This window comes from Lithobates pipiens, unplaced genomic scaffold (assembly GCF_037356315.1).
Source record: "Lithobates pipiens isolate NorthernLeopardFrog02 unplaced genomic scaffold, aLitPip1_a1.2 Scaffold_19, whole genome shotgun sequence".
NCBI classification, from domain to species: Eukaryota; Metazoa; Chordata; class Amphibia; order Anura; family Ranidae; genus Lithobates; species Lithobates pipiens.
The window spans coordinates 58,656,229-58,728,317 of NW_027507764.1; the positions used below are offsets into that span (position 1 = coordinate 58,656,229).

Consider the following 72,089-nt stretch of genomic DNA (forward strand, 5'->3'; position numbering starts at 1 on the left):
AATTGCTTGGTGTTACAATTTTTTATGTCACATGGTATTTGCACAGCGGTTTTTCAAATGCAATTTTTTGGGAACAAATACACTTTTTAAATTTTAATGCAAAAAAACACAGTACATAACCACATTTTTGATAAAACATAAAAGATATTATGCAGAGTAAATAGATACCAAACATGTCATGCTTTAAATTTGCGCATGCCGGAGGGGGGAGGAGCGCATGGTGGTGTGAGAGGAGAGCTCTGACACAGCGGTTACAATATAGTGGCACACAACGAGCCTACAGACCCAAGGCACCTCCTAAACAGGGAACCTGCCAGGCATCTACCGGTCAGCATGAATAAGAGGAAGGAATGAGAGGGACCGTGGAAACTGACAGATTTCTTTCCCCCAGCAGCCGGCAGAGAAATCCAAGATGGCGCCCGCAAGAAGAGCAGCACGGCGGCCTCCCCTGCACATGCAGCCTACAACACTCAGCCATCCATGGGTGAGCCCTGTCCCCCATTATCCCCACTGCCCCCTCCCTCTTTGAGAGCCCAGTAAAGCAAAAATGGAGGATTGGGGAGGGAGAGGACCCCCAGGCAGATACAGGGGCAGAAGTGGATGTAATGGAGGAATCCTTCACATATGCATAACAACTGGACACTTTCCCTACCTCAGGCCAGCCCATATTAGACACCACCATGAAGGAGATGCTACAGACTTTAAGGGGGGCCTTCCAGCAAGACATGGTGTCATTTATGCACTCCACTAAAGCAGAGATGTCCACAGTGAGTGCCAGGGTGACCTATGTGAAATGCAAAATGGAGGAATTTACCCTTGCACACACTGAACTTGTTGATGCCCACTTTGATGTTGAGGATGAAATCAAAGCTATGCACCTTAAAATGGCAGACATTGAAGACAGGGCACGCAGGAATAACATTAAGTTTAGGGGGGTCCCTGAAAATATTAATACCGGTGGAACTAACTGCTTTCCTCCAAAAGCTCATGACTACTGCTCTCCCAGCCCTGGGATCTGCGGATGTTATCATTGATAAGGGCACACAGACTGCCCAAACCCTAATTTTTGTCTGAGCAAGTCCCTAGGGACGTCATAGCGAGAATTCACTTTTATCACGTGAAAGATCAACTATGCGATATGCTAGACAGCACCCGTCCCTCCTGGACCCCTTTGTAGGGATCGCACTGTATGCTGATCTGTCACAAGCTACGCTTACAGCTAGACACAACCTAGTCCCCATCACCAAAATACTATGCATCACAAAATATTGTACAAATGGGGCTTCCCGATTAAACTACTGCTAGAAATGAATAATGAATTGCATGTGATCGCATCCTTAGAAAAAGATATGGAACTCCTCAGAAAGTGGTGCCTCCTTCCAACTAATGGAGAAATTGCGGACCCTGACCCTCTCCAGGACCGACGTAACTACCACCGGCATCAAAGACGGAACAGATAAGTAAATGGTTTGCACAAAAGTGCTTTAATGCTGATACCTTCCTCTGTTTTCTATCCTCAAACTCTCAGCACATCATCTCTCAAGTGCCTTTACCAGTTTGGCACCCGCTATTCGGCTATTTCTGAAAATTTACTCCCCCCTTGCCTCATTTACAGGATGAGACCTGTATCCTGTTCTTTGGACAACAAGATACGTGAATCTACCCAGTTCTTAGTTGACCGACCGCGGTCTTGTTCCCATTTTGTTTATTCGTTACTGACTGTGCAAGAAATGCTAACATTTACTATACACATGATCAGCTATACTTCCTTGATTGACTCACTTCTAACTTTCACTACTGGATGGCAGCAACCCGCTTATTTACCTTGGAATGAACATTAAATTCATGTCTCACATTGTGAGAGGCCTTAAAGGGGTTGTAAAGGTAAATGTTTTTTCACCTTAATGCATTCTATGCATTAAGGTGAAAAAATATCTCACGCTGCCGGTGCCCCCAGTCCCCCCGTTTAACTTACCTGACCCCTCAAAAATCCCGTGCTCGCCCCTGCCGTCCTCTTCGCCACTCAGCCTGGCCGCTGATTGGCTGGAGTGGATGGATTGAAAGCAGCGCAGCCATTGGCTGGCGCTGCTGTCAATCACATCCAATGACGCAGCACGACGGGGGACGAGGCCGTGTGATACAGTGAGCGGCTATAGCCGCCAGCTGAATCACGGGAACGCGCCCGCAGGTGCTTCTCACCATGCGAGGGATCTTGCATGAATGTAAGAAGTAACTGTGGGAGGAAGCAGAGAAAGCCGCCGAGGGACCCCAGAAGAGAAGGTTCGAGGCCACTCTGTGCAAAACGAGCTGCACAGTGGATGTAAGTATAACATGTTTGTTATTTAAAAAAAATAAAAAAATTGACTTTACAATCCCTTTAATAGCCCCCACAAACGCAGAGCACTCTGGAAATCAGCCACAGACATGCACTGCAATGTTCTGTGTGTGCAAGAGACACATATTGCTATATATATCATTTTGGTCGCAGAAATTAACAAATCTGTTTATATGTTGGTAAACCTTTATGCACCAAATGTGAAACCTATGACCTATCCGTAAAGTGGTGAATAAGGCTAAATCCATGAAGAAAAGCTGCTTAATAATTTGTGGAGATTTTAATATAGTGCTAAATGCAGATCTAGACTCCTCCTCTGTGGCTCTTAGGCAGAGGCCTTGCTTAGGCATCTTCTGTCATGAGGAAAGACCCTACAAAATGTAGTAAAAGCTGATGTCCATAATATCACATGGTCGGACCACGCTCCAGTGACAATTGAGATAACAATACTTTTCTCCTATCCCGTCCCCACATTAGGGATGAAATAGAAGAGAAACTGAAAGAATTCTTTCACCTCAATATTACTGAGGAGTGTTCCCCAACAATGATATGGTGCGCTCACAAGGCGTTTGCTAGGGGGACCCTTATTCAAATAGCCTCGAGAGAATGCAGAAAAAAAAACACTGCATAATACAGCTCCACAAAACCAGAGCTGAGCTAGAGACCCAACACAAGAATCCAGATACCTCCTCTCCTAGCATCCTAAAGCACCTTACTTGATGTCGTGAAGAACTACGACAAGAAATTAAGGCAGACCACAACGTTTATTTTAAAAGGATGAAACTATCCTTTTATTCGCAAAACAATAGGGTGAGTAAACTATTGGCCTACCAACTTGAAAAAAGGCAAGCTAAAGCCAATCTTTCCCACATCCAGCACCACAGCTCCCATATGGTATTCCACAACCCTAAGGACATAGCGAACACCTTCAAGGACTACTATGACCCCCTTTACAACCTTAGCAATGACTCAACTACCTATCAACCCTCTGAAGAGGAAAGTGACACATTTCTTCAACATATAAACTTACCCACAGTAGATCTATCTACCTTGCACTAGCTAAACTCCCCTATCACATGTGAGGAAGTGATTGAAGTAATTAAGTCCCTACCCATGCACAAATCGCCAGGGGCGGATGGCTTCTCAGCCGAATATTATAAGGCATTTACTACATTACTAGCCCCAAAGATGGTAGAGATCTTCAACTAGGTAACTGCCTCGGGCTCCTTCCCAAAAGAAATGTTACAGGCCATTATAGTAACAATCCCAAAGCCAGATAAAGACAGTACGCATCCCCAGAACTTTAGGCCAATCTCACTATTGAATTTGGATCTTAAAATATAAGTTAAAGTGCTCGCTTATAGATTAATGGAAGTCACCCCCTCCCTCATAGGATTGGACCAAGTGGGCTTTGTAAAAGGCAGACAGGCACCGGATGAGACTAGAAGGATGCTCAATCTCTTACGGTACACTGAACTTAATAAACTCCCGAGCGCTTTCTTAGCATTGGATGCAGAGAAAGCTTAGGGTGCACTGGACATATCTATTTAAGACCCTGCGCAAATTTGGACTAACAGGCCAAATACATACAGCTATAATATCCCTTTACTCCCAACCTTCAGCAAGAGTCTACACCTCCAGTCTACTCTCTGACCCCTTCCATCTCACAAATGGCACGCGGCAAGGCTGCCCACTATCCCCAATCATATTTTCACTTGTCATAGAACCCCTAGCAGAAAGCATCAGAACCTCTGAATCAATACATGGCATCAAGATAGGAACAGAGACCCACAAAATAGTATTATTTGCTGACGATGTAATCCTAACTGTCACCAACCCGGAAGCCTCAATTACATCCACACAAAAATTATTATGTGACTTTGGGAAAGTGTCTTTCTACAAGGTCAACACCAACAAGTGCTATACACTAGCACTTAATATACCATCCGGTACCCAAAACAAAATTAAACACATATTCCCATGCATTTGGAACTCCCCCTCTATCACCTATCTGGGGGTGCAGCTATCCCCCTCCTCTGCTACCACCTATCTCCACAATTACACTCCTCTATTAAGCAGACTGGAAGAGGAAATGAACCACATAGCCAAAGTGCTCCTCTCATTGGTGGGGAGGATAGCGGCATACCAAATGCAGATTCTACCTAAGTTACTGTACCATTTTAGGACATTACCTATACCTGTACCTGTACCCCAAAAAAAATTCAGTAAGCTATCCAAAATCCTGAACGCTTTTATCTGGGCAGGAAAAAAACCTAGAATAGCATTAGCACAACTATACAAACCCAAGCACTTGGGTGGAATGGGTCTCCCCAATGCACAAATATATTACCGAGCAGCAGTACTGGACCAAATGAAATACTGGTTCTCATGCCAATCCGATAATAGATGGTCAGACCTGGAGTACGCTATTACCCCCGGACATGACCTCCCAGCTCTGGCTATGGCAGCCAGTATACACCACAAACCAGAAATCCCACCATATCCTACTGTGCAAGCCACTCTTACTGCATGGTCAGACCTAATATACCAGAAACTATCTGAAACACCTATGTGCACTTTACAAATCCCCCTAGCGACCTACCAGTACCTCATACCTAACATGTCGACCCAAACCTGGAAACAGAAAGGCAATTACTTCCTTGGGCCCCTATTGAATGAACAAGAGATGTCAGACATCTACAAACTGTTTCAGATAAAACACTATAATTTGTCCAACACACCCAGACCAGTGGAAATACCCCAGGCACTTTAGGACTTCCTTCTCAGTAAACACCCTAAGAATAAGAAAGGGATCTCCTTGTTTTATAAACTCACTAACCCTCTCTACATTAATTCTAAACTATCCAGTAAGGATGAGCCGAACACCCCCCCTGTTTGGTTCGCACTAGAACCTGCAAACAGACCTAAACTTTGTGTGAACTTTAGAACCCTATTAAAGTCTATGGGACTCCAACGTTCAAAATCTAAAGTGCTAATTTTAAAGGCTAATATGCAAGTTACTGTCCTAAAAAGTGTTTGGGGACCTGGGTCCTGCCCCAGGGGACATGGATCAATGAAAAAAAAAGTTTTAAAAACGGTCGTTTTTTCAGGAGCAGTGATTTTAATAATGATTAAAGTGAAAAAATAAAAGTGTAATATTCCTTAAAATTTTGTACCTGGGTGATGTCTATAGTATGCCTATGAAGGAGCGCATGTTTCCCGTGCTTAGAACTGTCCCTGCACAAAGAGTCATTTCGCAAGGAAAAAAGTCTTTTAAAATCACTTTGAATTGTTGGCTCCCGTAATACAGAGAACACTCAATGTAACGGAAACCTGCGTTACATCAGAGGGGGGCGGGTCACCCATATGTCATTGGGGAACCCCTGGCTTCCCTCACCAGCATCAGAGGGGGCAGGGTCAGGTGACGGGTGGCCCCGCCCTTCTAATATAAGAAACGTCAGCGCTGGGATCCCCGCAGTGTCTCCTCAGTGGAGACAGAAGACGGATGCATGGATGGACTGCGCTTGACTGAAAATCACCCATCGCTGGATCAGATCAGCCATCGCTGGACCCCGGAGAGATGATCATCCATCGCTGGATAGCAAGAGTGGATTAGCACCGCTGGAATCTTTTTTTATTTTTTTATTTTTAATAAAGGAATTTTTCAAAAGTGTGTTTGTTTTATTTAACCATTCTTTACACTTTCTTTGTGAAATGGTAGGGGTATTTTTGTACCCCCTTACCATTTCAAATGGGGGGCGGGATCTGGGGGTCCCCTTGTTAAATGGGCTTCCCGATTCTGATAAGCCCCCCGCCCGCAGACCCCCACAACCACCGGCCAGGGTTGTGGGGTTGAGGCCCTTATCCCCATCAACATGGGGACATGATGCTTTGAGGGGTCACAGACCACCAAATCATCCTCCCAATGTTGAGGGCATGTGGCCTGGTTCGGTTCAGAAGGGGGGGCGCTCTCTCATCCCCCCTCTTTTCCTGCAGCCTGCCAGGTTGCGTGCTCGGATAAAGGGTCTGGCATGGATTTTTAGGGGGACCCCACGTCAATTTTTTTTAAATTTGACACGGGGTTCCCCTTAATATCCATACCAGACCTGAAGGCCTGGTAATTGAATTTAGGGTAACCCCATGCTTTTTTTTTAATTTTTATCAATGAATGAATTGTCGGCTCCATAATACAGAGAACAAGAGTGTTCTCTCTATTACGGGAGCCAACAATTCAAAGTGATTTTAAAAGACTTCTTTTCCTTGCGAAATGACACTTTGTGCAGGGACAGTTCTAAGCACGGGAAACATGCACCCCTTCACAGGCATACTATAGACACCCCCCAGGTACGAAATTTAAAGGAATATTACACTTTTATTGTTTCACTTTAATCATTATTAAAATCACAGCTCCTGAAAAAAACTGCAGTTTTTAAAACTTTTTTTTGCATTGATCCATGTCCCATGGGACAGGACCCAGGTCCCCAAACACTTTTTAGGACAGTAACTTGCATATTAGCCTTTAAAATTAGCACTTTAGATTTCTCCCATAGACTTCTACAGGGTGTTCCGGCTTTTCGAATTTGCAGCGAACAGCTCAAATTGTTCACTGTTCGCTGAACAGACGAACAGGCAATGTTCGAGTCGAAAATGAGTTCGACTCAAACTCGAAGCTCATCCCTACTATCCAGCATGGAACGATGGGAGCAGGAATTAACAAGAGAATACCCAATAAGTCAGTGGCACCTAGCAGTTAAATATAACAGTAAATCCTCAGCTTGCATAGACCACTGGGACAATGCCCAAAAAATCCTACACAAGTGGTACCCAACACTGTCACGACTTCATAAAATGAATCCAAACATAACCCCAGTATGCTAGAGGAACTGCCAAAACACTGGTAGTTTACGCCACACTTTGTGGAGCTGCGGAATCATAGAATCATTCTGGAAAGAGGTAGCGTCCTTCATTAAAGAAGTTACACATACCATATTTACCCTTGATCCAGCATTAGCACTGCTCAGCATTGGCATTGAACAGTTTCCCCCTGTATTGAGAAAAATTGTTGTACATCTCTTGTTTGCTGCCCGCATCTCCCTGGCAAAAGAATGGCGCTCGCCATCGCTTCCTATCTTAGAGGTAGTAATATCCAGAGTTAACAACCAATTTCTTATGGAAAAACTTCTAGCACATAAAGAGAGAAGAGCTCCAGTTTTCCACAAATATTGGTAAAAATGGAGAACTTCTAAATATGCCTCTTCACACTTGTGATTTCTAACTTTCTGGTTTTTGACTGATTGGTAAATTCTATTAATAGCTGCCATGTGTACCTATCTGTCCATTAGGCGGAGTGAACAATAACAATCATAGGAGTGGTTGTACCAGTATGGTAACTCCCAGAAGGTATAATGGGCACAACCACCCCTATGCTGACTCATGTGTAATACTAAGCACTGAACACATATCATTGTTTATAAGCTTTTGGTATTAGTTTTGTTTACAAGTTTACAAATCACTGATCGGTTATATATGGAACGTGCCCATTGTATTATCTCCCGAGACCCTCAATAAGGTCTAAGGGGAGCTACTTTAAAACAATGCCAGACCTGAGCCTGATCACAGTGTGTACCCAAATGGGGTGACAGGCTTTTCCTCCGGTGAGGCCAATCCCTTATATACTTTAAGTAGCTCAAATATGAGCTGTGGTTCCAAGTTCGCTAATCCAATGTTTGCTACTCAAAATATGTACCTAACTGATACATGTATTGTTTTCTTTATCGCATGTAAACTACAAAACTCAAGAAAAATCTTTGGTTAAAAAATAAAAATAAATTGTGCATGCTGGTGCAAGGGCAACAAACATCATAAATGTTATTAGCCATAGGGGATGCTTTAAAGCCTTTACAGGTTACCACTTTAGATTTACACCGGCGGTCTGGTGCTAGAATTACTGTCCACTAGGGATGAGCTTCGTGTTCGAGTCGAACATACGTTCGACTCGAACATTGGCTGTTCGTCCGTTCGGCGAAGTCCAAACATTTTGGTCCGTTCGCGCCAAATTCGTGTGGCGATCACGACCCACAATGCACTGCGATGGCGCAGTGCATTGCTGGCTCGTGATTGGCCAAGCATGCACTGTGACCCCGCATGCTTGGCCAATCGCAGCGCCAGCAGCGAGGAGAGCCATGGCTGTGTAGTGCACGCACCACACTATATAAGGCCGCCAGCGCGGCGGCCTTGTGTAGTGTGTTGGTGTCTGAAGCAGTGGGTGTTCTGTGTACCTTCAACACAGTACACACCGATCGTTTTCGGCTGATTTTCGATCTTGCTGTTGTGTAGTGGTTATTGTCTGCGTGCCCTGACCGCAGTATACACCGCTATATTAACCTCACCTATATAGCTAGTGATCTATCTTTTATAATATAGCTTGCAGTCAGTAGTGTTAGGAGATAGTGCGTGCTGTCTGCGTGCTCTGTACCCAGTACATACCGCTATATACACCTACATAGCTGTTCTCTATTTGAGCCCACTTGCCATCTGCAGGAGTTATTGGAAGTTGTGTGTGCCTCCAGCACAGCACAGTATACATCTGTATATACCACTTTATCTCTGGTGTTCTATAATAAAGGCATCTGCAGGAGTTAGTGGGTGTTGTGTGCCTCTAGCACAATATACACTACCCAACTGCTTTTTTACCCAACTCCCTTCAGGCCATTACCATGTCTGGAAGGCCAGCAAGGAGAGGCAGACAGGCGCAAGCCGATAAAAGAGGGCAAGCAGGCTCTGTGTCTAGAGACAACAGTGCTGGTCGTGGACGCGGTGCATTGTCATCAGCACGTGGCCATGGGACACGCTTGTCCTTCTTTTCGGCAGCTGGACATGTTGAACCGCAACATGCCAACGACTTGGTAGAGTGGATGACCAAGCCCTCTTCATCCTCCTCATCCTCTCTCACCCAGTCTCAGGGTACTAGCAAAGCAGCTGCCAACGCATCGTCTTCCCTCCTCTCAATGTCATCATCAGTGACTCCTTCCCTAGACCCACCACGTCCTCCTGAGGAGTCTCCTGAACTCTTTGAGCACAGTGTTGGGTACATGCTCCAGGAGGATGCCCAGTGTTTTGTGGGCTCTGATGATGACACTCAGCTAGAGGAAGGCAGTAGCGTGAGCGCAGAGAGAGGGGGGATGCTCAAGAAGGACAGCAATCTGGCAGTCATGTTCCACAAGCTGCAGCATACTGCCAGGTTTGCTACAGCGATGAAGAGGGAGGGGATGATGAGGGCACTGACTCCATGTGGGTGCCTGGAAGGAGAGAGGAGGAGGAGGAGGAGGAGGAGGAGGGGGCACATGTCCAACGAGGCAGGATGCCCTCCGGGGGCCAGCTTAGGGGCAGCACACCGACTGAATCACACCGCAGAGCTCCGCCTGTGCAGAGCGCTGCCTCTGCGCGTTATTCTAAAAGTTCTTTGGTGTGGGCCTTTTTTGAGACGAGTGCATCAGATCGCACCGCTGCTATTTGCAACATATGTCTCAAGCGTATCTCACGTGGCCAAAACATCAGCCGCTTGGGCACCACATGCTTGACCAGACATATGTTGACCTGCCATGCAGCTCGTTGGCAAGCGTACCTCAAAGACCCACACCAAAGAACAAAGCGGACCTCTCCTTGCTCCTCATCAGCTGGCATCTCCAACCCCACTAGACCTTCGGTCCTCTCTGAAACCTGCTCTGAGAGGAATGAAGGTGTAGAATTAGGTGTGTCACAGCCAAGTGCTTCCGGGAACTCTGCTAGCGTTACACCCACGTCCGATTATAGCAGGCAAATGTCCCTGCCCCAGCTGCTGGACCGGCGAAAGAAGTTCACTCCCAGCCATCCACATGCCCAGCGGTTGAATGCTAGCTTGGCTAAATTGCTAGCACTTCAACTGCTGCCTTTTCAGTTGGTAGACTCGGCCCCCTTCCGTGAGTTTGTACAATGTGCGGTTCCTCAGTGGCAGGTCCCCAAACGCCACTTTTTCTCACGGAAGGCGATTCCGGCTCTCTACCGGCATGTGGAAGGCAATGTCCTTGCCTCGCTGGACAGGGCGGTCAGCGGTAAGGTGCATATTACCGCTGACTCATGGTCCAGCAGGCATGGACAGGGACGTTACCTGTCTTTCACGGCCCATTGGGTCACTCTTCTGGCAGCTGGGAAGGATGCAGGATGAGGTGCAGTAGTGTTGGAGGTTGTTCCGCCACCACACCTCCAAAATGCTACTATTGGTTGTGACACACCTCTCTCCTCCACCCCCTCCTCTTCTTCTTCCTCCATGGCCTCTTCCAGTGCTCTGTCCTCAGAACCAGCAGTGCTTCGTAGGCGTTCCAGGGGCTACGCAAGTACGCACGCAAAACGATGCCATGCCGTGCTTGCGCTGGTTTGTTTGGGGGACAGGAGCCACACTGGGGCGGATGTTTTGTCAGCTCTGCAGGGGCAGGCCGAGAGGTGGTTGACGCCACGCCAGCTTAAGCCAGGAATGGTGGTTTGCGACAATGGCACCAACCTCCTCTCCGCCCTCCGACAGGGACAACTGACCCATGTGCCCTGTGTAGCTCACGTCCTTAACCTGGTGGTGCAGCGGTTCTTGGGCAGGTACCCCGGCTTACAGGATGTCCTGAAGCAGGCCAGGAAAGTCTGTGTGCATTTCCGCCGATCATTAAATGCCTGTGCTCGGCTGGCTGAGCTCCAAAAGGAGTTGAACCTGCCCAAGAACCGCCTTATATGTGACATGCTCACCAGATGGAACTCAACATTGGCCATGCTGCAGCGGCTGCACACGCAGCAGAGGGCCATCAATGAGTACCTGTGCGACTACGGCACCAGAACAGGGTCAGGGGAGCTTGGTTTTTTCTCACCACGCCAGTGGGGCATGATCAGGGATGCATGCACTGTCCTGTCACCGTTTGAAGAGGCCACAAGGATGGTGAGCAGTGACAGTGCATGCATCAGTGACACTGTACCTCTTGTCCACCTCTTGGAGCATACGCTGCGTTGAATAATGGACAAGGCACTTAAGGCAGAACAGAGGCAGGAAGAGGAGGACTTCCTTGCCTCTCAAGGCCCCCTTTATCCAGACAGTGTTCCTGCTGTACCACCCATCACACAGGAAGAGGATGAGGAGGAGGAAGAGGAGGAGGATGATGATTGTGTCAGCATGGAGGCGGAGGCTGACACTCAGCATCAGCAGCAGCAGCAGCAGTCTTGTAGGGATGATTTACAGTCCCAAGAAACACGTGGACTTGTACGTGGCTGGGAGGAGGTAGCTGCGGATCATGTTGTCCTTAGTGGCCCAGAGGACTCCGGACCGAATGCCTCAGCTAACCTACGCTGCATGGCCTCCCTGATCCTGCAAAGCCTGCGGAAGGATCCTCGTATTCTTTGGATCAAGGAGAGGGACCATTACTGGCTGGCCACTCTCCTTGATCCACGGTACAAGGGTAAGGTTGCAGACCTTATCTTGCCATCGCAGAGGGAGCAGAGGATGAGACATCTCCGGGAGGCCTTGCAGAAAGGTCTGTGCAACGCGTTCCCAGAAACTGGGAGGTTACAAACTCCTGGTCCTGGACAACGTGTTGCTGAGGCATCGGTCAGAAGGAGCGGTGGAGAAGGTGGCCGTCTGACTGATGCTTTCAGACAATTTTTTAGTCCGCAGCCCCAAGGTATGATCGGTTCCAGCACCCATCGCCAGCATCTGATTTACATGGTGCAGGAATACCTAGGGGCAAGGTCAGACTTGGACACCTTTCCCACCGAAAATCCTCTGGCTTACTGGGTCTTGAGGATGGATCACTGGCCAGAGCTTGCACAGTAAGCAATTGAGCAACTGGCCTGTCCTGCATCCAGCGTTCTTTCGGAACACACCTTCAGTGCTGCTGGTGGCTTTGTTACCGATCACAGGGTGCGCCTGTCCACCGAATCAGTTGATCGACTGACCTTCATCAAGATGAATCAGTCTTGGATCACCCACAGCTACCAAGCACCTGAAGCTTATGTAACAGAATAATTTTTTTTGAAATATCACATCCCTTCAAGACTGCCTATGCTGATGCTGAGTGACTGTCCTGTTATGTTGATTATCTATCCTCTTCCTCCTCCGCTGATATGTTGGAAGAACATTTCTGGTTCTGGTTGATGCCATCAGCCCAATTTTTCTGCCCCTGTTTAACAGGGGCGTTTAATTACAATTTTTGATGCAATGCTTTGCAGCAGGGCTAATTCCTGCAATAAAACTAGAGTATATGGGAGAGGTTGCAGTGTGGTGGCACCAGCAGCAGTGCCTAAGGCCAAATTTTTCTGCCCCTGTTTAACAGGGACATGCAATTACAATTCTTGATATAATATTTCACAGGAGGGCCCGTTCCTGTGCCCACCCAGAGTAACTATGAGGACTTATAGTGTTTTGGCACCAGCACCACAACCACCAAAGGTCAATTTATCTACTACTGTTCAACAATGGCATGTAATTACAATTCTTGATATAATCGTTCACAGCAGGGCGCTCCAGCGCCCACCAAGAGTCACTTTGAGGGCTTACAATGTTGTGGCAAAACCAACACCTTGTTCGGCCATTTCTGCAGAGCATATAGGGCAGGCCCCTACTTTCAAACATCCAATTTACAAACATCTCCTACTTGCAAATGGAAGGAGACAACAGCAAGTGAGATGAAAAAAGATGGACGACAAAACAAATTATACAGGGGTGATAACCCTTCCCTATGTTTTCCAAAAAGCTTAAAAAAAAGTTTTTTTGACTGGAGCTACACTTTAAAAATGTACCAGTTGAAAATTACAAACAGATTCAACTTAACACAACAAACCTACACAGTCCCTGTCTTGTTTGCACTGCCTGTATACTGCTGTTCTGAGTATATAGGGCCTGGGGGCCACACGCATTTCTTTTTTTTAATATGGGTACGGGGTTCCCCTTAATATGCGTACAAGACCTAAAGGGGCTGGTAATGGGCAGGGAGGGCTACCCATGCCATTTTTCTCAATGATTTTCAACCATATTGCAGGAACCAGATATAACATTAAAACCGCAAGCAGTTTTAAATGGTGTTATTTCCGTTTAATGTCATTTTGTGCAGGGACTGTTCTAAACACGGGAAACACGTGGCACTTCACAGGCATACTACAGACACCCCCCAGGCACCATATATAAAGGAATATTTCACTTTTTTTTTTCACTTTAATCGTCATTAAAATCAGTGCTCCCGCCAAAACGGCCATTTTGAAAAACATTTTAGGCATTGACCCATGTCCCCTGGGGCAGGAGCCAGGTCCCCAAACCCTTATTAGGACAGTATCTTGCATATTAGCCGTTAAAATTAGCACTTTTCATTTCGAACGTTCGAGTCCCATAGACTTCAATGGGGTTCTAAAGTTCGTTCGAATTTGGGGTCCGTTCGAAAGTTCTGGTGCGAACCGAACCGGGGGGTGTTCGGCTCATCCCTACTGTCCACAATCTGATGTGATCAGCCGGTGGCTGGATAATCGAGTGTCAGGACTAGTGATGGACAAACTTCCGACAGGACGTTTCGCGAACGCGGCCGATAGTTCGCGAACCGGAACTATCGCAGCGGGCCCCATTGACTTCAATGGGAGGCAAACTTTGCAAACCTACAGGTCAAATTTGCAGCCACAAAATAATTAATAGCTGTGCAAACATAGTTCCACCACATGGCCAATGACATAACACATGCATGAGGTGAATCTGGGATCGACAACTACAAGCATTCTTTTTTTATATGGGAAATTGTTGTGACAATTCAGGACTGTGGAATGCATGAAGGCAATGGAGGAGAGGGAAGGTCAGGGTAGGCAAAGAAGAGGGTGCAGGAGATGATCACCAGCAGCGTGACATACAGCAATGACACCTGCACCGTGATAGAGTGATCTGACACCAGCACCGTGATAGAGAGCACTGACATCAGCAGCGTGACATACAGCAATGACACCTGCACCGTGATAGAGTGATCTGACAACAGCACCGTGATAGAGAGCACTGACATCAGCAGCGTGACATAAAGCACTAACACCAGCACCGTGAAATACAGCACTGACAGCAGCACCGTGATAGAGAGCACTGACATCAGCAGCGTGACATACAGCAATGACACCTGCACCATGATAGAGTCATCTGACAACAGCACCGTGATAGAGAGCACTGACATCAGCAGCGTGACATAAAGCACTAACACCAGCACCGTGATATAGAGCACTGACAGCAGCACCGTGATAAAGAGTACTGACATCAGCATTGTGATATACAGCACTGACAACTGCACCGTAAGCAGCCCCAGGAGGAAGTCAGCATAGCACAGGGATGGTGGGAGCCCCTCATAATGAGCATAGCACAGGGATGGTGGGAGCCCCTCATAATGAGCATAGCACAGGGATGTTGGGAGCCCCTCATAATAAGCAGCCCCAGGAGGATGTCAGCATAGCACAGGGATGGTGGGAGCCCCTCATAATGAGCATAGCACAGGGATGGTGGGAGCACCTCAAAATATGCACATCAGAGGTACAGCCCCAGGAGGAAGTCAGCACAGCACAGGGATGGTGGGAGCCCCTCATAATATGCACAGCAGAGGTACAGCCCCAGGAGGATGTCAGCACAGCACAGGGATGGTGGGAGCCCCTCATAATAAGCAGTCCCAGTAGAAATATGGCACCACTCAACCTCTTCAAATAGGAGGGTACGGGCATATAGTACGGTGTGCTTTTTTTGGACAAGGAAGTGAGCCAAATGAAGAAAGAAGGTCTCTGTGCTCGATTAAAAAAATTGTTTATAGACATATATATGGTCTACTGGTCACATGTGTTGAATTCCTCCGAGATCCATGCCTCATTCATTTTTAGAAATGTGAGGTAGTTAACACTGTCGTGAGCTAGGTGAGTACGCTTATCGGTCACGATCCCCCCTGCTGCGCTGAACATCCTTTCGGACAGGACTCTGGATGAGGGGCAAGCCAACAGTTCGATTGAAAACTGGGCAAGCTCTGGCCAGAGGTCAAGCCTGCCCACCCAGTAGTCCACGGGTTCCTCAGAGCGTCCACATCGGCCGTTAACCCGATGTAGTCGGACACCTGATGGTCTAGGCGTTCCCTGATGCTGGATCCGGATGACACCTGTCGATGGGTCGGCTGAAAGAATGACCTCATATCCGAAGTCACCAACACATCTTCAAACCGGCCTCTTCTTGCAGACGCTGTTGGATTGGTACCCGCAACTCCTTCTCTGGGAGTGAGAATTGCTCCTCTGCCAGGGCACGCAAAGGCAGAATGCAGCATTTCTCGAAGAAAGGCCTGGAAGTGCTCCATTCTGCCAGCCCTCTGTGACGGCGTAAACATTTCCGCCATTTTGTGTTTTTACCGGGGGTCTAAGTACGTTGCCACCCAGTACTGGTCCTTGACCCTTATGCTTTTTATACGGGGGTCCCTATTAAAACACTGGAGCATGAAGCCCCCATTTGCACTAAACTGAAAGCGGTGTGGTGGCCTGGCTCCTGCTCATCATCCAGGATAATGTCGTCCTTCCCCATCCACACACAACAGGGATCCCAGAAAGGTTTAAAGCATGCTCTTCTTGCTCCTCCTCATCCGCCCCGGCACCATCATCCTCTGACTCCTCTTCAGACTCCTGTTGTTGACTTGTCTCAGATAGAGTAGCCCCCCCTGGGAATTCATCCAGCATTGCGACTTCCTCATCTTCCCGCTCCTGCTCCTCCACAGCTTGATCAATGACACGACGCAATGCACGCTCCATAAAGAAGGCATAAGGTACCATGTCACTGATGGCGCCATGGCTGCGACTGACCAGTTTGGTGATCTCCTCAAATGGGCGCAGAAGTCTGCATACGTCGCGCATGAGCAGCCACTGTTGCGGTGAAAAAAAACCCAGCTCCCCAGAACCTGTTCTGCCGCAGAGTTCATACAGGTAGACGTTAACTGCACGTTTCTGCTGGAGCAGCCTATCAAGCATATAGAAGGTTGAGTTCCATCGCGTCGGGCAATCGCAAATAAGACGTCTGACCGGCAGATTGTGTCGCCGCTGAATGTCAGCAAGGCAAGCCATGGCCGTGTAAGATCTTCTAAAATGGGCTGAGATTTTCCTTGCCTGCCGCAAGATGTCCTGGACCCCAGGGTATTTAACAAGGAATCGCTACACGACCAAGTTTAAGACATGTGCCATGCATGGCACGTGCGTGATTTTGCCCAGTTTCAATGCGCTAAGCAGATTGGCACCCTTGTCACACACCACTTTACCAACTGTCAAATTGAGCGATGTTAGCCACTGATCTGCCTGTGAACGTAAAGCTGAAAGGAGTGCCGGGCCAGTGTGGCTCTTGGCTTCCAGGCACAACAGACGCAGCACAGCATGGCAACGTCTCACCTGGCATGTCGAATAGGTTCTGGGGAGCTTGGGCGGCGCAGCGGAAGAGACGCTAGCAGTGGAAAAGGAGGAGTAAGCCGAGGAGGAGAGGGAGGAGGATGGAGTAGGAGGAGGAGGAGAAGAAGGGCCAGGCCTGCATGCAATCCGTGGCGGTAAAACCAAATATACACGGGTGCCACGGGTTACATGCTTTATGGCCGTCAGAAGGTTCACCCAGTGGGCAGTAAAAGTGATATACCTTCCCTGCCCGTGTTTGCTAGACCACGTGTCTGTGGTCAGATGTATCTTGGCACCGACACTGTGTGCCAGAGATACATTCACTTGCCTCTGAACATGGCCATATAGCTCTGGGATGCTCTGGATTAACGGATACGTTAAAAAAAGCCCACACTGTGGAGCCATGTGCCGGTGTCCTGGGAGCGCCAGATGTGACCGTACATGGTCGATGACTCGCTCCTGATACATTTGCAGTCTGCTTTGTCCCTCCTGTGCAATGTAAGTTATTCCTGCTTCTCCTCCCTATCTGCTGGTCCATATCTCCCTCTGAACTCCCCTCCTCTTCCTCTCTTGTGGGCACCCACGTGACATCACTAGAAACGTCATCATCGACGTCACCTTGCCCACCGCTATAAGTAGAGATCTCGGAGTAGGCAGCAACACCGGGGACCAACCTCCTCCTTGGGCTGATCTGGGTACTGTCGTCAGACTGCTGAGTAGCGGTTGTTGCTACCTCCTCTTCCTGATCCAATACCAAGAGTGGCTGCGCATCAGAAATGTCTTGATATGGATTGGAAAAAAATTCCTGTGACTCAAGCGGAAGGTATGTGGTGGTGGTGGTGTTGTTGGTGGTAGTGTCTTTGGGGGTGCACACAGCAGAGACTGAAGAAGAGGGTGCAGATCGAGAGGATGAGGAGGGTGCAGAAGAGTAAGGCTGAGTGAGCCACTCAACCAAGTCGGGTGCGTCCTTTAAAGTAATTGAACGCACCTTCTGCAACTTCCCACTTTGGCTCAAGCCTGTTGCTCCTGCCCTACCCCTACCCCCCCTGCGGAAGGGCCTGCCTCTTCCTCTGCCTGTCATTTTTTAAATGACCCTGTGACAAAACTCTCAGTCCCTATACCGATGAAGGACTGCTGCAGTATAGGGCAGCGGTCAGCAGTAGTGCACCTCAACCCTATGTATTGTGGACCTATACCAGTCCTTATAGAATGGCAGACTGTACCTCACTCAACCCTATGTACTGTAGAACCCTAGACCTTACCAGTCCTTATAAGGACCTTTGTGGAACAAGTAGGTTGTGAATGATTAGCAGACTGTACGTCAGTCCCTATACCGATGAAGGACTGCTGCAGTATAGGGCAGCGGTCAGCAGTAGTGCACCTCAACCCTATGTATTGTGGACCTATACCAGTCCTTATAGAATGGCAGACTGGTACCTCAATCAACCCTATGTACTGAAGAACCCTAGACAGACCAAGTTACCAGTCCTTATAAGGACCTTTGTGGAACAAGTAGGTTGTGACTGATTAGCAGACTGTACGTCAGTCCCTATACCGATGAAGGACTGCTGCAGTATAGGGCAACGGTCAGTAGTAGTGCACCTCAACCCTATGTATTGTGGACCTATACCAGTCCTTATAGAATGGCAGACTGTACCTCACTCAACCCTATGTATTGTAGAACCCTATACCTTACCAGTCCTTATAAGGACCTTTGTGGAACAAGTAGGTTGTGACTGATTAGCAGACTGTGCGTCAGTCCCTATACCGATGAAGGACTGCTGCAGTATAGGGCAGCGGTCAGCAGTAGTGCACCTCAACCCTATGTATTGTGGACCTATACCAGTACTTATAGAATGGCATACTGTACCTCACTCAACCCTATGTACTATAGCACCCTACACCAGGTTATTACCAGTCTTTATAAAGGACCTTTGTGAAACTAGTAGGTTGTGAATGATTAGCAGACTGCAGCAGAAGGGCAGCAGTCAAGTATAATATTCTTTCTATATTTGGAAGAAAGAATATTATACGTGTACAAGCCTATTACCATACCACTGATACCAGTCCTGAAAAGAACCTTTGTGGACCTAATATAGTAACAGCTACTGATTAAACTGACCCTCACTGCCTCACACACTGCTTCCTGCCTGTCCCTATATAAACTGACAAAACAGAGGCTACTGGAACAATAACTGGAATAGCACTTTTGTGGACCTGATAGTAACAGCTAATGACTAAACTGACTGTCCCTACAGCAGACACACCGTCCTGTCCCTTTCTCTAAACTGACAAAAGACGCTCAGGCTGCTGCAACAATCAGTAGCACAGCAAACCTATATAAACCTAACACCTATACCAGTCCTGAAAATAACTTTTGTGTACCAAATAGCTAGCGATTTGGGTCACTGCAATCTCTCCCTGCTCCACACAGCAACCTCTCCCTATAGTGACAGAAGAAAGAATGTAAAATGGCCACCGGATCAGGTGTATTTATAAGTTAGAGGGAATGTCCAAGTGTCCATGTGCTGTAATGTCTCAATTGGCTGTCCTGTACCCCATGATGGATGTGTCATCATAGGTCAAAGTTCTTTTACACAGTAAACACGGAAGTCCGCCGGGCGAACGGCGGCAATAGTCCGCCGATCGGGCGAATCGCGAACAGCCGAAATTCGCCGTGAAATGACCGCCGGGCGAACCGTTCGGCCATCACTACTGGTGATCATCTCCTGCACCCTCTTCTTTGCCTACCCTGACCTTCCCTCTCCTCCATTGCCTTCATGCGCTCCACAGTCCTGAATTGTCACAACAATTTCCCATATAAAAAAAGAATGCTTGTAGTTGTCAATCCCAGATTCACCTCATACATGTGTTATGTCATTGGCCATGTGGTGGGACTATGTTTGCACAGCTAATAATTATTTTGTGGCTGCAAATTTGACCTGCAGGTTTGCGAAGTTCGCCTCCCATTGAAGTCAATGTTATATGCATATTCTTATCAGAAATGGGCTAAATATATTCCTATGTAAGTTTAACTACAATATCATCCATAATCCCCATGTAGAAAAATAATCATATGCAAATTCTTATCAGAAATAGGTGATATATGTTACCAGGTATGTTTAGGTATGATATTCCACCCATAATCACCCATGTAGAAAAATAATTATATGCATATTCTTATCAGAAATAGGTTATATATGTCCCTATGTATGCTTAAAGCGGGAGTTCCGCTGTTTTTTGTTTTTAAAAGTCAGCAGCTACAAATACTGCAGCTGCTGACTTTTAAAATAAGGACACTTACCCGCCCAGCGTGCCCGCGATGTCGGCACCCAAAGCCGATCTCTCGATCGGCTCTCGGGTGCTGCCGCCGCCATCTTGGGTATGGGAATCAGGAAGGGAAGCCTTGCGGCTTCATTTCCCGGTTCCCTACTGCGCATTCGCGAGTTGCGCTGCGCAATAAGGATGATCCCCGCTGTCTATGGGATCCATGTGTTTCCCAGCAGACAGCGGGGGACCCGCAGGAAGTGGTGTAAATACCCGCAGATTCTGTGGATATCTATGCTATACTATACAGGTATCTGCACCCCCCTCCCCCCTGAAAGGTGGCAATTGTGGCACCGGAGGGGGGAGGGTTCCAATGAGCGGAAGTTCCACTTTAGGGTGGAGCTCCGCTTTAACTACAACATTCCACCCATAATCCCCATGTAGAAAAAAAAACATATTCAAATTCTTATCAGAAATAGGTTAAATATGTTCATAAGTATGTTTAACTGTAATATTACTCCCATAATCCCCATGTAAAAAAAATAATTATATGCATATTCTTATCAGAAATGGCTTAAATATGTTCCTATATATATTTCACTACAATATTCCACCCTTAAACCCCACGTAGAAAAAAATGATAAGCATATACTTATGAGCAATAGGTTAAATATGTTCCTAAGTATGTGTAACTACAACTTTGCACCCATAATCCCATGTAGAAAAATTGTTTAATGCATATTCTTATCAGAAATAGGTTAAATATGTTCCTATATATGTTTAACTGTAATATTCCACCTGTAATCTCCATGTAGGAAAATAATTATATGCATATTATCAGAAATGGGTTAAATATGTTCCTAGGTATGTTTAACTGTAACATTCCACCCATAATCCCCATGTAGAAAAATAGTTATATGCATATTATTATCAGAAATAGGTTAAATATGTTCATTGTTAGGTGTTAACATGATATTCCTCCCATAAGCCCCATGAAAAATAATAATTGTACACATATTCCCATCAAAAACAGGTCAAACAATGTTTATATTAGTTCTGTATAATTCACTCTAATCCTGTTGTACAGCTGCATATATATCAGCAAGTGAACAGTTAAACATTAGCAACAGCTTCTTCCAACATTGTATCAAGAACTGCAGAAAAGAATAACACCATTTGAAAAAACAATAGAGTCATTACCATATATGTGTGTATAAAGTACACTGACTTCTAGTGAGAGTTCTGAGTATTGCAGCCAAAAATCCAATCATTCCATAATCCCAATATGTAGTTTAGTACCGTATGTCTCCAAAATAAGGGAAATAGGGAAATAAAATAAAATATATATATATATATATATATAATAATAAAAAAAAAAAACATAAGCATAGCTCTGACCATATAGCTGGGAAGCATATACAGTACATACAGGCGCATGTAATGTTACAAGGTATGCTTCACTGCAGAGTGTACATCAGTATATAGAAGAAAATATGTTTTACACAAGACAGTACACATACAGGTAAATGCATTTTGAGAAAATAAAAATGGGAATGTCAGTAATGCACAATCCCAGGAGGCCATATACAAAGTAATCTGTGTGTGAAGGGCTCAAATAAAGATGAACAGACTTACCTAATAAGTAAAGTATTGTATTTAATTGCAGCCAGAGAGACATTGCGGCGTCACCATTTATAAAGCCAAACTGGTGGGAGAGAGCCCGACAAGCAGACCTACTTCCACCTTCCCATTGCTGTTGTGTGTTTCAGCTTGGTCCCCGGACACGTGACATGCGGCACAATCCCGCATGTCACTCAGGTCAACAGAGTGATTTTACGCGTTAGGTGTCCACTGGCATGCATGGGGCAGAGCTATCAGGCAGAGAACCCCACCCCAGGATTGCTGATGCAGCCCGAGAGGAGGGGATGATAGCCGAGCCCAAATATGCCAAGGATGAGATTAGACCACCCAATGCCTGAAGGGCATGTGGGCAGCCCGTGCATGCAGGTGGGACCTTAGCTAAAGGGGCAGAGTAATGACAAGATACAGAAGATACAAATATGCAAGCGAAATAAAAAAGATGCAAAAAAATCATGGATATCACTGAGAGCTATAAAAATACGGAAAAACATATCAAGTACACAAAGAATATGTATATACATATACAGACATTGTACAGCAAATATTTTATACCAAAAGTTGTAAATATACTGTTTTAAACCATACTTAAAAGTGAATGTATAGTCTCATCTCCTCCTCCTCTTGGGTTCCTCTTTGCTGCTCCTGGCCGCTCCCTCCTATCCCCTCAGCCAGCAGCTCTTTATGGGGCACTCGACCTGAGTCAGAGCTCCGTGTATCCATTGAGACACAGAGCCCGAACCAGGCCCCACCTCCTTTTTCCCTGATTGGCTGACTGTCTTTGATTGACAGCTATGGGAGCCAGTGGCACCGCTGCTTTATCTCAGCCAATCAGGAGGATTGTCTTGGATGGCTTAGACACTCGTGGATGTCCCTGGAGAGAGATGGGGCTCAGGTAAGTGGGGATGCTGGGGAGGCTATTACACACAGAAGGTGTTTTATCTTAATGCATAGAATGCATTAAGATACGAAAACTGACTTTAAAACTACTTGTGTCCATGACACACTACAAAAAAATACTATGTATATAGAAGGTGAAGAAAAAGGAGATAAAAGAATAGCAGTATGCTAATGCTGATAAAAGTAAAATGGGATTTTATTAAAGGTAAAGAATAGAAAATGATAAAAAAAATGTTGCAGTGAATATATAACTACATCATGCAATTCAAGAGGAATTGTGGTTATTATTTTACACAGCCATCTGAAACAAAGCCTTCCAAAAATAGTTTGAAATCCATGGCTTCGTTCATGCCGGGGGGGGGAAAGGTTGCTCCCAATTGGTGAATACAATGTAATTCACATTGGAGTAGCTTCTTATTCCTGTCTGGAATAAGAAACTGAATACAAGGAAATGTGTAGTAGTGTATGAGGATATCATGCCAACCCCAAGGTACATCTGGGTTGCATAATCTCATACTTAAAATATGGCAATATGCCCGCTTCCAAAATTCTTGGATGGTTTAACCCACATAAAAGCAGCCACACTCACAGGTCAGATGATAAATAATTCCTGCTGTCTTGCAGTTAGCATAATGAAGGTGTTTAAAAATAGTACTATTGGGGAGACGTACATGTCTGTGCGCATGTATTGACAGTAATTGCAGCCGCCGCAACAGAAAGTGCCCGCTTCCAAAATTCTCGGATGGTTTAACCCACATAAAAGCAGCCACACTCACAGGTCAGAAGATAAATAACTCAGCCAGTGCTGTCTTGAAGTTAGCATAATGAATGTTTTTTAAAGATAGTACTATTGTACATGTCTCTCTGTGAGCATGTATTGACAGTAATTGCAACCGCTGCAACGAAAAGTCCCAAAGTGTTTGCATGGATCCCGTCTGGCATTCCTCTTAAATTCAATACGTAACTAGGTGGTCCCCAATAAATTTGGCCAGTCTATATGCAATGGCTGACTTTTTAGATACAAATGGACTAATCGCCGTATCCATGCTGAGAAATAATTGTCAATAATTCAACAAATAAAGTGCTAGTGCGCACAACCCAAAATAAATCCTAAAACTCCCTGCCCTAATACTAAATTTACAGGAAGCTGCTAACATAAAATAATGCTCTCCACACTATCAAGTTAAATATAAAAAAATATGTAGCGCTACCTTTTTAAAATAAAATACCTATCAAGTGTAAATAAATAAACTAACTATAATCAATACATATATTAATGTGCAAATGTAGCAAAACACTGTGCTTCCATACACATGCAAAACACAATTGTGTGTTAAAAAAAAAGTGCAAAATCACCTATATCTAGCGTGATACATACAAATTACATAGAATGTGCAAATATCGCAAAACACTATGTGACTAAATCACAATAACTAAAATAATAAAAATTTATAAAAAAAAGTCCATATAGAAATGCAAAAATTTCAAACGAATGTTCCAATGCTATTTAGTAGCTCAACATCCAAACGTGGTAATGTGTGTAAAAATCATGCCGTGTAGACACCAATGCAAACGTGCTTCACAAAATTAGAAGAGGCAGTCCACCTACAGTGCTCCACCAGTGCACCCCCCGTTTCCCCCAGCCTCTCACCTCAATATAAGACCCCACAGGGTCAAACACACTTGTGGGGGAAATTGCTGATATGGCTCCTTTTGGTAATTCGTACAGCTTCACATATATGCTCCAATATCACCGATCATAAGGAAAAGAAAGGGGACTCTCATGTGCAGTAACGTACATTTATTAAAAACGACATACAATATCCACTTACATAAAATTCCGAATCTCGCGCTTGTAAACAAATGAACTTCCGGTCTCGGCCGCAACCGGAAGTGACGATCGTGACACCTGGCTCCTCCCTGACACGTTGCGTCACAGACACGTGACTTTTTCAAATTTCCCCCACAAGTGTGTTTGACCCTGAGGGGTCTTATATTGATGTGAGAGGCTGGGGGAAACGGGGGGTGCACTGGTGGAGCACTGAAGGTGGACTGCCTCTTCTAATTTTGTGAAGCACGTTTGCATTGGTGTCTACACGGCATGATTTTTACACACATTACCACGTTTGGATGTTGAGCTACTGAATAGCACTGGAACATTCGTTTGAAATTTTTGCATTTCTATATGGACTTTTTTTATTAATTTTTATTATTTTAGTTATTTCTTCTTTTTTGATTTTTTATTGTGATTTAGTCACATAGTGTTTTGCGATATTTGCACATTCTATGTCATTTGTATGTATCACGCTAGATATAGGTGATTTTGCACTTTTTTTTACACACAATTGTGTTTTGCATGTGTATGGAAGCACAGTGTTTTGCTACATTTGCACAATATATGTATTGATTATAGTTAGTTTATTTATTTACACTTGATAGGTATTTTATTTTAAAAAGGTAGCGCTACATATTTTTTTATAATTGTCAATAATTGTTCTGACCTGTGAGTGCTAGTTGCAAAAGTGGGTTATGATGCAATTGTTTTCCTGTAGTTTATTTTTTTTATATATACTAGTGTTTGTCTTGTTTGTGTTGTGGCTCCTTGTAGGTCTTTTTGAGGAAAGTCTTATGCCGCATACACACGACCAGACTTTTCGAGGGATTAAGTCCGACAGACTTTCGAAGGAGTTCTGACGGAGTTCTGGCAGAATTCTGACGGACTTTCCGAATGAGCGGGCTTGGCCACACACAATCACACCAAACTCCGACGGATTCTAACGTGATGATGTACGACTGGACTCGAAAAAGGAAGTTCATAGCCAGTAGCCAATAGCTGCCCTAGCGTCGGTTTATAGTCCGTCGGAATAGCATACACATGAGCGAATTTTTCAGTAGGAACTGGGTCCGGCAGAGTTCTGGCGGAAAAATTTTAAGCATGTTCCATTTCTAAAGTCTGTCAGACTTTTGCGAATCAAAAGCCGTTGCAGCCCACACACGATCGAATAGTCTGCCGGAATCATTCCGTCAGACTTTGGTTGTAGAAAAGTCCGGTCGTGTGTACGGGGTTTTAGAGTAACCCCTGGCTAGTAATCTTTCACGTAATGTGACAGCTTCTATCTAAAAGGAGCTTTCGCTCGAGCAGTTTCTTCAGATGCATAGATATTGGCTGTGTGGGATGGAGTTAAAGAGGAAGTAAACCCTGATGAGTTTACTTCCTCTTTCATTCCCTGCAAAGGTAAAGCATAATGGACTACTATGCATCACATAGTAGCCCATTATGTGTCACTTACCTGACACAGGAGCCAGCGAAGTCGCCGCTGTCCCCTGTAGTCCGCCGCATCCATCTTGTTGGTGGGGTCTCGCAGCTCCGCCGCTGTCATTCGGCGAAGCCGCAATGACGTCACTCCCGCGCATGCGCACGGGAGCCAACACGCGCGCCAGCTCCGTCGCTTAGAATGCCGCGCTCAGTGCGCCTGCGCGCCGCTGTCTACGGCACATGCGCCGTAGACAGCGGTGCCCGTTTTTTATTGCTTGGACCTACAGGTAAGCCTTAATCTAGGCTTACCTGTAGGTCAAAGTGGTTTGTAAGGGTTTACAACCACTTTAACTAATGGTCTAGGGGGGAACCTTGAAAAATTGAGGATGTTATTTCCTGCTGTAGGTTTGCAGTAGAGGCAACTAGAAAATTCACATCTACCTCTTTGGAGATTGTAATATCCAGGAAGGCAATGGAAGTTGAGCTGTAATTCATTGTAAATGTAAGATTAAATTCATTAGAATTTATCGCCTGCATGCGCTGTTGAAGGGTCTCAATGGACCATCTCATACAATTAGTATGTCATCTATAAATCTATACTATATGCTTATGCGACTAAAAAACTGGGTCAGATCATCGCATGACAAGAAGTTACGTTCCCAGTCCTCTGAGTACAGGTTAGCGTAAAAGGGGGCACAGCAGGTCCCCATAGCCACAACCTGTACCGGGAGGAAGTGGGAACCCTGGTAAACACACTGTCAATAAGATTACATTTTAGGGACTTCCCAGGGGGCTTTGTTGTGTTTTTATGTACTTTAGGGAGGACAAAGAAAGTGAAAATAGCAAGGTGTTTTTTTTACGTATAAACTCTCATAGGGAGGAATTTATATTGTTCAAGCTAAATCAACCATCTCTTAGAATTGGTCATTTGATGAGGGAGCTTGGTATGGGGCGATACCAATAGTGATTGCGTAGAATGTCACACACATATGGATATACTGATGGTTGTCTGTAATTACAGTATTACCACCTTTATTAGATGGTTTAACTGTAATAGCCATTTAATTGGAAAACAAATTGTCATGTTGAGGGTGGATTTTTAGTGCTTAAATGTCTTTATTGGTGAGTTTAAGGAAAGCCGCTAGATTAGAGTTTGAACTAGGTGAAGGATATAGGTCTGATTTTTTTCTTTAGTGATTACCCTTTCCCTGTGGTTCCCAGAATATTCAACAAGAGGGAGTTCAAGTCAATACTGTCGGTATGGTCAGAGGGATCATTTTCATCCAATAAGCTTACTAGATTATCAATCACTGTTTGATCCAGGACCAAAAAACAGTCTGCTGTTGTAGTTTTTTACTGTAAATACTTTAAAGTAATAATTTCTGTCCAAAAAGTTGGAGGTCTTGTAGGACCTTAAGCTTGTCAATGTTTTGAGTTGGACAGAAATTAAAACTATGCAGGACCTGGACTTATTCTGTGGATAGAAATGTTGATAATGTTAAGGAGTTGAAGTGAATCAGTTTCAATATTGGAGCTCATGAATTTTGTCTTTTTATATGCACCATCAAGGGGTGTGTGTTGGGGTGGGGTCATAGAGGCCCTGTTTGTGTGCTCAGTGAAGGGTGGACATCATTAGAGATATTAGGGTTACAGAGACGTGGCAGGGCATTTCCCATCTGGGGATCGCCTAGAGAATAACTGTGATCACCATGTATGTTACCTAATCCCAAGTTAGAAGGATATCCCAAACGTGGTCTAACGGACGAAGGTAAAGTGAGAAATAAATAACGGTGTGTTTTTTAGGAGAGCGTGCATAAAAACAATCACAATGGGATCGTTGCTTGTTTTTCCGGAATGTTTTTTCTTGAAAGTCTGAGAAGAAAAATATATGGAAGATATACTTGAGATCACAGAGTCCTGGTCATTATTTTGTTTATTTCTCCTCTTCGCATTAGAGTAAGCCTGATTCCACTTATAGGAATGCCATCTTTAAAAGCTATCTAGTCCCACCAAAACTTTTTGTCCTTTTGTATTAAAATATCTTTATTAAATTTGTCAAGGTGCAATTTTTATTTATTTTTCTGCTCCATAAATGATGTGTGGGTTCTACTGTGTTTTACATGTTCATGTAATTACAATTTATATTAAACAAACATAAAAGGGTGCATACACCGTAAAAAAGTTGACACTCCTTTTAACTACCTCCTCGTTTTTTCCAGCCAGCTTTAGTTTCTCTCTTGCCACATTAATTTATTCAAACCTTGAATCTGGCTGGAACAAATAAAGAGGTAGTTAATTAGAGTGTCAATTAATTCTTTTAGTGGAGATGCATGTGTTTATGTTTGTTTAATATACATTGTAATTACATGAACATGTAAAACAGAGGAGTGGATAACCAGACACATTATGGTGATGGGAGGGTTAGAAGGAAACAAAACATCTCCAAATTAATTAGTTAGCAACACAATAGGGCCCTCTGCAAATAGAAGGTTTTTACAGATCTTACTTCCATTACAGATAAAAAAAAAACCTGGAGGATTATTCCCCATTTTCAACAATGAGTTAAGTAATTCAAATCCTTACAATCTAAAACAAATTATATAACCTCATGCTAATTACTATTAACTATTTCTATTTATACTTACTATATTAACATTATATAGACTCTACACCAGGGTTAGGCAATTAGCGGACCTCCAGCTGTTGCAAAACTACAAGTCCCATCATGCCTCTGCCTCTGGGTGTCCTGCTTGTGGCGGTCAGTGTCTTGCTATGCCTCATGGGACTTGTACTTCTGTAACAGCTGGAGGTCCGCTAATTGCATATCCCTGCTCTACACTGTCAATATCTTTATTCCAGGCTGGTCTTGTAACTGTTTCTGCAAACCAATTAACTACCACCTCATTTTTTCCAGCAAGCTTTAGTTTCTTTATTGCCATATTATTTTATTGAAACCTTATCTTGCTGGGGGGGAAAAAAAATGAGGAGGTATTTAATGGCTTTGCAGAAACAGTTAAATGACTATAAAGATATTGACAGTGTAAAGTCCATATAGAGTGGTGGCTTTCTTTATAGGAGTGAGTTAGATCATATCTATCTGGTTAAAGGCATGGTTTTATATGGGGATTTTACATCCTGAGCACCTTTACACAGTTTTGTTCATCTGTGTCCACTCTTATGCATCACTAGAGCACTTGAATTTTACCTGAGGAGTTGGACTATCTGTTATTTGGGACTTTTTTTATGCTGAAATATGTTTTATACATTTATGTCACTAATTTAACATGAATTATGACGTGTTGGGAAGATTTATTTAAATTCAATATGTATGCCATCATTTACATTGATACACTGTTGATTTTATGGTATTTTATTGAAGCACTGAGTGGAAATTTTTTTTTTTTTTTTAGGAGGTATGCTCACATTTTGTTTAATTTGAATGTAAGTCTTGAATTCAGGTTTGTTAAAGGTGCAGCACCCTCCTTTCCGCTACCTGAAAAATAAGTGCAGGGTTTATTTGGTATATGTATTAATTATAATGTATATCTGGCTACAAGGATTCTAAAACATTAACATATAAAAAATATGTAACAAATTGGCAACACCTCCCCACTGAACACTTGTAACCTGAGAACAATAAATTGCTGCAGGAAATCTCCCCCAGGCTATTATTTTAGTTTTACTTGAAAATTAACTTCATGAAGAATTCTACTGAAAATAATTTTTAAACAAGAAAAGCCCTTGGAGCATGGTACTGTGTAATTACAAATCATACCAGGAGGACTGGATGTTCATGTTTTTGTCTCCTTTTGAAGCTTTCAGAAAGTAATGGACTGGTCATGATCAGGTTTAGAAAAAACAGCCTTAACAGGCATATAATGGATGGGGGCTTTTGACACAAAGTGGAAGTGAAATTCCTGCAAGCTATTGGTTGCCCTACCAACCTGGAGGCTATAACGGAGCCAAACATCTTTGAGGCAGACACACCCAGACACTTAATTGAAAAACAATTAACTACAAAATGATTCTGTGAGTATATTGTGGACTAGAAAAAGACCATTATCCTCCTTTAAGCTCTATTTGGAGAGATACAGAAGCTTTCTCTAACAAAAATGTAAGAATCTCAGAGAGTCCTTAAAGCGATAATATATCTTATTTTTACCTACAAGTAAGCCTATAATAATATCTCTTACACCTGCACGGTTTAGGAGAAATTCACCCTGCATGCAACCGCTGATGCCAGCGGCGCATGCGCTCTTGCCAGAGGAGTGATATCATTGCTGCTTTGGCCACTCACAGCGCCGGAGCCCACAAACCCAGAAGAAATGCTGGGGAATTGTGAGCCACCTCAGTGGTGACTGGGTACTGATGCGGGGACTTAGTTCTAAGGTACATATTTCATAATGTGCTAGAATACGATGCGTACTATCACATTATGCTATTGTCTTGCAAGTTTTTTTCCAGTTTACTACTGCTTTAAAGGGTCATCTATAGGTTCCTGTGACATATCCTAAGATTCATATAGTCAGACCATTTCTCTAAACAATTTTTACTTTATTATATTCAACTCTAAAATTAATTAATATAGGCAATAAAAACATAGCATGTGCTGTAGAAAAGGTTCCACTACATGAGAAGCTGAGCATCCCATACAATTAGTATGTCATCTATAAATCTATACCATAGACTTATGTGAATAGAAAACTAGGTCAGATCATCACATGACAAGAAGTTATGTTCCCATTCCCACAAATACAGGTTAGCGTAAGAGGGGCACAGCAGGTCCCCATAGCCACAACCTGCACCTGGAAGAAGTAGGAACCCTGGAATATAAACACATTGTCAGTAAGAATAAATTTGAGGGCCGTGATGAAAAATGTATTTAGCTTCCATTTGGATTGGCCTTTTTGGCATAAGAAGTGTTTTATGACCAAAATGCCTTTTTCGTGGGGAATCGAACAATATAATGCTTACACATCCACTGAGACTAGAAGAGCATTCTTAGGGATGTGGAGCCCATCAAGAATTTGTAAAAAATGCGGGGTATCCCTCATGTATCTGGGGAGATTTAAGACATAAGGTCTAAGGTATTCATCCACATAATGGCTTAGATTCTCGGTGAGAGAACATTGCCCATCGGTCTTCCTGAGGGCTTTGTTGTGCTTTTATGTACTTTAGGGAGGGCAAAGAAAGTGAGAATAACAGGGTGTGATGTACGTATAAACTCCCATAGGGAGGAATTTATATTGTTCAGATAGGCTTTTTTTTTTTTGAGATTAGGGGACGACGCCCCTGTGCCCCTTATGGACCGGCCGCTGCTGTTCACACCCCTCCTCCTAGAAAATGGCCAGGTCTCCAATGCTCTTAATTTCCAAGCCAGCGATTGATAAACCTTTATCTTTTTCTATTCGTATTTTTGTTTTGTTTTGTATTAAGTTTTGACATTTCTGTAATACAAATTCTGATGTTGACTGTGCAGATAAATATTGGAGATGACCTCCCTCCATCAGAGGTATTGAGACCACTCCCAGGTGCAGACCAATAGACTTACCCGGGTCTTGCTGTGGGTGTGGTCTCTCCTCTCTATAACTATCCACCAGGAATCTGGGATCAGTCTGCAGAATAACACTGACTCTTCATTGCCTTTGGTGGACAAGACTTCAACATGACAACCATATGTTCCCTTGCTGTGATTGCTGCCAGTCTGTTGCTGGTTCAGTTCATCTCATTCTCTGCAGCTGGAGGTCAGTCTTGCCGATATTGCAGTGTGTGTGTGTATATATATATATATATATATATATATATATATATATATATATATATATATATATATATATATATATAGAGTTATAGTGTGTGTGTGTGTGTGTGTAAAATTGACTATGTTGTCTAGAAAAGATGGGAATTTGTGGCTTTATTTTCCCTTTTGGTATAGAAACCTGGATCTTTGCCTGTTCATTACAAAACATGTACTGGGGCTGATCAAACAAACAAAAGATTTCCCAGTACACTTACCGACCAGCCTGCAAAATAACCAAATTAGCTTGTCTAACAGTTTACATTAATAACAGAGGGTTTTTAACGTAAACTGTTAGACAGGTCCGATTTGGTTGTTTTGCAGGCTGGTCGGTAAATGTGCTGGGAAATCTTTTGTTTGTGATGTGCCTTGCCCTTCCATGGGCACCTTGCTGCATAGGCCAGTTATAGATTGAGGTGATTGCCACTTTTATGTACTGGGGTTGTTTTCACTGGGAAAGACTGGGATTGATTCCCAATCCTGTGGAGCATATTTTAAATATTTTTTTTCCCTGAAGCTCTGCTGACTAGTCTCAGCTGGCTGTTCAGTGTTAATTTCGACTTTAAATTTCGATCTAGTTTCAGCCATAGTCTTTTAACTAAAATGCCATTTTAGTTTTAGTCATCTGAATTGTGTTAGTCATATTTTAGTCGACTAAAATCTCCAGTACATTTTAATCAATTAAAATCAAATGGGTTTATGTAAATTGTAAAAAATTGTGTACTTAAGCACTGATGTGAACCAAAAATATTAACCACTTAAGGACTAGTCTCGTTTTGAGATAGTGTGTGTGTGTATATGTATATATATATATATATATATATATATATATATATATAATTTTTTTTTTTTTTTTTCTAACACCCTAGAGAATAAAATGGTGGTCATTGCAATACTTTTTTTCACACCGTATTTGCACAGCAGTCTTACAAGCGCACTTTTTTCAGAAAAATTTCACGTTTTTGAATAAAAAAATAAAAAATAAGACAACAGTAAAGTTAGCCCACGCTAACTTGGAATGGCGTCAAACTTTTACCCTTAAAAAATCTCCATAGGCGACATTTAGAAAATTCTACAGGTTGCATGTTTTGAGTTACAGAGGAGGTCTAGGGCTAGAATTATTTCTCTCGCTTTAATGATTGCAGCGATACCTCACATGTGTGGTTTGACCACCGTTTTCATATGTGGGCGCTATTCGCGTATGTGTTCGTTTCTGCGTGCGAGCTCGTCGGGAAGGGGTGGTTTAAAAAAAAGTCTTTTCTTATTTTACTTAATTTTATATATTTTTTTCACTGTTTTAAAAATAATAATAATAAATTGGGTCACTTTTATTCCTATTACAAGGAATGTAAACATCCCTTGTAATAGAAAAAAGCATGACAGGTCCTCTTAAATATGAGATCTGGGGTCAAAAAGTCCTCAGATCTCATATTTGGACTAAAATGCAATAAAAAAAAAAAACACAAACAAATAAAAAAAAATTATCATTTGAAAAAATAACTTTAAAAAATGTACCTTTTAAGAGCTCTGGGCGGAAGTGACTTTGTGGGGGCCCATCTTCCACTCAATCTTGTCTCGTCTCCATACCTGATCACCGCTGCTGACAGCTCCGGTAAGCGGCAGAGGGCGTGGCACCTCTCCCGCCGCCAATAAGGGTGATCTAGCGGGCGAATCCACCGCAGAGACCACCATTATAGTAAACATGACCGGCTCCTGAAAAGATGGATACCTCGGTTGTGGCAGCAGCTGCTGCCGTTACAGAGATTTCCATCTTCAAAGTGCCGATGTATATCTACTGGAGCCGGTCGGCAAGTGGTTAAAAAGATAAATAAATGATTAAAGCTGCAGTTATTTCAAAAGTGTACTGATATCACCATATAAATAAAAATGTCAGACAGTGTGTGTATGAGCTGGTCTGCCCAATCCAAAAATCAAGAAAAAAAAAAGAGAAAGCCTAGTGCATATTGCACGGCAACACCCCTCAGGTTTGTGGGGATGGACCAGACAGTATTTAAAAAGAGATTTTATTTAATTATATCAAAAAATTACATAGTAGAAACAGTAAAACCAATAATGACACAAACCCATAAAGTATAGCATTATACCCTCCTGTATGTGATTAGCTAATAAATGCGGCTGATGAGAATAAGGCCTGACATGTTTCAGACTCATTTGTCCTTCCTCAAAGGCTTTATGTCATCCATAGCAAACATGTTCTATAATGTAAACATATTTAAGTATTAGTATAATAGTAAAATCATATGTAGACATATTTATGAAATAATACAGTCAGTCAATCTAGTTCAACAAGGCGACTATGTGGTTATACAGAATGGATATGGCAAATTATGGACAGCATACTTACATGCCTGCATTGATCATTACCAAACAGAAGGGAAATAAAGCAATGTGGATATAGCCTGCGCACAAGACTGCCGTGAGTGCCCACAAAGTATGTGGCTATGATGTGGAGCCAAACAAATAGTCTGGCGGACAGGAGCCAAGCGCAAATTTAAACTGCAAGGGCTCCTGTTGATTGGAGTACTACTCCCATCAATGTATGGTCAGCTAGTAAGCAGGAAAGTAAATCTGTAGCCTCCTGTCTAATCAAAGCAGAGAGAACAGCAGTAATAAAGGTATAATGTAGCATCAAAGCATTTAACAATATCTGTTAGTATTAAATCATTGAGATTAAAACTCGCATGAAAGGAGGTCTGAACAGGTGAACCATTCACAGCAGCAAGCGTCAGCAGTGTGAATGCTGCTGCTGGTGCTGGTTTATAAATGACAAGTGAAGCCATTACAAACAGCTGAGTGTGGGCTGAACTCAGCCCAAACTTCAGCTGTGGCAGATGAGGCAGACCATTGCGCCCATAGGCTGCAACAGTCTGCAACAGAGTCCCGTGGCGTGGTCATGTATTCAGTTTAGCTATATCTCACTTAAGAGTGTTCCTGTTATTGTCGCTGCAGTTTATTAAGTCGGTGTACTATATACTATGCAGACCATCCCTGTTCTCTTCCTAATAATATAGGCTGGCAGTTGATTGAGCTCAGCTGCAGTTTATTAAGTCAGTGTACTGTATACTGGGCACAGTGTGTAGCTAAAGCTGACTGCAGACAATTCCTTGTGTACCTATTCCAATACATCAAAGACAGTATGTCTGGAAGGCCAACAAGGAGAGGCAGACACACACAGGCCAATAAAAGAGGGCAAGCAGGCTCTGTGTCTAGAGGCAACAGTGCTGGTCGTGGACACTGTGCATCCTCATCAGCACGTGGCCGTGGGACACGATTGTCCTTTTTGCAGCAGCTGGTCGCAGAAGAGTTGGTAGAGTGGATGACCAAGCTGTCCCCATCCTTCTCATCCTCTCTCACCCAGGTTCAGGGTACTTTGTCTGCCAAAGCAGCCTCTTCTCTCGGCTCAATGGCATCAGTCACTCCTTCCCTAGCCCCACCATGTCCTGAGGAGTCCCCCGAACTGCTTGACCACAGTGTTGGGTACATGCAGCAGGAGGATGCGCAGCGTTTTGTGGGCTCTGATGATGGTACCCAGCTTGAGGAAGGCAGTTACGCAAGCCCAGAGAGAAGAGGGGTGACCAAGAAGGACAGCAAACTGGCAGTCATATTCCCCCAGCTGCAGCATACTGCCAGGTTTGCTCTGAGGAAGAGGGAGGGGATGATGAGGTCACTGACTCTACATGTGTGCCTGATAGGAGAGAGGAGGAGGCACATGTCCAGTGGGGCAGGATGCCTTCCAGGGGCCAGCTTAAGGGCAGCCAACCGACTGCATAACACCACAGAGCGCCGCATGTGCAGGGAGCTGCTGTCTCTGCACGTTATTCCAAAAGTTCTTTGGTGTGGGCCTTTTTTGAGACATGTGCAGCAGATCACACCGTTGCTATTTGCAACATATGTCGGAAGCGTATCTCGTGTGGCCAAAACAGCAGCCGCTTGGGCATCACATGCTTGACCAGACATATGTTGACCTGCCATGCAGTCTGTTGGCAAGCATACATAAAAGACCCACACCAAAGAATAAAGCGGACCTCTATTTTGCTCCTCATCAGCTGGTATCTCCAACCCCACTATACCTTCAGTCCTCTCAGAAACCTGCACTGAGAGGAATGAAGGTGTAGAATTAGGTGTGTCACTGCCAAGTACTTGAGGGCAATCGGCTATCAGTACACCAACGGTACACCCTGCCCCAGCTGCTTCGAAAAAAAGTTTGCTTCCAGCCATCCACATGCCCGGCAGTTGAATGCTAGCTTGGCTAAATTGCTTGCGCTTCAACTGCTGCCTTTTCAGTTGGTAGACTCTGCCCTCTTCTGTGAGTTTGTGGAATGTGAGGTTCCTCAGTGGCAGGTTCTCAAATGCCTTATTTTCATGGAAAGCGATTCCGGCTCTCTTCCGGCATGTGGAAGGCAATGTCTTGGCCTCCCTGGACAGGGCGGTCAGTGGTAAGGTGCATATTACCGCTGATTCATGGTCCAACAGGCATGGACAGGGATGTTACCTATCTTTCACGGCCCACTGAGTGACTCTGCTGGCAGCTGGGAAGGATGCAGGACAGGGTGCAGTAGTGTTGGAGGTTGTTCCGCCACCACGCCTCCAAAATGCTACTAGGGGTGATTCTGAAACACCTCTCTCCTCCACCCCCTTCTCTTCTTATTCCTCCATGGCCTCTTCCTGTGCTGATTTTTCCCCGGAACCAGTGGTGCTCCATAGGCTTTCAAGGGGCTATGCAAGGGCAGGCAAAAAGATGCCATGCAGTGCTTGAGCTATTGTGCTTGGGGGACAGGAGCCACACTGGGGCAGAGATTCTGTCAGCTCTGCAGGGGCAGGCTCAGAGGTGGTTGACGTGCCACACCAGCTTAAGCCAGGAATGGTGGTTTGTGACAATGGCACAAACCTCCTCTCTGCCCTCCAACAGGGACACCTGACCCATGTTCCCTGTTTGGCTCACGTCCTTAACTTGGTGGTGCAGAGGTTCTTGGGCAGTTACCCGGGCTTACAGGATCTCCTGAGGCAGACCAGGAAAGTCTGTGTGCATTTCTGCCGGTAATATAATGCCAGCTCGGCTGGCTGACCTCCAAAGGGAATTTAACCTGCTCAAGAACCGCCTAATCTGTGACATGCCCACCAGGCAACTCAACGTTGGCCATGCTGCAATGGCTGCACAAGCAGCAGTAGACCATCAATGAGTACCTGTGCCACTATGGCACCAGGACAGGGTCAGGGGAGCTTGTCTTTTTTCCCACGCCAGTGGATCATGATCAGGGATGCATGCACTGTCCTGTCACCATTTAAGGAGGCCACAAGGATGATGAGCAGTGAGAGTGACACTGTCCCTCTTGTCCACCTGTTGGAGCACACGCTGCGTGGAATAATGGACAGGGCACTTGAGGCAGAACAGAGGGAGGAAGAGGAGGACTTCCTTACCTCTCAAGGCCCCCTTTATCCAGACAGTGTTCCTGATGGCCCACTGATCGCACAGGAAGAGGACGAGGAGGAGGATTGTGTCAGCATGGAGGTGGAGTCTAGCATTCAGCATCAGCAGCAGTCTTCAAGGGGTCATTTACAGTCCCAAGAAACCAATGGACTTGTACGTGGCTGGGAGGAGGTGGCTGCGGATCAGCAAACTTACGCTGCATGACCTCCCTGATCCTGCAAAGCCTGCGGAAGGATCCTCGTATTCCTGTTATCAAGGAGAGGGATCATTACTGGCTGGCAACCCTCCTTGATCCATGTTACAAGGGTAAGGTTTAGGACCTTATCTTGCCGTCGCAGAGGATGAAACATCTTTGAGAGGCCTTGCAGAAAGGTTTGTGCAACGCGTTCCCAGAGCCTAGGAGGTTACAAATTCCTGGTCCTGGGCAACATATTGCTGAGACTTTGGTCAGTCACAGAAGGAGTGGTGGAGAAGGTGCAGGGGAGGGCTGGCAGCCTTAGGCCTGGGGGGCAAGTCCAGTCAAGTGGCCCATTGAACCCCAGAATCAGCTGACCAGCCATCTACACCACATTTCCCATACAGAGAGGGAGGGAGACTGCTCCACATTGCTCCAGAGAGAGAGAGAGACTGCTTGACACTGCCGGTCACTCTCTGTGCAGGCAGTGTGAAGCGGTCACTCTCTCTGTGCAGGCAGTGTGAAGCGGTCACTCTCTCTGTGCAGGCAGTGTGAAGCGGTCACTCTCTCTGTGCAGGCAGTGTGAAGCGGTCACTCTCTCTGTGCAGGCAGTGTGAAGCAGTCAGTCTCTGTGCAGGCAGTGTGAAGCGGTCACTCTCTGTGCAGGCAGTGTGGAGCGGTCACTCCCTGTGGGGCAATCATTTTTGAGCAGTCTGCCAGAGAGAGACTGCATGATTGCCCCAGAGAGACTGAGAAAAAGAGCTTGCCCCTTCCCCACAACCAGTACAAAGACCAATAAGACTGCAGGAAGGTGAAGACTAAAGACTGTTCTGTCACTGCCGCCACACTAAGTGCTACCTGTGGAGTCTGAAGCTTCTCTGGTGAGTGAGAACCACACCACTGGGCAAGCCAAGCCAGCAGAGTAGCCGAGAGTCACAGCGAGTTCAGCAGGCTAAACATGCAGGTCCTGCTTTCTCCCTGGCATGACCACCATATTCACCAGGGTGCAGGCTCCTCTTGTTTCATTTGCGGGTAGTGAGAAAAGCACATGCAGGTGCACACCCTGGGGCACCAGCCAGATTAAGGGCATTGTGGGCCTGGTGCTGCAGTGGAGCAGGTTTAGGAGTGGCAGGAATATGAGGCAAGTAATGTCATTTCCCAGCTCTCCTCTTACTGGCCACCCTTCCCATGTTTCCAGGAGCCTGTGCTAGCTTGTGCCCAGACTTGGTCGCAGTCACACAGGTGTAATGCTAGTGAAGCCTGGCACTTGATTTACTAAGCATCCATAAGACCCGTGTGTGGGTGTGTGCTCTGAGGTGAAAGTTTTCAAGCCATCAGAATACAGTGATCGCTGCCGGCAGCTTAGCAGCCAGCACTGATCACAAAAAAAAGAAATAAAGACAAGCTGGTTGTATTGTTAGTTGATAGATCGAATTCTGTGCAGCCAGTCTGCACATAGATTGATTGAAATTCTGCTTGTTCAGCAGAAATTTCAATCTGTCTATGGTGGCCTAAGTCCACCAGTCTCTGTTTAATAATATCCTCAAATCTTCTGAAAGTGGGGCTCCACTTAGGTGCAGAAATTCACTTTGAACTCCACCTTATTTCCAGAACTCTTTTTAGGGTCCTTTCACACTGAAGGCGCTTTACAGGCGTTTTAGTGCTAAAAATAGCGCCTGTAAACTGCCTCTCATGCCACGCCAGTGTGTTTTAAAAGTGCCCCGCTAGCGCTGCTAAAACGAGCAATACTTTACCACTACTGCCCACACCGCCCCAGTGTGAAAGTACCCTTGGATATTAGATGTGCAAACAATAAGGTGAGAGCACATCTAATACCTACAGAGAGTAATGGAAATGAGGTGGAGTTCAAAGTGAATCGTATAATTACCTGCAGGGATTGGCATTTAGAGGGTTAAAACAGGCAGGGATGAAATGTAATATCAACTCCTCACTGCCTGTCAAATGCCTCTGAAAAGTGACCTGAGCATGGATCACTTTTTAGAGGAGTGGCTGCTGCAAGTGAATACAAGCCTTTAGTGTGCTGCAGTGCGAGTGTACTGGCGGCTTTCACAGTCCCCCAGACTTCTTTTAGGTTGCACATTTTTTCTGCATTTTTTGGAATCGCACCAAAGATGCAGCATGCAGGACCTTTTGTGCACTTTCAGAACATGCAGTAAAAATGTGCAACCTCTATGGGACCAGGGACAACATGCAGGAAGACTGCCAGGACACCAGCACTGCAACCAAACCGCAGCATTCCAGTGTGAGCCCACATCATACCACCTAGAAGGTACTGCTCAGGCTGCTAGAAAAAAAAAAAAAACTCTTTGGCTGCAGAGTGGGGGAGGGAGGAGGAGTTCACTTACTAGGATGGTCTCAGCCTCCCAGGAGCCTCACTGGATTCCAGCCGACTGCTCAGATTGAACTTTCCTGCCCCACACATCCTCCTCACAGACAGCACATGGACTGCACCGGAGTGTGGGCGGGGAAAGAAGCAGGTCCTGCCTCTGCCAGCCAATGGTGTGGAGGAGGGAGGGGCTGGGCAGGGCTGTGCTGTGTAACACAGACTGTCAGCCCTGAAATTAAGACATTGCTGGATCACAGTACTGGACTCGGCCAGCTCAAGATCTGCGCATGTGTGCTCTTGAGCTGATGGCACAGCAGCCTTTGCCACAGCATATCAGAGCAGCCCAGGGGGCAATTGCATCCCTGCCACCCAGCCCAGCCCTCCCCTGCACTTACCTGACACAGGAGCCAGTGAAGTCACCGTTGTCCCCTGTAGTCCAGCGCATCCATCTTCTCGGTGGGGTCTCACAGCTCCGCCGCTGTCATTCGGCGAAGCCGCAATGACGTCACTCCTGCGCATGCGCACGGGAGCCAACACGCGCGGCAGCTCCGTTGTTGGAAATGCCGCTCTCAGTGCGCCTGCGCGCCGCTGTCTACGGCGCATGCACCGTAGACAGCGGTGCCTGTCTTCGGGCAAATATCTCCTAAACCGTATAGGTTTGGGAGATATTTCTTGGACCTACAGGTAAGCCTAGATTAAGGCTTACCTGTAGGTCCAAGAAACATCTCCCAAACCTATACGGTTTAGGAGATATTTTCCCGAAGACGGGCACCGCTGTCTGTGGCGCATGCGCCGTAGACAGCGGCGTGCAGGCGCACTGAGCGTGGCATCGTCGATGACGAAGATGCCGCACGTCTCGGCTCCCGTGCGCATGCGCGGGAGTGACGTCATCGCTGCTCCGGCGAATCACAGTGCCGGAGCAGCGAGACCCACGGAGACCCACCAAGAAGATGGACGCTCGGAACTACAGGGGACAGCGGTGACTTCGATGGCTCCTGTGTCAGGTAAGTGTCACATAATGGGCTACTATGCGATGCATAGTAGTCCATTATGCTTTGCCTTTGCAGGGAATGAAAGAGGACGTAAACTCATCAGGGTTTACTTCCTCTTTAAGGGTTGAACATGCACTACAGACACAGATTTAGCCATTGTGATATATAACGTCTTTATAAATAAAACCGAGTTTCATAAACAAACAAAAAGCTTGCTTTTTGATAAACAGAAGTGCGACTTTAAAATACCAAAACAAAAAAAAAAATCTGTAAACTTTATTGGTTGTAATGCCTTTGCACATATTACCTGACTATATTACCAACATTAAATATATTTCAGCCGCTTAGTAGATACCCCTTTACTTATTCTTATGGGATAGTGAAATAGTGCAATACACGTTTAACCACGTAAGGACTGCCCCATGTACATATATGCGGCAGGACGGCCTTTAAGTGAAAAATCACGTACCTGTACATGATTCCTCACTTTGGCTCTGGGGCGCGTGCGCACGCCGCCGGAGCCCTGCTCCCGCTGTGTTTGGACATCGGGTTCTGCGGCCGCGATGGCCGCTGGGACCTGCCAATCATTCACAGGAGAGGCAGAACAAAAATGTAAACAAGGCCGCTCTGTGAGGGAGAAAGATGGAGCTAAGCAGAAACACGGATCTCGGTTTCTCTCCAGTCACAGCTTTCCCCCACAGTTAGGAATCACTCCCTAGGAGCTCACTTAACCCTTTGATTGCCCCTGATGTTAACCCCTTTCCTGCCAGTGTAATTTATACAGTGACAGTGCGTTTTTTTTAGTACTGATCACAGTATTGGTGTCACTGGTCCCCAAAAAGTGTCACTTAGGGGGTTATTTACAAAAGGCAAATCCACTTTGCACTTCAAGTGCACTGAAAGCACACTTGGAACTGCAGTCACTGTACATCTGAGGGGTACATGCAAGGAAAAAAAAAACATACATTTTAGCTTGCACATGATTGGATGATAACATCAGCAGAGCTTCCCCTCATTTCAGATCTTCCCCTCAGATCTACAGCGACTGCACTTAAAAGTACACTTACAAGTGCACTTGCAGTACAATTGTAGTGCAGAGTGGATTTGCCTTTCGTAAATCAACCCTGTAGTGTCACATTTGTCCACTGCAATGTCGCAGTCCTGCTAAAAATTGCTGATCACCGCCATTACCAGTAAAAACAATAAAAAAAAAAGATTACATACTGTAAATCTATCCAATAGTTTGTGGACACTATAACTTTTGGGTAAACCAATCAATATACGCTTATTGTGATTTTTTTTACCAAAAACATGTAGCAGAATACATTTTGGCCAGAAATTTGATCCTTTACATTGTTTTATTGGATATGATTTTTTTTTTTTTTCAGAAAGTAAAAAATATTGTTTATTTTTTCAAAATTGTCTGTTTACCTTTTTTTTATTTATAGAGCAAAAAAAAAAAAAAGGCAGGGGTGATCTTATACCATCAAAAGAGAACTCTATTTGTAGGAAAAAAACATCAATTTTATTTGGGTACAGCATCACAGTGCCATATTGCAAAAAAAAAAAAAAAAATGGCCTGGTCAGGAAGGGGGTAAAACCTACCGAAAGCTGGTTAAACTTTAATGTGCCATTATTATTGGCTCTGGATGGAATCGTGTTGCCGATTTAGAAATGGCCAGCAGAGTAGTGTTCATTTTGATGTTAATTTTCGACTTAGTTTTATTCATAGTCTTTTGACTAAAATGCCATTTTAGTTGTAGTTTAGTCATCTGCATTTTAGTCTAATGCCCCGTACACACAGTCGGAAATTTTGACGCAAAAAGTCAGATCGGATTATGTTGTCCGAAAATCCGATCGTGTGTGGGCTCTATCTGACTTTTTCCGTCAGAATTTCAGACGGAAAAAGTTTAAAAGCTGGCTCTGAAATTTTCCGACAACAAAATCCGATCTGACTTTTTCCGATCATGTGTAGAGAATTCTGACGCATAAAGTGCCACGCATGCTCGGAAGAAATTTGGAGATGAAAGCTATTGGCTACTGGCCTATACGTAGTCCCCCTCATATGTTATGTATGTCACCTCGTTTAGAACGATCGTATTTTCCAACAACTTTGTGCGACCGTGTGTATGCAAGACAAGTTTCGGCCAAAATCTGTCGGAAAAAATCTGACAGATTTTGTGGTCGGAATGTCCGACCGCGTGTACGGGGTATTAGTCATATTTTAGTTGACTAAAAATAGTGTTAATTTAGTCGGTGAAATGAACACTGGTTCGGTTACTGTCTATGTGTTGGAAGCTCAAAGAGAGAGACAGGCCAAGTCTTTCTTTGACCGGCTTCTGTTCCCAGATGTTACCTGGAACAAGAGAGCATTATCAGTGGTGAACATTCATTTGCATATAAAATGTAGTTCATATCACAGGACAGACTCATGGATTCCACTCTTTATCTCTTTTCCATTGCCTATGACTTGCCTCCAAACATCAGTCCATGTAAGGCGTATGTAGAACGATATTACTATAAGGAGACTCAGACGGGTATTTCCCAGATATTTAGCTATGGTGTTTGTCAAGTAAAAATGCAAACAAATTTCTTACAGAAGACTCGAGTGTCTTCCATCCTCCATGAAACTTTTCAGTAACAGTCGTCTTTATCACCAATTATCTCTTCCATTGCTATTTGATATTTAGGTGTTGTTTCTTTCCAGTTCAAGTCTGTGACCAGCCTTTAGACCCCGGTTCATGTAACGGGCAGGTAGAGCGCTATTACTATGATAAGAACACGGGCACTTGCAAGGCTTTCATCTATACCAAATGTCGAGGAAACGATAACAATTTTTCTACTCTGGATAAATGTGAGCTTATGTGCAAACCAGGTATGTTTTCTCTTTCTGTTTGTCCTTGTATGTTTCTCAATATTGATTCATTCATTATTCATTAGTTGTATATCCAGCCCAGCAGAAACTTGTTCTATAAAGGTACAATAGTCATGGTGTTATCATGTCATATCTTTTTTTCATTGCTATTTGATATTGAGACGCTTATTTTATTTTCTCAGCTGTAAGGTGTTCCGTGTCTCCAACAATCGGTCCATGTGAGGCGTACATGGAGCGCTATTACTATAATCAGAGCACAAAAACTTGCAAGGAATTCATCTATGGTGGTTGTCTAGGAAATGGAAACAATTTTCTTAATAAGGCAGAGTGCGAACGCATGTGTAAATCAGGTATTTTCATTGTGTGTCATCATTGTATGTTGCTCAGTATGAATTTATTTCAGCTCAGATTTACTGTACACACTTCTTTTTCTAGTTCTAGTTTAATTCTATTGTTTTTTTATTTGTTTGTTATTTTCTATTCTGTTTTATTTTTAATTCTATTCTTTTCTGTTCTATTCTTTTTCTATTCAAATTTATTCTATTTAAAATTCGAATTTCAGAAGATCGATATATTCTATTCTATTTTTTCTATACTATTCTGTTTTTTTATATTCTATTCTTTTCTATTCAAATTGATTAGGTTTGAATTGTGGGAAAAGGTTATACTCTTTCTATTCCATTGTTTTTTAAAATTCTATTCTTTTCTATTATAGTAAAAAAAAATTTTCTTGTTTTTTCTATTCTATTATTTTCTTATATATTCTAATTCAAATTTATTCTATTTGAAATTCGAATTTCAGAAGCTGGTTATAATATTTTATTCTTTTGTATTTGTTGCTATTATATTCTATACTATTCTGATGTTTTATTTTCTATTCAATTTTGTTGTTTTACTCTATTATATTCTATTTTCTGTTCTATTCTAGTCTATTTCTTTTTCTATTCTGTTCTCTTTTGAATTGAAAAACTGTTTCAAATTCAAATTTGAAAACTATTTGGAATTAGAAAAATATACAAAAACGTTTTGAAAACATTTCAAATTCAAATTTCGTCCAAATTTTTTGGGTTTGTTTAAATTCGCTACTATTGTAATTTGGAAATTCGGATGCATCCAAAATTGAAAAAAAATTTAATTCGGAATGAAACAAACCACACGTCTAATAGATAGCACTTTCTTTTCTGTGGTATATAATCACCACTGTTTTTATTCTTTTGCTATATAAACAAAAAATACTGAAAATTTTGAAAAAAAACCCTCAAATTTTTATTTGTTTCTGTTGTGCAAATAAATAATCTTTCTTCATAAATTGTAAGCAAACTGTATTCTGTGACATTTTCTTTGGTAAAAATAACCCAAATCAGCATATATTATTTAGTCTGTAGGAAAGTTATAAAAAAACTCAAGTCCAAATCTATGGTATATATCTGAAAATTGATCAATCCTGATGTGCTGACGGCTTATCCCATTTCTTGAGGCCCTAACATTCCAGGACAGTACAAATGCCCCCAAATGAACACTTTTTAGAAAGTAGACATCCTAAGGTATTTACTAAAGGAGTTGTAAAGGCAGAAGATTTTTTTTATCTTAATGCATTCTATCCCTCAGCCCCCTTAATACTTACCTGAATCCCATCTCTTTCCAGCGATGTCCACAAGTGTCTTAGCCATCCTCTCCTCCTTATTGGCTGAGACACAGCAGTGGCGCCATTAGCTCCTGCAGCTATCAAAGTCAGTTAGCCAATCAGGGGAGCGTGAGTTAGGCAATCACTTTAAGAGGCATGATGAGTTTACATTTTTAAGCTGTAATTTTTTCGTCACAATTTTTTTAAAAATTAAGAAAAATTTTTTTTTTCCACATAACATTAACATATAATTCACTAACATACTGTCACCAGAGCAGCACAATGTCATAATAATAGTAATCACATCACTGTACATTTTTCCTCCAGATCTCCTCCTCACACACTGAGGAGGAGAACCCAGAAGCGGCACTACAGCCGTTTGTTGACATTTGTAACCAGCTGTGATTGGACAGAGCCAGTCATGTGGTAAAGAGCCAATCTCATTTGCCTTTCACCCCGATTGTGGATGGGCTGTGTCCACGCCTCATCCCCTATCATCATGCTGCGTGCTCCCAGGGGCGTGCACGAGCGGCGAGAAGTACAAAGCATGTGACCGGCTGTGATTGGACAATAAAAATGGCTCTTTACCCTCATTGGTGTTGGGCTGTGTCCCGAGGGACTCGCCTTATCCCTGATCACCGCGCTGTGGCAAGAACAGGCGGACATTATATGTTGTTCACCTGGAGGGAGAAGATGTTTCTGCTGTCATAATATTACTATGTCCCAGTATGGAAATGGTTAAGATGCATGGTGAGTTTTAATTTCTAAGTTGGAATTTTTTGTCAAAATTAAGAAAATAAATAAATTTGCTTTCCCCCCCCCCCCCACTTTTTTTTTTAAAACATACGGTCACAAGAGCAGCACAGTGTCATCATATGACCGGTGTGGTGGTGATCAGGGATACTGACTGTTGGCTGTATGAAAAAAATAATTTACTTTTTTTTTTTCCCTTTCTTTACAATTTTTTTTGCTACATACTGTGACCAGAGCGGTGTTACCATAATGACATTGTACTACACTGGGGAGCTTATCAGGATTTTAACAGTATTATTGCTTATAACAGTAATGATCACTGTTAGAAGCAATCATTTTTACTAATGGCATCCATTCATAGTCATTATGCACTACTGGGAGAGCTGTGATTGGCCACAGCTATCACATGGTACATTTCACTGTGCTTGTCCCTGTCTGTGTCCAATCACATATTTCACAATAGTACACAATGAATGGCTATAAATGCAAGCCATTAATTTTGTATTCTACGATTGGTCACAGCAATCACACAATACCGGGGCCAGCCAGGTACACTGATCTGTCATCTGCTGCGTCCAGTGGACACAGTGGGTGACAGATCGAGCCGCAGTGTAGCTACTAGAGCACAAAGGAGGAGCGCGACTGGGAGGATGTCATATGAAGTCCTCATGGAACCAGGGAGCTCCCACCCAGCCATATTACTATAGGTTAAGCAAATAAAAAGGTAACCAGCAATCTTTATATATTTTTTTATGTTATGCTATGTTAATGAGATCATGTAACTAATATAAAATAGGGGTTATCCCAATTTGGCTGCAACAGTGTCTAAATTAATCCTGAATACAGTGAACCCGTGCTTTGCCCATGCAGGGAAAAACATCGGGGTCACTTGCAGTCTGCTTCAGTTTAGGGTGAAGAAAACAATTACTTTTTAATTTTTATTTACTGTGTTTTTTTCCCCTTATCTATAACATGCCTGCAATGGACTTGGTTATTAATTTGTAAATTTTTGTTTTTCTTCTCTGACAGCCTAATGAACCTCACCGATGTGGGATTACTTTAGGATGTCATCTTTGGACTTCGAGCATATGTTCTCTTAAGTGGAGAATGTTTGACATTGCAGAGTATTGGAATGTATTGTATTCCTTTCAAAATATTGTAAGAGGTTGTATCTTGTTTGAGCTTTCCTGACCATTTGTCATCCATGGTTCAATTGTCATCTATGGTTCAACCTTTAAATAAACATATTAACCCTTTCATGACTAAGCCTATTTCTGTCATTTGTTGCTTGCAAGTTAAAATCCATATTTTTTGCTAGAAAATCCCCCAAATATTATATATATATATTTTAGCAGAGAATCTAGAGAATAAAATGGAGTTTGTTGCAATATTTTATGTCACACTGTATTTGCGCAGCGGCCTTGCACTTTTTTTTTTTTTTCAAATAATTTTTATTGGGAGATAAAACAATATAAAGGCACATATAAAAAAGAAAAAAATACAGATCCATTGCATTTTCTTAAGATACCGTGAGATACAAAAGACGTTCAATAACAGCAAAGACAGGGATAATAAAGTACAATACGAACCAGACTAGATGGATCAGTGTCTGTCTTGAACCCTAACAGTAGCAGGCGCTATAAACAGGCTCAAAAGAGATCTAAGGCCTAGCCAGGAATTATCAAGCAAGTTCTTGAAACTAAATAAAGAGAGTAAGGGGAGGGAATGAAAGAAAAAAGAGAGGGGGAGGGAGGGAGAGGAGGAAGGGGGGAGGAAGGGGATTGGCGAGGTATAGAAAATTGCGCTGTGAAGGGTTCGTTTGTAGTGTCCATAGAAAAAAGTCCTGGAGAAGAGCTTCGGCACTTTTTAAATAAATGCAATTTTTTAGGAAAAAAAGGCACTTTCATGAATTAAAAAAAACTAAACAGTAAAGTTATAATGTTATGCAGAGTAAATAAATATCCAATATGTCATGCTTTGAAATTGCGAACGCTTGTGGAATGGTGACAAACCAAGGTACCTAAAAATCTCCATAGGAGGCACATTAAAAAAAAAAAAAAAAAAAAAGGATACCAGGTTAGAGTTACAGAGGAGGTCTAGTACTAGAATTATTGCTCTCACTCTGATCACGGCGATACCTCACATGTGTGATTTGAACACCATTTACATATGCGGGCGTGACTTATGTGTGCGCTTTCATTGCTGCGCAAGCTCACGGGGACGCTTTAAAAAAAAATGAATTTATTTTTATTTTTTACATTATCCCTTTCAAAAAAAATGTGATCACTTTTAATGCTGTAACAAGGAATGTAAACATCCCCTGTGACAGTAATAAGTGGTGACAGGTATAGTGATGGATGAACTTCCGACGGGACACAACGCGGCCAAAAGTTTGCGAACCGCAAAGTTCGTGGTGGACCCCACTGACTTTAATGGTAGGCGAACCTTAAAAACCTCCAGGTCATATTTTCAGCCACAAAATACTTACTAGCTGTGCACACATAGTCCCACAACATGGACACTGACATAACAAAAGTATTAAGTGAATCTGGGATCGACAATGACAAGCATTCTTTTTTATCTGTGAAATTTTGACAATTCAGGAGCGCATGAAGGACATGGAGAATAGGCAAGGTCAGGCCAGGCTATGAAGGGGGTGCAGGAGATTATCAGTGCACAGTCAGGGCAGCGCAGTCCTGTGCCAGTGTCCCAGTGTGCCAACCTGTGCTTGAGACCCTCCCTCTGCCCGGCCCTTACCCCCACCTATGCAGGGTTCCACTGCTGTGGTCCGGAGGTGCCAGTCCCATGCTTATCCTCAGCCATGGGGCTGGCACTGCCTGCTGATTGGCTTCTCCACTGCTATCTCCCTCACTGACACCAGCACTGAGATAGAGACTGAGCACTGACACCAGCACCGTGATAGAGAGCACTGACACCTGCACCGAGATAGAGAGCACTGACACCACACCAGCATCGAGATAGAGAGCACTGACACCACACCAGCACCGAGATAGAGAGCACTGACACCACACCAGCACCGTGATAGAGAGCACTTAAGGACCTTTGTGGACCTAGTAGCTAGTGATTTGCAGACTGTCCCTGATCCAAACACCAAACTGTCCCTCAGTTCCACACTGATAAAAGACAACTGCAGAATCGGGCAGCAATCAGCTCAGCAGCACAGCAGTCAAGAATAATATGCTTTCTATATTTGAAAGAAAGTATATTATACGTGTACAACCCTATATACTGTACACCTATACCAGTCCTTAAAAGGACCTTTGTGGACCTAGTAGCTAGTGATTTGCAGACCGTCCCTGCTTCAAACACCAAACTGTCCCTCCCTACACTGATAAAAGACATCTGCAGAATTGGTCAGCAAGCACTCAGCAGCACAGCAGTGCACCATAATATACTTGAAAGAAAGTATATTATAAGTGTATTACAACCCCATATACTGTACACCTATACCAGTCCTTAAAAGGACTTTTTTGGACCTAATAGTAATAGATAGTGATTAAACTGACTGTCCCTGCTCCACATAGCGTCCTTTCCCTACACTGACAAAAGACAGAATGTAAAATGGCCGCCAGATCAGGTCTATTTATAAGGTAGGGGGTATGTCCAATTGTCCATGTGCTGAAATGTCTCAATTGGCTGTCCTGTACCCCATGATGGATGTGTCATGGGTCAAAGTCCTTCACAATGTAAACAAATATGGCTGCCACGCACAGCGCCAGAAGTCCGCTGGTTTGGCGAATCGCGAACAAGCAAAATTTGCCACGAACCGACCACCGGGCGAACCGCAAGGCCATCTCTAGACAGGTACTCTTTATGGAGGGATCGGGGGTGTAAAAGATCCCAAATCCCTCCTTTGCAATTCAAAGTATTAAGATAGGCAATAACAGTGATTTTGAATACTGCCTTTTTTGTATAATGGAGCCATTGGCAGCCGAGTAAACTGGAAGTGATGTTGTGACTTTGCTTCCGTGTTTACAGAAAGAAGACTGAAACAAAGCCATTTCCGGCTTCGTTCCAGTCTTATTCCAGCCGGCAGAAGTGGCTGATCGTGTCCCGGGTCTCCTGGTGGGAATGGGAGGACAGGGAAGAGCAGCGGAATGCAACCAGAACGTCCCCTCTCACTCCTACGGGATAACAGCCGATCGGCTTTTAGCCGCATCGGTTGTTATGCCTGAACAGCCGATCAACCGCTCTAAAAAACGGTACCGGAATGATGCATTCATCATCTCAGTACAACCCCTTAAAGACCATATGTGCGTACACTCAGCGGGAAGGAGTTAACTCAAATTTGTTTGTTCATTATCATTTAAAGCAGGGGTGTCCAACCTTTTGAGCTTACTGGGCCACACTGGAAGAAGACCCTCATGCATACTCATGCACACAGGACGTTATAAAAACACCAGTAGTATTAGCTGTAGCTGTAGAATGAGTTTTTGCAGTAGCATTTTTTTTTTTGCGTTTATTTTGAGTTTTTTAGCTGTTGCATTTTTTAGATTTTGCTAAAAAAATAAATAAAAAAAATACACAAAATTGTATGGCTCAAAAATGCTGATAAATGCAGAATAGCCATGTTTTTCATCTTCTTTTCAGTTTTTAGCTTTTATCAGAGTTAGGCTCCATGCACACTAGCATTAGCATTTTTTTTTCTGCTCCTCGAAGCCAAATAGTGTTATCCTATGTGTCCATGCACACTACTTTAGGCTATTATCCTTTTTTGAGCTTCAGCATCTAGGAGCAGAAAAAAAAATGTTTTTGTAGAGTTTCGTGGAGTGTTTTTCCAGCAGAATCCCCTTTTACTGCAAAAATGACAATAAAATGCTAATGCTCCTAAACGCTGCTAAAACGCTACTACAAAAAGCTATTACTAGCGTTTTTATCCAGTGATTATTTTTTTCCAGCTTTTTTTCGCTTAAAAAAATGCTAGTGGGCATGGAGCCAGAGCGTTTTGACAGCTGAAAAACTCTTCTTAAAGAGGTTGTAAACCTCCCTCTGCAAGTTGTACCTGTGTATAAGTACTGTAAATACCCCTGAAATGTGTGCCACTTAGAAATATTTATTGTTTACTGTGCCCTGAAGGAATGGCCATGTGTGCCGTGACCAGCAGCTCCCGCGCGTACGTATATTATGCCGACACGTTTCGCCCACATGGGGGCTTCCTCAGGGGATTCATTCAGACAATCAACACTATAAAAAGAAAAATAATACAGTAACAAAAAAAACATGGTAAACACAAAATTAAAAATGGAATAATGTGTATATATATATATATATATATATATATATATATATATATATATATATATTCGCCAAATCAGAGAACCATGATGGGGGCACCATGGACAGAACTGGGATAATCCATATGGCCGCAAGGGAACATAGATATCAAAAACTGGAGAATTGTATAATAAACCATCTATATACATATTTACTCACATTGTGGGTCACTAGTATGAGATTGAATGAGGGCACCAGCTATACAGGAACTTGAAACGGTGAGCCAGAATGCCGGCTAAGATCAAGAGAAGAGAAAAAAAGGACAAAAAATCCATTGGAATTGCAGAGTCAGCACATTTAACAGGGAGCAACATAAAAAAAAAAAAGGAAAGACTTGTCCGGTGTAGGTCTGTCCTCACTGTATAAATTTGTGAGGTTGTGAATGATTAGCATACTGTATGTCAGTCCCTATACTGATGAAGGACTGCTGCAGTATAGGGCAGCGGTCAGCAGTAGTGCACCTCAACCCTATGTATTGTGGACCTATACCAGTCCTTAAGGAATAGCAGACTGTACCTCACTCAACCCTATGTACTGTAGCACCCTAGACCTTACCAGTCCTTATAAGGACCTTTGTGGAACAAGTAGGTTGTGAATGATTAGCAGAGTGCAGCAGAAGGGCAGCAGTCAAGTATAATATTCTTTCTATATTTGGAAGAAAGAATATTATACGTGTACAAGCCTATTACCATACCAGTCCTGAAAAGAACCTTTGTGGACCTAATAGTAACAGCTACTGATTAAACTGACTGTCCCTCACTGCCTCACACACAGCTTCCTGCCTGTCCCTATATAAACTGACAAAACAGAGGCTGCTGGAACAATAACTTGAATAGCACTTTTGTGGACCTAATAGTAACAGCTAATGATTAAACTGACTGTCCCTGCAGCACATAGCGTCCTGTCCCTTTCTCTACACTGACAAAAGACACTCAGGCTGCTGCAACAATCACTAGCACAGCACTGCCTCAAACCTATATCCTGAACTACACCTAACACCTATACCATGATACCAGTCCTTAAAAGAACTTTTGTGGACCTAATAGATAGCGTTTGGGTCAATTAGTCTCTCCCTGCTCCACACAGCAACCTCTCCCTATAGTGACAGAAGAAAGAATGTAAAATGGCCGCCGGATAGGGTCTATTTATAAGTTAGGGGGAATGTCCAAGTGTCCATGTGCTGTAATGTCTCAATTGGCTGTCCTGTACCCCATGATGGATGTGTCATCATAGGTCAAAGTTCTTTTACACAGTAAACACGGATCGGACGGACCGCGAACAGCTGAAATTTGGCGCGGAACGACCGCCGGGCGAACCGTTCGCCCATCCCTATTTGAGAAGTGTAACTTATGGAACATCAAGTATATATATATATATATATATATATATATATATATATATATATATATATGTATATAAAAATTATGGACTATGGGGGTACCGCTTTCTTAAGAAGATTTAAATAATAGGACATTTTGAGTGGACTTTACCGGCACCAGTGAAGGACAATCACAACTTCATTATACAAAATATTTTTATTACAAAAATTGTTAAAAAAATGTTTACACATTCTAAATAAAATCAAAGTTGTGTGGCTCTGATTCATTTGACCAATTGAATGATTATACAATTATTCCCTGTTACTTTTATGCCAAGAGGTTGATGCGTTTCATATCTGTGCTTACTCAGGACCTTAGTTCCTTGACTATAGACAGAGATCCTGTTCAGAATTTGCATTTAATTAGATGAGAGTGCAACATATCCACTTTAATAAGCCATCCAAGTATATGGAGATACACATATATATATATATATATATATATATATATATATAGAGAGAGAGAGAGAGAGAGAGAGAGAGAGAGAGAGAGAGAGAGAGAGAGAGAGAGAGAGAATAATAATAAGCACAGAGTTGGTGAGCTACATTGGGGAGAAGGGTTGGAGCTAGGCTAAGTGTCAGCTAGAGCTGTATAATACTTACTGGGAATAGGATCCCAAAAAGGGAAGAGGGATAGATTCATCCTCAGCTCAAAGTAGAAATTTGGAGATTTTTTAGCTGCTCATCAAAGTGACTCCTATATAACCAACTTCCTCCGAAATACTCACACATTCAAATGGGGACAGCCCCTTGGAAAAGAATATGTTAAGTTGGGTTCACTGTGCAACAAACATCTATGTATAGATGTTTGTTGCACAGTGAACATAACTTAACATAGAGATTTTGACACAAGTCAGCTGGTAAGTGTGCCGATTGCTGTGATTTTTTTTCCAAGGGGTTGTTCCCACCTGAATGTGTGAATATTTTGAGGAAGAGTAACTACTGGATTATATTGTATTATTGTGTATTATTTTTAGATTTCATTTCTCAATACACCTTTTAAAGGGGACATCAGTACTCTGGTTTAAACATTATCATTGACTAGCATCTTGAATACCATTGAGGTATATTTTTGTTTTGAAAAGGTAAGAGAGAAAACCTGCACTTTGGGAACAAAGTATATAGTGATACAAATATACAATATATAATTGGGCTGCTGCTATAGTGTAAGGTGAAAAATCCAAAGTGATGCGAAAATGTGAATATTAAACTCAGTGCTGCTCCTGTAACCAAAATAATACAGTATCTAGCATTTAAATGCCTATATCAACATATACAGTAACATAATATTACTTGGCAATATAGTATAAAGTGCTCAGTGCAATAAAGTGGAGACAAATACAGTGCAATCATATAAAGTCCATATAACATAGAGTGCTGAACTTGTGAAAATTATATGAGGTTGATGTGGTTCTCGGGTGACTTTCCGTGCTCCCCTCCTGGGTCCCCACTCACCAGAAAGAAACATTAAATATGTCTGTAAGTATATTTAGGATTTTATCTCCCATCACTGGTTAATGCTGATGTATGCTGTCATTATATAGAGATGACTCCTTTCTTCCACTGGTATATTAAAAGCATTTAGGATGTCCTAGATCCAAATCTTATATCACCTTTCCAGCTTTCATGGTGATCGGATATCCATTTTATACATATGGCGATAAAGGGAAAAGAGTATATAGTGTAACACTGCAAGGGTTATTCATAAAAATCCAAAAATATTACACTTACATCAAAACTTTTAAAACCGTGCAGAAAAATCACTGCCTTAGCGTGCAAACAACCTTCACAAGGTCTCCTCAGCTTGACGCGTTTCGCCCCGCCCACTGGGCGTCATCAGAAGTCATCACTTAGGGGGTGTACTCACTTTTGTTGGCAGCAGTTTAGACATTAATGTCTGTGTGTTATTTTGAGGGGACAACAAATTGACACTGTTATACAAGCTGTACACTCACTACTTTACATTGTAGAAAAGTGTAATTTCTTCAGTGTTGTCACATGAAAAGATGTAATAAAATATTTACAAAAATGTTAGGGGTGTACTCACTTTTGTGAGATACTGTATATTACACTGCCTGCACTATATATCACACACACACACACACACACACACACACACACACGACATGATACCGCTGTATGGTCTTGGCCACCGTGCTGCAGCTCAGTTTCAGGGTCTTGGCAATCTTCTTATAGCCTAGGCCATCTTTATGTAGAGCAACATTTCTTTTTTTCAGACCCTCAGAGAGTTCTTTGCCATGAGGTGCCATGTTGAACTTTCAGTGACAAGTATGAGAGAGTGAGAGTGATAACACCAAATTTAACACACCTGCGACCTTGTAACACTAATGAGTCACATGACATCGGGAGGGAAAATGGCTAATTGGGCCCAATTTGGATATTCTTTTGTGAGACATTTTAAAGATATATATATATATATATATATATATATATATATATATATATATATATATATATACACACACACACGCACACTAGACTGCCTGCACTGTATTGCACTGTATATATAGTCTATACTGAATGCACTGTATCTATAGGGATGAGCTCAGGCGTGTTCGCATTGAACACGTGCTGAGCCCAGGAAGTCGACGCATCACTACGCTAATCACAGACAGTGAGAGATTTCCCCATCTCTGCAGCCACACATCGGGGCAATGTCTCACTGCCTGTGATTAGCGCAGCGCTGCGCCGACTTCCTGGCGGGCTCTGCACGTGTTCCATTCAAACACGCCTGAGCTCATCCTTAGTCTACACTAATTATATATATATTTAACTGCCTGAATGCCACTAACTAACCTGCCTAATCTAGCTCAAGTTCTCTCAATCTCCATGTCACACTAAATACAGCCGCCATGTAAGCAGCCTTATATAGTGTGGGGAGTGAACTTAGCCCCTGAGCCATGATTGGCTAAAGGCACCCTGCCCAGCAGATTGAGCTGTGATTGGCCAAAGCGATATTGCAATGCATTATGGGGCACTCCGCGGCCCTTGAATTTGCCGCAACTGCCCCATATGTTAGTTTGTTAGAGATCAAACGAACACCCAATGTTCAAGTCGAACTTACATTCAACTCGAACATTGGTACCATCCCTAATGATGTTTAGTCATGTTTAGTCACCAGGGATCTGCTAGCAATGAAAGGGTTAATTATGTGCAGCAATCAAGGATCTGGTAGCAATAAAAGGGTTATTGATGTCTAGCCATCAGGTAGCTATTAAAGGGTTAATCATGCATTTCTACCAGGGATCTGCTAGCAGTGAAATGGTTAATCATACACTTCCAACACAGATCTTGTAGCAATGAAAGGGTTAACATTCATTACTAGAAGATCCGTGTTGGAAGTGCTTGATTAACCATTTCATTGCTAGCTATTCCTTGGTGGAAATGCATGATTAACCCTTTAATAGTTACCTGGTGGCTGGACATGATTAAAGCAGTAGTAAAAAACTCCACCCTGCAAGACAGTATCATAATGTACTAGTATGCATGTTCTCCTTGCACAAGCCCACCCAAAAAGTACATAGCCTGGTCTTCACTCACAGGGGTTTATTTACTAAAGGCAAACCCACGTTGCACTACATGTGCACTTGGAAGTGCAGTCACTGTAGATCTGAAATGAGTGGACGCTCTGTTGATTTCTATCATCCAATTATGTATAAGCAAAAATGCTGTTTTTTATTTTCCTTGCACGTCCCCTTCAGATCTGCAGCGACTGCACTTCCAAGTGCACTTGTAGTGCACAGTGGATTTGCCTTTAGTAAATCAACCCCACAATGTCCCAAGAGCTATCTGCCCCCCAGAGAGGTACATTCTCAGTCAGTGGGTTAAAAGATTCTTCTCCAGACCAGGACTTCAGGACAGTGCTCCCCAGTAGTGATGGCCGAACGGTTCGCCCGGCGGTCGTTTCGCGGCGAATTTCCGACATTCGCGGTCCGCACGTTCGAACGCCTTTTTCCGTCGTTCGCCGCGGCGGACTTACGTGTTTAATGTATACAAGAACTTTAACCTTTGGTGACACGTTTATCATGTGATACAGGACAGCCAATTGAGACATGACAGCACATGGACACTTGTACATTCCCCCTAACCTATAAATACACCCGATCCGGTGGCCATTTTACATTCTTTCTTCTGTTAAGATAGGGACAGGTTCCTGTGTGGAGTAGGGAGAGATAAACCACTAGCTATTTGGTACACAAAAGTTCTTTTCAGGACTGGTATAGGTGTTAGGTGTTGATAGGTTTGCTGTGCTGCTGATTCTTGCAGCAGCCTGAGTGTCTTTTGTTAGTTTAGAGAAAGGGAAAGGACGGTGTATGCTACAGGGACAGCCAGATTAGTCTTTCATCATCATCATCATCATCATCATCATTAGCTGTTACTATCAAGGTCCACAAAAGAGCTGTTCCAGTAACCACTAATCGTTCTCTTTTTTTGCCAATTTGTATAGGGACAGGAAGGAAGCAGTGTTGTCAGGCAGTGAGGGTAATTTTAAAGACTTGCTGTTATTATTAGTTCCACAAAGGTTCTTTTCAGGACTGGTATCAGTGGTACAGTAATAGGCTTGTACATGTATAATATTCTTTCTTCCAAATATAGAAAGGATATTATACTTGACTGCTGCCCTTCTGCTGCAGTCTGCTAAACATTCACAACTCACTTGTTCCACAAAAGTTCTTATAAGGACTGGTAACTTGGTATAGGGTGCTACGGTACATAGGCTTGAGTGCGGTACAGTCTGCTGTTCTGTAAGGACCGCTATCGGTCCACAATAGATAGGGTTGACGTGCACCACTGCTGACCGCTGCCCTATACTGCAGCAGTCCTTCAGCGGTATAGGGACTGACGTACAGTCTGCTAATCACTAACACACAACCTGCTTGTTCCACAAAAGTTCTTATAAGGACTGGTAACTTGGTATAGGGTGCTACGGTACATAGGCTTGAGTGCGGTACAGTCTGCTGTTCTGTAAGGACCGCTATCGGTCCACAATAGATAGGGTTGACGTGCACCACTGCTGACCGCTGCCCTATACTGCAGCAGTCCTTCAGCGGTATAGGGACTGACGTACAGTCTGCTAAACACTAATACACAACCTGCTTGGTCCACAAAAGTTCTTATAAGGACTGGTAACTTGGTATAGGGTGCTACGGTACATAGGCTTGAGTGCGGTACAGTCTGCTGTTCTGTAAGGACCGCTATCGGTCCACAATAGATAGGGTTGACGTGCACCACTGCTGACCGCTGCCCTATACTGCAGCAGTCCTTCAGCGGTATAGGGACTGACGTACAGTCTGCTAAACACTAATACACAACCTGCTTGGTCCACAAAAGTTCTTATAAGGACTGGTAACTTGGTATAGGGTGCTACGGTACATAGGCTTGAGTGCGGTACAGTCTGCTGTTCTGTAAGGACCGCTATCGGTCCACAATAGATAGGGTTGACGTGCACCACTGCTGACCGCTCACCTATACTGCAGCAGTCCTTCAGCGGTATAGGGACTGACGTACAGTCTGCTAATCACTAACACACAACCTGCTTGTTCCACAAAAGTTCTTATAAGGACTGGTAACTTGGTATAGGGTGCTACGGTACATAGGCTTGAGTGCGGTACAGTCTGCTGTTCTGTAAGGACCGCTATCGGTCCACAATAGATAGGGTTGACGTGCACCACTGCTGACCGCTGCCCTATACTGCAGCAGTCCTTCAGCGGTATAGGGACTGACGTACAGTCTGCTAAACACTAACACACAACCTGCTTGGTCCACAAAAGTTCTTATAAGGACTGGTAACTTGGTATAGGGTGCTACGGTACATAGGCTTGAGTGCGGTACAGTCTGCTGTTCTGTAAGGACCGCTATCGGTCCACAATAGATAGGGTTGACGTGCACCACTGCTGACCGCTGCCCTATACTGCAGCAGTCCTTCAGCGGTATAGGGACTGACGTACAGTCTGCTAAACACTAATACACAACCTGCTTGGTCCACAAAAGTTCTTATAAGGACTGGTAACTTGGTATAGGGTGCTACGGTACATAGGCTTGAGTGCGGTACAGTCTGCTGTTCTGTAAGGACCGCTATCGGTCCACAATAGATAGGGTTGACGTGCACCACTGCTGACCGCTCACCTATACTGCAGCAGTCCTTCAGCGGTATAGGGACTGACGTACAGTCTGCTAATCACTAACACACAACCTGCTTGTTCCACAAAAGTTCTTATAAGGACTGGTAACTTGGTATAGGGTGCTACGGTACATAGGCTTGAGTGCGGTACAGTCTGCTGTTCTGTAAGGACCGCTATAGGTCCACAATAGATAGGGTTGACGTGCACCACTGCTGACCGCTCACCTATACTGCAGCAGTCCTTCAGCGGTATAGGGACTAAGAGTTTTGTCACAGGGTCATTTAAAAAATGACATGCAGAGGAAGAGGCAGGCCCTTCCGCAGGGGTGGTAGGGGTAGGGCAGGAGCAACAGGCTTGAGCCAAAGTGGGAAGTTGCAGAAGGTGCGTTCAATTACTTTAAAGGATGCACCAGACTTGGTTGAGTGGCTCGCTCAGCCTTACTCTTCTGCACCCTCCTCATCCTCTCGATCTGCACCCTCTTCTTCACTCTCTGCTATGTGCACCCCCAAAGACACTACCACCAACAACACGACCACCACCACCACCACCACATACCTTCCGCTTGAGTCACTGGAATTATTTTCCGATCCATATCAAGAGGACATTTCTGATGCGCAGCCACTCTTGGTATTGGATCAGGAAGAGGAGGTAGCAACAAGCGCTACTCAGCAGTCTGACGCCAGTACCCAGATCAGCCCAAGGAGGAGGTTGGTCCCCGGTGTTGCTGCCTACTCTACTTATAGCGGTGGGGAAGGTGACGTTGATGATGACGTGTCTAGTGATGTCACGTGGGTGCCCACAAGAGAGGAAGAGGAGGGGAGTTCAGAGGGAGATATGGACCAGCAGATAGGGAGGAGAAGCAGCAATGACTTACATTGCACAGCAGGGACAAAGCAGACTGCAAATGTATCAGGAGCGAGTCATCGACCATGTACGGTCACATCTGGCGCTCCCAGGACACCGGCACATGGCTCCGCAGTGTGGGCTTTTTTTAACGTGTCCGCTGCTGACAATAGCGTTGCCATCTGCAATCTTTGCAGTCAACGCGTTAGTCGCGGTAAGCCCAATACTCACCTAGGGACGACCGCCTTAAGAAGGCACATGAGCAGCCATCACCGAGCCCAGTGGGAGCAACGGAACACACAAAGCCACACTGCAGGCTCTCACCGTCCAGCCTCGTCTTCTACTTCTCCTTCTCCTCTCTCCTCACAATTGTCCTCCACTCCACCTTCCATCACGCCAAGCTCACATTTTTCTGCAAAAAGGCAGGCTTCCGTGGGCCTAATGTTTGAGCGTAAAAAAATGATGACGCCGGATAACCCTCTTGCCCAACGGTTGGCGGCTGGCTTGTCAGAACTCATAGCCCGCCAACTACTGCCATATAAACTGGTGGACTCGGAGGCCTTTCGCAAATTTGTGGCCATTGGAACACCACAATGGAAGGTCCCAGGAAGGAAGTATTTCTCAGAGAAGGGCATCCCAGAGCTATATGGCCATGTTCAGCGGCAAGTGAATGTATCTCTGGCACACAGTGTCGGTGCCAAGATACATCTGACCACAGACACGTGGTCTAGCAAACACGGGCAGGGAAGGTATATCAGTTTTACTGCCCACTGGGTGAACCTTCTGACGGCCGTCAAGCATGTAACCCGTGGCACCCGTGTAGATTTGGTTTTACCGCCACGGATTGCATGCAGGCCTGACTCTTCTTCTCCTCCTCCTACTCCATCCTCCTCCCTCTCCTCCTCAGCTGCCTCCTCCTTTTCCGCTGCTAGCGTCTCTTCCACTGCACCGCCCAAGCTCCCCAGAACCTATTCCACATGCCAGGTGAGACGTTGCCATGCCGTGCTGCGTCTGTTGTGCCTGGAAGCAAAGAGCCACACTGGCCCGGCACTCCTTTCAGCTTTGCGTTCACAGGCAGATGAGTGGCTAACACCGCTCAATTTGACAGTTGGTAAAGTGGTGTGTGACAACGGTGCCAATCTGCTTAGCGCATTGAAACAGGGCAAAATCACGCACGTGCCGTGCATGGCACACGTCTTAAACTTGGTCGTGCAGCGATTCCTTGTCAAATACCCTGGGGTCCAGGACATCTTGCGGCAGGCAAGGAAAATCTCGGCCCATTTCAGAAGATCTTACACGGCCATGGCTCGCCTTGCTGACATTCAGCGGCGACACCATCTGCCGGTCAGACGTCTTATTTGCGATTGCCCGACGCGATGGAACTCAACCTTCTATATGCTTGATAGGCTGCTCCAGCAGAAACGTGCAGTTAACGTCTACCTGTATGAACTCTGCGAAAGAAACGGTTCTGGGGAGCTGGGTTTTTTTTCACCGCGCCAGTGGCTGCTCATGCGCGACACATGCAGACTTCTGCGGCCATTTGAGGAGATCACCAAACTGGTCAGTCGCAGCCATGGCGCCATCAGTGACATGGTACCTTATGCCTTCTTTCTGGAGCGTGCATTGCGTCGTGTCATTGATCAGGCTGTGGAGGAGCAGGAGCGGGAAGATGAGGAAGTCGCAATGCTGGATGAATTCCCAGGGGGGGCTACTCTATCTGAGACAAGTCAACAACAGGAGTCTGATGAGGAGTCAGAGGAGGATGGTGCCGGGGCGGATGAGCAGGAGCAAGAAGAGCATGCTTTAAACCTTTCTGGGATCCCTGTTGTGCGAGGATGGGGAGAGGAGAATGAAGAGGACGACATTATCCTGGATGATGAGCAGGAGCCAGGCCACCACACCGCTTCCACTTTAGTGCAAATGGGGGCCTTCATGCTCCAGTGTTTTAATAGGGACCCCCGTATAAAAAGCATGAGGGTCAAGGACCAGTACTGGGTGGCAACGTACTTAGACCCCCGGTACAAACACAAAATGGCGGAAATGTTACCGCCGTCGCAGAGGGCTGTCAGAATGCAGCACTTCCAGGCCTTGCTTCGAGAAATGCTGCATTCTGCTTTTGCGTGCGCTGGCAGAGGAGCAATTCCCACTCCCAGAGAAGGATTTGCGGGTACCAATCCAACAGCGCCTGCAAGAAGAGGCCGGTTTGAAGATGTGTTGGTGACTTCGGATATGAGGTCATTCTTTCAGCCGACCCATCGACAGGTGTCATCCGGATCCAGCATCAGGGAACGCCTAGACCGTCAGGTGTCCGACTACATTGGGTTAACGGCCGATGTGGACGCTCTGAGGAGTGATGAACCCCTAGACTACTGGGTGGGCAGGCTTGACCTCTGGCCAGAGCTTGCCCAATTTGCAATCGAACTGTTGGCTTGCCCCTCATCCAGTGTCCTGTCCGAAAGGACGTTCAGCGCAGCAGGGGGGATTGTGACCGATAAGCGTACTCGCCTAGCTCACCACAGTGTTAACTACCTCACATTTCTAAAAATGAATGAGGCATGGATCTCGGAGGAATTCAACACATGTGATCAGTAGACCATGTATATGTCTATAAACAATTTTTGGAATCAAGCACACAGACCTTCTTAATTCATTTGGCTCACTTCCCTGACCCAAAAAAGCACACCGTACTATATGCCCCTACCCTCCTCTTTGAAGAGGTTGAGCGGTGTCATATTTCTACTGGGGCTGCTTATTATGAGGGGTTCCCACCATCCCTGTGCTGTGCTGACTTCCTCCTGGGTGTTCTTATTATGAGGGGCTCCCACCATCCCTGTGCTGTGCTGGCTTCCTCCTGGGGGTTCTTATTATGAGGGGATCACACCATCCCTGTGCTGTGCTGACTTCCTCCTGGGGCTGCTTACGGTGCTGCTGTCAGCGCTGTATGTCACGGAGCTGCTGTCAGCGCTGTATGTCACGGAGCTGCTGTCAGCGCTGTATGTCACGGAGCTGCTGTCAGCGCTGTATGTCACGGAGCTGCTGTCAGCGCTGTATGTCACGGAGCTGCTGTCAGCGCTGTATGTCACGGAGCTGCTGTCAGCGCTGTATGTCACGGAGCTGCTGTCAGCGCTGTATGTCACGGAGCTGCTGTCAGCGCTGTATGTCACGGAGCTGCTGTCAGCGCTGTATGTCACGGAGCTGCTGTCAGCGCTGTATGTCACGGTGCTGCTGTCAGCGCTGTATGTCACGGAGCTGCTGTCAGCGCTGTATGTCACGGAGCTGCTGTCAGTGCTGTATGTCACGGAGCTGCTGTCAGCGCTGTATGTCACGGAGCTGCTGTCAGCGCTGTATGTCACGGAGCTGCTGTCAGCGCTGTATGTCACGGTGCTGCTGTCAGCGCTGTATGTCACGGAGCTGCTGTCAGCGCTGTATGTCACGGAGCTGCTGTCAGCGCTGTATGTCACGGAGCTGCTGTCAGCGCTGTATGTCACGGAGCTGCTGTCAGCGCTGTATGTCACGGAGCTGCTGTCAGCGCTGTATGTCACGGTGCTGATGTCAGTGCTCTGTATTACGGTGCTGCTGTCAGTGCTCTGTATCTCCTGCACCCTCTTGTTTGCCTACCCTGGTCCCTGACCTTCCCTCTCCTCCATTGCCTTCATTAGCTCCATAGTCCTGAATTGTCAGAACAATTTCCCAAATAAAAAAAAAATGCTTGTAGTTATCGATCCCAAATTCACCTCATACATGTATTATGCTATTGTCCAGGTGGTGGGACTACGTGCTACCCCCTAATAATTACCCCGTGGCCGCAAATTCGACCTAAAGGTTTGCGAAATTCGCCTCCCATTGAAGTCAATGGAGCCCGCGGCGAACGGTCGTTTTCGCGAACGTTTGTGTCCGTTCGCGTTTCGCGTTCGCGAAACGTCCCGTCGGAAGTTCGTCCATCACTACTCCCCAGGAGGTCTGGAACTTTGGGCAATGCAATATGTAGGTAGGGCTTTGTGTGGGGGTGGCTTGAGTGTAAGCAAGGACACGTGGACACTAGGGATGAGCTTCGTGTTCGAGTCGAACGTATGTTCGACTCGAACATTGGCTGTTCGTCCGTTCGGCGAAATCCGAACTCTTGGTCCGTTCGCGTCAAAATTCGTGTGGCGCGCACGGCCCACAATGCACTGCGATGGCGCAGTGCATTGCTGGGTCGTGATTGGCCAAGCATGCACTGTGACCCCGCATGCTTGGCCAATCGCATCACCAGCAGCGAGGAGAGCCATGATTGGCCACAGGCATCCTGCCTGTGGCCAATCATAGCTCAGGCTGTGTAGTGCACGCCCCACACTATATAAGGCCGCCTTTGAGGCGGCCTCGTGTAGTGTGTTGGCGTCTGAAGCAGTGGGTGTTCTGTGTACCTTCAACACAGTTACACACCAATCATTTTTGGCTGATTTCCTATCTTGCTGTTGTGTAGTGGTTATTGTCTGTGCCCTGACCACAGTATACACCACTATATTCACCTCACCTATATAGCTAGTGATCTAGCTTTAATAATAGAGCTTGCAGTCAGTAGTGTTAGGAGATAGTGCGTGCTGTCTGCGTGCTCTGTACCCAGTACATACCGCTATATCCACCTACATAGCTCTTCTCTAATTGAGCCCACTTGCCATCTGCAGGAGTTATTGGAAGTTGTGTGTGCCTCCAGCACAGCACAGTATACATCTGTATATACCCCTTTAACTCTGCTGTTTTCTGGTTATTGTCTGCGTGCCCTGACCGCAGTATACACCGTGATATTCACCTCACCTATATAGCTAGTGGTCCATCTTTAATAATAGAGCTTGCAGTCAGTAGTGTCAGGAGATAGTGCGTGCTGTCTGCGTGCTCTGTACCCAGTACATACCGCTATAATCCACCTACATAGATGTTCTCTATTTGAGCCCAATTGCCATCTGCAGGAGTTATTGGAAGTTGTGTGTGCTTCCAGCACAGCACAGTATACATCTGTATATACCCCTTTAACTCTGCTGTTTTCTGGTTATTGTCTGCGTGCCCTGACCGCAGTATACACCGTGATATTCACCTCACCTATATAGCTAGTGGTCCATCTTTAATAATAGAGCTTGCAGTCAGTAGTGTCAGGAGATAGTGCGTGCTGTCTGCGTGCTCTGTACCCAGTACATACCGCTATAATCCACCTACATAGCTGTTCTCTATTTGAGCCCAATTGCCATCTGCAGGAGTTATTGGAAGTTGTGTGTGCTTCCAGCACAGCACAGTATACATCTGTATATACCCGTTTATCTCTGCTGTTCTATAAAAAAGGCATCTGCAGGAGTTAGTGGGTGTTGTGTGCCTCCAGCACAATATAAACTATCCAACTACTGTTTTACCCAACTCCCTTCAGGCCATTACCATGTCTGGAAGGCCAGCAAGGAGAGGCAGACAGGCGCGAGCCGATAAAAGAGGGCAAGCAGGCTCTGTGTCTAGAGACAACAGTGCTGGTCGTGGACGCGGTGCATTGTCATCAGCACGTGGCCATGGGACATGCTTGTCCTTCTTTTCTGCAGCTGGACATGTTGAACCGCAACATACCAACGACTTGGTAGAGTGGATGACCAAGCCCTCTTCATCCTCCTCATCCTCTCTCACCCAGTCTCAGGGTAGTAGCAAAGCAGCTGCCAACACATCGTCTTCCCTCCTCTCAATGTCATCATCAGTGACTCCTTCCCTAGACCCACCACATCCTCCTGAGGAGTCTCCTGAACTCTTTGAGCACAGTGTTGGGTACATGCTCCAGGAGGATGCCCAGTGTTTGGTGGGCTCTGATGATGACACTCAGCTAGAGGAAGGCAGTAGCGTGAGCGCAGAGAGAGGGGATGCTCAAGAAGGACAGCAATCTGGCAGTCATGTTCCACAAGCTGCAGCATACTGCCAGGTTTGCTACAGCGATGAAGAGGGAGGGGATGATGAGGGCACTGACTCCACGTGGGTGCCTGGAAGGAGGGAGGAGGAGGAGGCACATGTCCAACGAGGCAGGATGCCCTCCGGGGGCCAGCTTAGGGGCAGCACACCGACTGAATCACACCGCAGAGCTCCGCCTGCGCAGAGCGCTTCCTCTGCGCGTTATTCTAAAAGTTCTTTGGTGTGGGCCTTTTTTGAGACGAGTGCATCAGATCGCACCGCTGCTATTTGCAACATATGTCTCAAGCGTATCTCACGTGGCCAAAACATCAGCCGCTTGGGCACCACATGCTTGACCAGACATATGTTGACCTGCCATGCAGCTCGTTGGCAAGCGTACCTCAAAGACCCACACCAAAGAACAAAGCGGACCTCTCCTTGCTCCTCATCAGCTGGCATCTCCAACCCCACTAGACCTTCAGTCCTCTCTGAAACCTGCTCTGAGAGGAATGAAGGTGTAGAATTAGGTGTGTCACAGCCAAGTACTTCCGGGAACTCTGCTAGTGGTACATCCACATCCGATTATAGCAGGCAAATGTCCCTGCCCCAGCTGCTGGACCGGCGGAAGAAGTTTACTCCCAGCCATCCACATGCCCAGCGGTTGAATGCTAGCTTGGCTAAATTGCTAGCACTTCAACTGCTGCCTTTTCAGTTGGTAGACTCGGCCCCCTTCCGTGAGTTTGTACAATGTGCGGTTCCTCAGTGGCAAGTCCCCAAACGCCACTTTTTCTCACGGAAGGCGATTCCGGCTCTCTACCGGCATGTGGAAGGCAATGTCCTTGCCTCGCTGGACAGGGCGGTCAGCGGTAAGGTGCATATTACCGCTGACTCATGGTCCAGCAGGCATGGACAGGGACGTTACCTATCTTTCACGGCCCATTGGGTCACTCTTCTGGCTGCTGGGAAGGATGCAGGACAAGGTGCAGTAGTGTTGGAGGTTGTTCCGCCACCACGCCTCCAAAATGCTACTATTGGTTGTGACACACCTCTCTCCTCCACCCCCTCCTCTTCTTCTTCCTCCATGGCCTCTTCCAGTGCTCTGTCCTCAGAACCAGCGGTGCTCCGTAGGCGTTCCAGGGGCTACGCAAGTACGCAGGCAAAACGATGCCATGCCGTGCTTGCGCTGGTTTGTTTGGGGGACAGGAGCCACACTGGGGCGGATGTTTTGTCAGCTCTGCAGGGGCAGGCCGAGAGGTGGTTGACGCCACGCCAGCTTAAGCCAGGAATGGTGGTTTGCGACAATGGCACCAACCTCCTCTCCGCCCTCCGACAGGGACAACTGACCCATGTGCCCTGTGTAGCTCACGTCCTTAACCTGGTGGTGCAGCGGTTCTTGGGCAGGTACCCCGACTTACATGATGTCCTGAAGCAGGCCAGGAAAGTCTGTGTGCATTTCCGCCGATCATTTAAAGCCTGTGCTCGGCTGGCTGAGCTCCAAAAGGAGTTGAACCTGCCCAAGAACCGCCTTATATGTGACATGCCCACCAGATGGAACTCAACATTGGCCATGCTACAGCAGCTGCACACGCAGCAGAGGGCCATCAATGAGTACCTGTGCGACTACGGCACCAGGACAGGGTCAGGGGAGCTTGGTTTTTTCTCACCACGCCAGTGGGGCATGATCAGGGATGCATGCACTGTCCTGTCACCGTTTGAGGAGGCCACAAGGATGGTGAGCAGTGAATGTGCATGCATCAATTTTTTTGGAAATACCACATCCCTTCAAGACTGCCTATGCTGATGCTGAGTGACTGTCCTGTTATGTTGATTGTCTATCCTCTTCCTCCTCCGCTGATATGTTGGAAGAACATTTTTGGTTCTGGGTGATGCCAGCAGCCCAATTTTTCTGCCCCTGTTTAACAGGGGCGTTTAATTACAATTTTTGATGCAATGCTTTGCAGCAGGGCTAATTCCTGCAATAAAACTAGAGTATATGGCAGAGGTTGGAGTGTGGTGGCACCAGCACCAGTGCCTAAGGCCCAATTTTTCTGCCCCTGTTTAACAGGGGCATTTAAGTACAATTTTTGATGCAATGCTTTGCAGCAGGGCTAATTCCTGCAATAAAACTAGAGTATATGGCAGAGGTTGGAGTGTGGTGGCACCAGCACCAGTGCCTAAGGCCCAATTTTTCTGCCCCTGTTTAACAGGGGCATTTAAGTACAATTTTTGATGCAATGCTTTGCAGCAGGGCTAATTCCTGCAATAAAACTAGAGTATATGGCAGAGGTTGGAGTGTGGTGGCACCAGCACCAGTGCCTAAGGCCCAATTTTTCTGCCCCTGTTTAACAGGGGCGTTTAAGTACAATTTTTGATGCAATGCTTTGCAGCAGGGCTAATTCCTGCAATAAAACTAGAGTATATGGCAGAGGTTGCAGTGTGATGGCACCAGCACCAGTGCCTAAGGCCCAATTTTTCTGCCCCTGTTTAACAGGGACATGTAATTACAATTCTTGATATAATATTTCACAGGAGGGCCCCTTCCTGTGCCCACCCAGAGTAACGGTGAGGACTTATAGTGTTGTGGCACCAGCACCACAACCACCAAAGGTCAATTTTTCTACCACTGTTCAACAATGGCATGTAATTACAATTCTTGATATAATCGTTCACAGCAGGGCGCTCCAGCGCCCACCAAGAGTCACTTTGAGGGCTTACAATGTTGTGGCAAAACCAACACCTTGTTCTGCCATTTCTGCAGAGCATATAGGGCAGGCCCCTACTTTCAAACATCCAATTTACAAACATCTCCTACTTGCAAACGGAAGGAGACAACAGCAAGTGAGATGAAAAAAGATGGACGACAAAACAAATTATACAGGGGTGATAACCCTTCCCTATGTTTTCCAAAAAGCTTAAAAATAGTTTTTTTGACTGGAGCTACACTTTAAAAATGTACCAGTTGAAAATTACAAACAGATTCAACTTAACACAACAAACCTACACAGTCCCTGTCTTGTTTGCACCGCCTGTATACTGCTGTTCTGAGTATATAGGGCCTGGGGGCCACACGCATTTCCTTTTTTTAATATGGGTACGGGGTTCCCCTTAATATGCGTACAAGACCCAAAGGGGCTGGTAATGGGCAGGGAGGGCTACCCATGCCATTTTTCTCAATGATTTTCAACCATATTGCAGGAACCAGATATAACATTAAAACCGCAAGCAGTTTTAAATGGTGTTATTTCCGTTTAATGTCATTTTGTGCAGGGACTGTTCTAAACACGGGAAACACGTGGCACTTCACAGGCATACTACAGACACCCCCCAGGCACCATATTTAAAGGAATATTTCACTTTTTTTTTTCACTTTAATCGTCATTAAAATCAGTGCTCCTGCCAAAACGGCCATTTTTAAAAACATTTTTTTTTTTTTTTTTTCTTATATGGTACTTTTCTTTCAAAATATTTTATTTTGTTCAGAAATGAAGTAGTACAGAGATGCTGACACATCAAATAGAGCTAAACAAGCTCAAGTAACAACAAAGATAATTCGAAAAATCATATAACAGTAAAGTCAATCTTAGAAGCCTGTTGGGGAGGTTTGGTAGCGAGACAATAATGTAGGGAGATCTGAACTAGATAGGTTACCGTTTCTCCTATTAGAGGAGGGGACCTCAAAGGGGTTCTACCGGAAGTAACAGTTAAGGCTTCTTAAAGTGAGGTAAGAGATATATAAGAGCCCCAGAAAAGATGAACTTGGAAAGAATAACTGAGGAAACCTTGTTCCCGCGCCCCAATTGGGATCACGCTGCACGAGAACCAGGTTCCTCCCATCAGGACTGAAAATGGGTAACCCTCCCCTTGTCATAACTGCATCCAACTAGAGGGGGTTTTTGTTATGGTTGATCAGTATCCCTGAGGGAAGAGGAGGATAGCCCTCCGAAGGGATAGATAAAGAGAAGGAAAGATGAAAGAAAGAAGTAGAGATAATAGGAAGGAGATAAAGCATTCTCAGTGGTCACTCTGACTTAGTGTTTGTACTGAGGGGATCCCAGGAATCAGAGAGATCCCCACATAATGGGCCCAAGGCTCCCAGGTCAATTCAAAACTTTGCTTCCTATCCAAGAGAGAGCTAGCTAGTTTTTCTTGGGACATAATCCAGGAGATTTTTCTAATGGCGAGTCTGACGGAGACCCCGGGTTTTTAAAAACATTTTAGGCATTGACCCATGTCCCCTGAGGCAGGAGCCAGGTCCCCAAACCCTTTTTAGGACAGTATCTTGCATATTAGCCATTAAAATGAACACTTTCCATTTCGAACGTTCGAGTCCCATAGACTTCAATGGGGTTCTAACGTTCGTAACGAACGTGGGGTCCGTTCGAAAGTTCTGGTGCGAACCGAACCGGGGGGTGTTCGGCTCATCCCTAGTGGACACCATGATCTCCTATTGCCCAGGGATTCCATGAGTTGCCAGTCCACCCCTGGTAGCTTTATGATTCCTCTATAAGGTTGCACGCTTGAAACGTTTGTGCTTTAATGAAAATAAATGGTGGCATTATAACACTGATCTCATGTCTGTGGCCAGCTTTGCACATTCTGATTGTTATAAGTACATACAATACATATTGCTGTTCCACACCCCTCCTCCAAGAAAATGCCCAGTTCTTCAAAGCTCTCAATATCCAAGCCAGTGGTTGATAAACCTTTATCTTTTACTGTTCTTATTTTTGACATTTCTGCAATGCAAATTCTGATGTTGACTGTGAAGATAAATATTGGTGACCTTCCTCTACCAGAGGTATTGAGACCTCTCCCAGGGGCAGACAAATAGACCTGTTTGGTCTTGCTGTGGGTGTGGTCTCTCCTCTATAACTATTCACCAGAAATCTGGGATTAGTCTGCAGAATAACACCGACTCTTCATTGCCTTTGGTGAACAAGGCTTCAACATGACAACCATAAGTTCCCTTGCTGTGATTGATGCCAGTATGATGGGCAGTTTGTGGCTTTATGGTCCCTTTTAGTATAGAAACCTGAATCTTTGCCTGTTCTTTACAAAGTATGTACTGGGGCTGATCCCAAACAAACAAAAGATTTCCCAGCACATTTACCAACCAGCCTGCAAAACAAACAAATCAGACCTGTCTAATAGTTTATGTTTGTTAAAATCCCTCTGTTATTAATGTAAACTGCTAGACAGGCCAATTTGGTTGTTTTGCAGGCCTCCCGAAGATGTTTAATCCTCTGCTCCCTCTGCGACGGCAAGATAAGGTCTGCAACCTTACCCTTGTAATGAGGATCAAGGAGGGTTGCCAGCCAATAATGATCCCTCTCCTTGATACCACAAATACGAGGATCCTTCCGTAGGCTTTGCAGCATCAGGGAGGCCACGCAGCATAGGTTTGCTGAGGCATTCGGTCCAGAGTCCTTTGGGTCACTAAGGATGACATGATCCACAGCATCCTCCTCCCAGCCACGTACAAGTCCATGGGTTTCTTGGGACTGTAAATGATCCCTTGAAGACTGCTGCTGATGCTGAGTGCCAGGCTCCACCTCCATGCTGACACAATCCTCCTCCTCCTCATCCTCTTCCTGTGTGATCGGTGGGCCAGCAGGAACACTATCTGGATAAAGGGGGCCTTGAGAGGTAAGGAAGTCCTCCTCTTCCTGTCTCTGTTCTGCCTCAAGTACCCTGTCCATTATTCCACGCAGTGTGTGCTCCAACAGGTGGACAAGAGGGACAGTGTCACTGATGCATGCACTGTCACTGCTCACCATCCTCGTGGCCTCCTCAAATGGTGACAAACAGTGCATGCATCCCTGATCATAGCCCACTGGTGTGGGGAAAAAAAAACAAGCTCCCTGACCCTGTCCTGGTGCCATAATCACACAGGTACTCATTGATGGCCCTCTGCTGCATGTGCAGCCGCTGCAGCTTGGCTAACGTTGAGTTCCACCTGGTGGGCATGTCACAGATTAGGTGGTTCTTGGGCAGGTTAAATTCCTTTTGGAGGTCAGCCAGCCGAGCACTGGTATTATATGACCGGCGGAAATGCACACAGACTTTCCTGGCCTGCCTCAGGACATCCTGTAAGCCCGGATACCTGCCCAAGAACCGCTGCACCACCAACTTAAGGATATGAGCCAAACAGCGAACATGGGTGAAGTGTCCCTGTTGGAGGGCGGAGAGATGGTTGGTGCTATTGTCGCAAACCACCGTTCCTGGTTTAAGCTGGCGTGGCGTCGACCACCTCTGAGCCTGCCCCTGCAGAGCTGACAGAATCTCTGCCCCAGTGTGGCTCCTGTCCGCCAAGCACACCAGCTCAAGCACTGCATGGCATCTTTTTGCCTGCGTACTTGCGTAGCCCCTTGAACGCCTACGGATCACCGCTGGTTCCGAGGACAAATCTGCACAGGTAGAGGCCATGGAGGAAGAAGAAGAGGAGGGGATGGAAGAGAGAGGTGGGTCAGAATCACCACTAGTAGCATTTTGGAGGCGTGGTGGAGGAACAACCTCCAACACTACTGCACCCAGTCCTGCATCCTTCCCAGCTGCCAGCAGAGTCACCCAGTGGGCCGTAAAAGATAGGTAACCTCCCTGTCCATGCCTGCTGGACCATGAGTCAGCGGGAAAATGCACCTTACCGCTGACCGTCCTGGCCAGCAAGGCCAAGATATTGCCTTCCACATGCCGGAATCCCCTTCCA

General features: G+C 44.9%; 1 protein-coding gene across 1 annotated transcript; it reads left to right on the forward strand.

Annotated features, from left to right (window-relative positions):
• Window positions 1-31,442: 31,442 nt before the first annotated feature.
• LOC143995996 (thrombin inhibitor hemalin-like) lies at window positions 31,443-47,088 on the forward strand. Its single transcript, XM_077490787.1, has 4 exons — window positions 31,443-31,564; window positions 43,288-43,455; window positions 43,638-43,805; window positions 46,862-47,088. The coding sequence occupies exons 1-4, from the start codon at window positions 31,486-31,488 to the stop codon at window positions 46,864-46,866; spliced, it is 420 nt and encodes a 139-aa protein (XP_077346913.1). The 5' UTR covers window positions 31,443-31,485; the 3' UTR covers window positions 46,867-47,088.
• Window positions 47,089-72,089: the final 25,001 nt, after the last annotated feature.

Coding starts and splice junctions, on each gene's coding strand:
- LOC143995996 (XM_077490787.1), top strand. CDS start 31,486: ATGACAACCATATGTTCCCTTGCTGTGATTGCTGCCAGTCTGTTGCTG. Junction 31,565..43,287: donor CTCATTCTCTGCAGCTGGAG/GTCAGTCTTGCC, acceptor GTTTCTTTCCAG/TTCAAGTCTGTGACCAGCCT. Junction 43,456..43,637: donor TGAGCTTATGTGCAAACCAG/GTATGTTTTCTC, acceptor TTATTTTCTCAG/CTGTAAGGTGTTCCGTGTCT.